Below are 72089 nucleotides of genomic sequence, written 5' to 3' on the forward strand. Positions count from 1 at the left end.
GGTCACTTTCCTTAAAACAAGTTCCCAATGCTGAAGTGTCAAGGTTTGACCTTGGTGTTACAGTGTTTAGCCATGAGGTGTAACGGGCCATTCATTGTTCAGCAATTGCCCTGACCTCATCTAGTATATTCAAGTGTAGATGGATCTCTTCTTCGTTCTTCCCTTCGTAGTGTTTAGCCATGAGATCTTACTGAAGTGTTGGTACTCATTGCATGCTTTTACGTAGGATTGGGCATCCTTCTGCATGGTAGGACAATAGTACCGTGCTTGTATGAGCCTGTGGTGGACCAACAATTACACCTTCAAGTGGTTTCCATACACCCCTTCATGGACTTTCCTCATGACATAGTTTGCTTCGTCAAGGATCAAACACTTTAGGTATGGTCAGGAAAAACCTCTCCTATCAGCACAAAGCGTGATGCTCGAACTTTCGACCTTTGGGACATGTTGTGGTCGTCCAGAATCATCCCATTTTTAAGGAAGGAGGTGATTAGAATTTTCCAATCAGTACTTGTTGATATCACTTGTACTTTCAATTCCTCAATGGTAGAGGAGTGTTGGGTGAAGGATAGTACCTGATGATCGATAGTCATGTGTTCAGCAAATGCGGCCTTGGCCAATCGATCAACATGTTCCTTTCCTTCCTATGAGACTTGTGCAAATTCTGCTGCAAAATTTTGATATGTCCGTCTCTTGACAAGGATAAGGTACTTCTTCATCCGCTTTCCCTTGGCTTCGTAGTCTCCATTGATATGCTTGATGACAACTTGGGAGTTGCTATGGATGACAACTGATGAAACCCTAGCTGCTTTGGCTAAATCGAGTCCCGTTAGTACAACTTCGTACTTAGTCCATTATGGTCATCGGGAACTAGAGTCGGACGGTACACTCTATGACATCCCCTTCAAGAGATAGTAGGACTACTCTAGTCCTTCCAACATGTATGTTGGATGATCATTCTGTTCAGACCTTCTATGGGGCTGCCCCCCAGCCTTCCGCCTTGTTCGTCGTAAATTCTACGACGAAGTCAACTAATGCTTGGGCCGAGGGGTTTGTTCGTCTAGACAACTATGGTGTGCATTTCTAAGAATGGCCTAAGCTTGCAAGCTACTGTGATTAGAGTGAAGGCCAACTTCTCCATGGGGGGATATCTTTCTTTTACTCCTTTAAGCACTTGGCTATTCTAGTGTACGGGTAATTGCATACGATCCTCAGTTTGGATAAGAGCTGAATTAATAGCCATGGGGGATATGACCAAGTACAGGGAAGCTTTTCATCGGGTGTGGATGGACTAAGGAATGGTGGATATGCGAGGTACGCCTTAGTTCCTAAAATGCTTTTTGACATTCGTCGGTTCGCTCAAATGCTTTCATCTTGGTCGTCCCTTTCCCGGTCATCGTTCATCAGGGGACGCTTGTTGTTGCATTTGCCACCGCCCTATTCGTCATTTTGGTAATTTAAATGTTGTTCGTTGTGCAGGCCCAACTTTCACTCCAGCTCATGATTTTGTTGGGTGAGTTGATCAACTACTGTAGTGAAGGTTTGCACTTGTTTCTCTAAGGTGTTGGGTGGGTTTTCAAGCTCTTAGTTGATGGTAACCATTGATCGTGTTAAGACTATACAACTCTTTGTCTTTGAAACGACAATATAGCTTATCAATTGTCCCCACAGACGGCACCAACTAATGATGCACAAAAATCATCAGTGATTTGATCGTCCACACACGTGCTATTGGATGTACTTGAAGAATAAAAGAGAAGAACCAATCAAAGGGCACCAATGAGTACCAGCCAAAAACCCTCCGAAGGTTAAGTCAGTAATAGAAAACTCTCCAAAAACTCAAGAGTGTAAAAGATAGGGAGGATTCACATACCTCAAGAAAGGTAATGTTTGTGATTTATATAGTGGTAGAGAACTGACACGAATCCCTTGATACGGGGGAATTTCCTTGTAGAGAGAAAGGTCCTAAGATACTCAGGATCACCTTTCCATATATAAGATATTTGATTGCATAGTAGGGCCTTTGGTCATGATATGCAAGTAATTTCCATACAAGGATGCATGAGTGGGCCCCACGTAAGCCCCATGGAAACCCTAGGGGGACGAGTCGTAAAGATCAGGGATTGCCTAATTCATCAACCCACGTGTTGGTCATCACTTTTTGGGGTCGGTCATCCATTTGGGATCGATCATCCCTTTTAGGATCAGTCATCCGTTTCAGGGTTGGTCATCCTTTTGGGGATCAATCATCCCTTTTGGGGTTAGTCATCCCCTTTTAGGGTTGATCATCCCTTTCGAGGGTCGGTCATCCTTTTTGGGATCAATCATCCCTTTCAAGGGTCGATCATCCCTTTGGGGTTGGTCATCCCTTTTTAGGGTCAGTCGTCCATTTTGGGATCGATAATCCCTTTTGGGGTTGGTCTTCCCTTTCGGGATTGGTTATCCCTTTCGGGGGTCGGTCATCCCTTTTGAGGTTGGTCATCCCTTTCGATTGATCGTCCCTTTTGGGGTTAGTCATCCCTTTTAGGGATCAATCATCCCTTTTGGGATTGATTATCCTTTTCGGGGTCAGTCATACCTTTTAGGGTTAGTCATCCCTTTCGAGGGTCAGTCATCCCTTTCGGGGTCAATCATCCCTTTTGGGATTGGCTGTCCCTTTTAGGATTGATCATCCCTTTTAGGGGTTGATCATCCCTTTTGGGATTGATTATCCCTTTTAAGGTTGATCATCCCTTTTGGGCACCTCCATAGCAAGCAATCAAAATTATCCTTGTCATGGCCAATGCCAACCAAGTTCAAGACTTTTCAAAATTGATCAACTTTACTATTTTTTTTTTTTACTTTTTCTCTCATAGTAGCATTTCTACAAACAGATGGAAGACATGACTCCAAAGAAAGAAAATCACATCTCAATCTAATTTCCAACATTTTCTTCTCTTTTGAACCATCTATATGGATTGGTTGCTCTAAAAACAATTAAAAAAAAATTATGAATCTCATATTTTTCATCACTTAGGAGCCAAAAGTAAAAACCACTACCCAATTAAACCTAATATGGTTTCTCCAACCAAAAAAAAAAAAAAATGTAAACCAAAAATGCAATAAAAATACGTTACAAAGTGCACCAAACATTAATGAAATTCAAAGCACCATGAAACAAAAAAGATTAAAAAACTATGTTTTTTCTTTGTCTGTTTTCTCAGGAACCAAACAGGATTGGGTTTGAAGATGGTGGATAAGAGATCTTGTAAATTGGGGGATAACTGTGAACTTGGGTGTAAGGGTCAAGATACCAAAATGTGACACCCTTCACAATTCACAACAAACCAAAGTGTGTCAAGTTGTGTATCTTGACCCTAACACCCAGTCTTACAGTCATTCTACTTTGTCAGTCTATGCGGTCGAGGAGGAGAATCGGGTTTGTGAAGGTTTTTATAGAGGCAAGGCTACTACCACAGAGCTCTGTTTTTGCAAGATTGTCCTTTTTCTAACACTATAAGTCCTTCATCGAGGACCCTCTTGTTCACTAGCGGCTCTATTTGTCTGTAAGGGTGGACCCAGATCCGGATCCTCTCCATTTCTATTTGAAATGGAGAGTTTCTAGTTAAGGGTTAGGATCTGCCTAAAAACAATCAAAGGCTTATAACATTCCACCTCATTTAATAGCTTTAACCTAATCAAATAGCAAATTCAAATTTTGTAACCAGAGTTAACTCTTGTCCAAAACCCAAAAAAGCCACCCTAGGTTCCCAACAAGGCAGCAATCGTATCCTCAGGTTTAGATCCTTTCAATCTCAACCCCGAGTGCCCATCAGCCACCAGCAACCAAAGTGATCAAACACTGATTTGTCTAGTTTCTTCTAGTATTGTATCAAACACTGATTTGGCTTGCTCTCAATTTTCGGCTACATCATTCTTTTTCATTGATGTAATAATCACTACTTTTAATTCCATTTTTTGATGTCTCAAAACGTTAATAATCCAAAATTAGGCAAAAAAGAAAACAAAAAAAATGGTTTTGCAAAAGTTGACTATATGTAAAGGATAAAGGATTTCTAATTTCTTTGTTAGTTATGCAGGGTGTTTATTGAATTAGGTTAGTCAAATTAGAGGTGACTAACCTCCCAGAACATGAGAAAGAAAAGACCATTTGTGATTTAATTTGCTTGCTTTATTATTCAAGTCTCATTGCTTAATTACAGTGTAGTTTACAAGTTGATACAATCGAATAGAATAAAAGATAACTCAAATAAATGAAACAATCTAAATAACTTAACTCTCCAAAAAACTAGAAATCTTATTTGTTGAACTCCAATACTACTCTTATCAATGGTCCTTGAATTAAGGCACAAACTCAATCCATTAATCCATAGCTCATCCAAACAAAATAATAATAATAACGATGATGCTAGGTTGATGTCTATCCTTATCCTCACTTTCACTGTTCCCTTGCTTCAAAGCTCTGGATCATTTGATTGATTGCTTCACCCATTTCTTAAATTACTAGACCACCATAAGTTCATCATATTCAGAAACACCAAAAGACTAACGAAGCATCAAAAGTTGAATATATAAAACAAGCCATAAATCACAGCCATAGAACATAAAATAAACGTGAAATTCACATCTCGCAGGGCCTGTAGCAAAAGCCAAACGAAGAACAAGAGAGAGAGAAATGACGCCCCAATTTTGGAAAATCAACTCATGGGTCCACAGTAGCGTGATAATAGCGAAGATGGTGGCCGGTGGCTGATGGGCAGTTGGGATTGAAGGACTGAGTCTTGAAGGGGATCCAAATTCCGGACACAAGGATCTAGTGCTTTTTTTTTTTTTTTTTTTTTTTTGGACCATAGTTAACTTTGTTTACCATAGTTATTTGTTATTTGGTTAAGTTAAAAACTTTTAATTGAGGTGGCACTTTGTAGACCTTAGATTCTTTTTAAGCAAATCCTAACCCTTAATTGGACACTCTCCATTTCAAATAGAAATGGAGAGGATCCAGATCCAGTCCTAGGACCACCCTCACTTGTCAAAAAAAAAAAAAAAAAAAAAAATTATACATGCAAAAAAAAAAAATATATATATATATATATATATAATTATTTTAAATTAATATGTTCCGTAACCACCTTGACTTGAAAAAATTGTATATATATATACTTTTAAAAAATATATTATTTACTAAATTAACCTATTTTGACCACCTTAATAAAAATTTTGAACACTTTTACTTGAGACTCATAAGAATTTGAGTTCAATAAATATAAGAGCCACAACAATTTCACAATAAATCTTATGTGGTAAGTTGTTGCTCTAATTCAAGCTCAATATTGACATGTTTTTCCCACCATTAATATGCTAACAACTTGTTACATAAGATTTGTTATGAAATTGTTGTGATCACTTTATTTTTCTCATATCAGCATTTTCAATTTACACTTTATCTTTTATTAGTCTTTTTTTTTTTTTTTTCCTTATTCTCTTTGTTAGTATAAAAAATTGTAATATTTTGTGTATTTGCATTTTTTTTTTTTTGTGACGTTGATATATTCAAATTGTATCTTTATTAAATTTTGTATAATTTAAATTTCTTAGTGATCACCCTAAAAAATATTCCTAGAGTCGCCATTACTCTTGTTTTTAACTATTTAGTATTTAGTGGGACCATCTTTGAGTCCAAAACCAAAATTGTGGGAATGGTGGTATCTGAATCATGTCTGCGAGGATGAGTGCTGTGCAACAGTAGATGGAAAATGAAATTAGTAAAGTGAGCTACCAAAATGAAAAATTTTGTTTGAATGGGTTCTTCATTCTTGTCCTCTTTAGTTTTGAAATTTATTTATTTATTATTATTATTATTATTTGTGTGTGGGTGGGAGATATGGGTTTGTATGTTTACAACGTGGGTGGTGGGAAGCACAGGTGTGGCTCTAGGGCCACGACACCCACACTCAACACACATCAACGCCCCAATTCGCTTATCCTTTTTTTTTTTTTTTTTTTTTTTTTTTTTTTTTTTTTCATTTTTCGATTCATGCTGATTTGGGTCGATTTAGGCCGAAACTAGGCGAGAAACTGGCCGAAATACTTGTTTAAAAAATTAATAAAATAAACTTGATTTGATTTTTTATTTATTTATTAACTTATTATATATTTGTCAAATTATTTGTAGGTTAAACAAATTAAATTAAAATTACTAAATTATTTGTATTTATTATTTCTCTTAAATTGGTATATATTACCATTATATGAATATATATATATATATATAATATTTTTTTTAAAGAAATAAATGTAGGGTTAAGGGCCCAAATTGTACATTGGGCCTTGGCTCTTGGCCGAGAGCATAGTAATCCGAGAACAAATGAATGGTGTTGGATGGGTCAAGCTTAGAATCTAATGAGTGAGATACAAATGGGAGGGCGGTCTGAGGAGGAATAACTCCTCAGATATGCTAGGTACAGCTCAAATGTATGTCCCGATAGTCAAGGGAACCTTTGAGGAAGCTCTAATGATAGGGACGTGCATCATGAACACACAAGAAGGATGGGAACTCAAAAATATCTAAGAGAAAGCTACTACCACCACATTGAGTGCCATGCAGCTAAACTTCTGGTCGTATTTATGTGGAGAAGACCCCTGAACAGTGCTACTTTGGCTACTACAATTCACAAAAAGTCAGAAAGGGTGTCTGATGGGATAAGCACTCAAGTAGTGGCTCAAATAATTGACAAGTGTAGGATCAAGATCGTCTAAAGGAAACTATATAATGTAAGTGGTCCTTCATAGATGGGGACCCGAAAATGAAGAGAGAAAAACATTGTAGCAATCAAAGTTATATTTGTAACCTGTTTAGTTGATTTATATGAAAACTTACGTCCTCGGACAGTGAATTCATTCAGTTTTATGTTCCTTGTTCTTGCTTGATCATCATCTAAATTCATACTGGCCGTTATCAAATTTATTACGGCCTAATTCTTTGACCCATTCTCTACAAATTTATTGTACTAGGCTCACTGGGCCAATATCCTATACATCTTGGGCCAATATCCCATACATCTTGGGTTTGGGTTGCAAAATGTGTTCCTACAATAAATATTTAATAATTTATTAGTAAACGTATCCTACCACACTCACACTCTATTTTTTCAAAAAATTTTGAGTCACTTCACAGTACTCACACCTAAACACGAATTTGCACCCTTGCTTCCTAGGGTGGTACCGGACAAAATATGGGAATTTTTTTATGATTGGTTTGTTGGATCGTATATGGGGGCTTCGAATTTGAGGTCATGGGTATGTTGGTCAAGTGTTTGTGGTTGGTGTTGAATGTAAGCTTGGTATTTAGAGTGGTGTGGTTTGGGAATTTTCAGGCTTGGTTATCAAATGAATAAATTTCGATGTTTGATTTGTTAAGCGCTTAATGTGGTTTTTATGATTGTTTATGACCGTTGAGAATAATGAATGTAGTTGGAAAAATAAAACTTTGAGAGTCCAATTACGCTTAAGAATTTGAGAATGAGTTTTATAGATTATGTGTTTGGGAATGACTTTTTTAATAGTTTGAGTTTGGAAATGGCTTTTGGAGGGTATGTGAATTTCTTAGCTTATTGCTTGATTTTGTAGCAGCGTTGATGTGTATATATATATATATATATATATATGATAGTGTTTGAACCTTTATGTCTCCATTCTATGATGATTGTTTTTTATCATCATGTCAAGATAACAATTATTTTTTGGTGATCTCATATTTGACGATAAGAGATTTTATAATTGGAATCCACGCACTGTTAATGTATTTGTTTATGTGTTTGAGCTGGGCGGACCTCAAATAAGTGTTAGAAACAATTTGGTTTGGAGTTATTGCATGAAACCACAAAGGACTGCAACTGTTAGTGCAGTCAACGCTCTAGTTCTTAAGGGAAGTGCTGATCCGCACTTAATGCTTTATATGGATACTTATATGGATTTTATAATGTATTAAGAAATAATGATTTTGTGTATTTATAATTTGTTAATACTATATAGATGCTTATTTGGAGTTTTTTTTCTTTCTTAAACTTTGGCTCCCTCTAGTTTAAAATTCTGGGTTCGTCCTTACTTGCCAATAATAACTTGGCCCTTGTTTGCTGATCAGTTTTATAATGAAAAGTTTATTGTACAGGTGTTGAAGGTTGGTGTGAGTTTAGGGGCTGAATTTGTTGTAAACTGGGTAGAGGAAGAGAAGTTTGGGGTGGTGCTAAATAGGGATGAATTTACAAGGGCTATAGATCAGTTGATGGAAGAAGGAGATGCAGGAGAAGAAAGAAGAAAGAGAGTTAGAGAGCTTGGGGAGATGGCCAAGGGTGCAATGGAGGGTTCTTCCTATCTCAACATGAAACTCTTGATCCAAGATGTCATGCAACAAGTTATGGGAAAATTAGAATATGATCATTTTGGTTGTTGCATGTGAAGTGGTATTTTCAATAAAAAAACATACAAGATTTAAATTCCTTCTCTCCCCACAAACTGTTGAATTATCTGAAAAAGAAAGTCATTGAAAAAAAAAAATCATTTCACTAACTAAGTGTGTTTGGGGAATAAAAATAATTTATAAATATATTTTTTTGCTTATTTTATATACTAGTAATCATGGTTTTTAGATCCGAATCGGACCAGGCAATCCAATTGGGTTAACCAGGAATCGGACTAAAATCCAGTTTTTTAAGCATAGAGAACCAAATCTATTGTTAATTCCATGAACCCCTTAAACCAGGGTTGGATCGCACAGTTCATGCAGAACTGGTGGCATGAACCATACGATCCAATCCTGGTTCAAACATGCACGGTTCTACATGAACCGTACAGTCCAACCCCAGTTCAAGCATGCTTATTAAATAAGAAAAAATCAAAAAAGTGCGCTTTCCAAGTTTAGAACCTAGGCACGAGCCTAACCACTCAGCTAAGCTTGCAAGTTGATGCTCAACAATAACTAAAAAAATACTTGAAGTAAACTCAACGAAATTTTTTTTTTTTTAAATAAAAACAACTTAACACAATTCTATTCTACATAATTAAATTATCCATCTCTTACAAGGAATATAATATATATATATATATATATATAATTAAAATCCTTCAAAGATATTCAACTCTACTTCAAAAATTAATCAAAAATTATAATTTTTTCATGGTTATTATTTTATTTATTAACTTACTTATTTAATTATTAAATATATGCTTAAAAATCATTAAATTTCCCTCACATATATAGATATATTAGTCAATTTTGCTAGTTTTATAAATTTAATATCTATATTTAGGTTTTAATTAATTATTAAAGTAATTATTATGTCATAGCGGTTCTACCTCGATCGAACCTTGTTTCGACCTTAAAAACTTTGAACCTCTCCCTTTACCAGTTTTTTGAACGGTTTAGATCTGAAAACTATGCTAGTAATTGGTACATATGTTGCACAATTTTTTTTTTTCAATAAAATTTTTGTAACAACCAAAACAAAATTTAGTGTACATTAAAATAACAAAATTATAATGAAGGGAAGTAAAATGGTTGTTTTTGCTTTCAAAATTTCTTTAATAATAATGAGATTCGAAATATATTAACCACTCATCAATATCCTCATGTGATATTTCATTCTTTTTTGATGTCTTTATCATTTTTTTTAAAGAAAATCTGATTTAATTAATCATAGATTTGCCATCAAGTTGGCAAAGGAACTTTTATTATAATAATTAAAAAAAAAAAAAAAAAAAGAGGTTAGTTAAACTTCTTTTCCTTGAGTTTTGAGGGAATGACACTTTATCACAAACCTGAAGGGAAAAAATAGTTCCCCCTTGACATTCATTTGACTAAATTCTATTAAATTGGAGAAAAAAAATATTGTATACTAACTTGTCCTTTGGTTAAGGGTAGAATTCTAAAATTACCTTCCATTTCAAAGTTCAAATGTCTACACTTAACCTACCCTATGATGAGCCTATGATGAGGTACACCTAAATAATCAAGACTCGTCACCCTTTTTTTTTTTTTTTTTTAGATTATAATTCATGTGTTTTGGGTGGGGAGGGGTTGTTAAGATATATATATATATATATATATATATATTTCAAACAAACAATGTTTTACTAAGTAAGGTTAATAAGCAACCAGAACTTAGCATATTGAGATAGTAAATACCTATATTTCGCAATTCAAACTTCAAAAATATCAGTTGAATATGCAGCTCAGTCTTCGTTTAAGTCAAAAAAAAAAAAAAATTTCTTCACAAAAATAAAAAATTAAGTCAATTTGTTTACAATTTACGTACTAGATAGAATTGAGTTTATATTATTCTCTTTTTACTAACCATGGTTAAACTTAGTTAAAGAGAATTTTTTTTTTTTAATTAGAATATATCATTACTAATATTAATGGAGTGGGGAATATTATTTTCTTCAAATCTCTCATGTTTTTTCCCTTTTAAGTTTGGAGTGAAGTGTTATTCCCCCAAATCTCAATAGAGGAGAGTATAATTACCCAAAAATGAAAAGTCAAGTCCAGTCTAGAATAAAAAATGGAAATAGAGCTACATCCTTAATAATAATAATAAATATACAGTCTAATGATGCTTACTTTTAAAATACAATATATTGATACAACACCACTGGTTACATGCTTTTTGATAATAAGCAAAACCAAAAAAGTATATATCATAACCATCATTTGCAACAACCCGGTTGCAACTTTTGGATGAATTTTCCTTCACGGTTAGAGGATTGATGATGTCAATCTTGTTTTAAGTTATCATAACATGTTCAACAGTCTGAGCTATGGTATCCATCTAAAAGCAAAAACTAAACATGTGGTGAGATGATCACCGTGTAGTCTTAATGTTTAAACTAAATATATTGACATTAAAAGTAAAATCTAAAAATTTCATTGCAAACTAAATTTAAGTGAAGTAAAATATTAAAAGTAAAGTAACAGTTTTTGCGTATTCATACTAATTCACCATGCACGCATGGCTAGAAATCGATGTCAGGTTAAAGCCGATTATAATTTTTAAAATAGCAAAATGGGATTTTCCAATTAATATGATCACACAGCTCAACTAGTGTGGAATATCAATTTCCTTGGAAGAGTTAGTGGAAACTTAAAATCCCTTCATTGCCAGTTTACTAGAGACTAGAGTGGTGTGGCTTGGCTCATTGAGGATACACACCATATTGGTACCCAACTTTTGAAGAGACCTTTGGGCTTGAAATAAAAAACTAGTCAAGCAAAAACAAAGACCCGCAAATGGGTGTGAAGGCCTGAAAAGGCCCATACAAGAGGCCACAATAGAGCCGAAATGAACGGATAATTTCCAAAAGCATTAACCACAGGGTGGAAACATTTACAATTTTACCGAAAGGGGATACAAAATACCTATCCTATTCCTAACTGAACTTATTTGGGACCTTAAGCTTAATGAAAAATTATCTACCTCTAAATTCTTCAAAAATAGTTTCTTTAAATTGGACTTTGTTTGGGTAGGACTCAATTGCTACTCTAGACTTAGCTGAATACTGATTTCCTACTTTAGTTCTATAATTGCAAAAGATGATACTGTTGGCAAATACCGAAAAAATTGCTGAAGTCATTATTTACATTGCTACTATCGACACATACCGACAAAGCTGTTGAAGATCTGCTATGATAGTAAAAAAGTTAAATTATTGCTCACTATTCACCATTCAATTAGTGTCTAATTTTGCCTATGAAAAGGCTACTTCGCTTCAATTGTAATCAGAACTCAATTGTCTAAGCTTCTATATTCTTCCAAGATTCCCCTTACTTTCCTAGTTTTTAATCTTGTATTTTTCGTCCATTCCTACTTAGACTAGGTCTTTTGATAGGAGTAGCCAACACTTAGACTCCACTACTTTGATTCAATACAACTGACTCAAAGGGTGTATAAATTTGGTACACTTTTTTCATGATTTTCTGTCTTTGTCCATGATAACGTTTTCTCTATTACAGTTATCTTTTTATTACGGTAGTCTAAAAAGTCAAAGAAACTAAAGTATGTCTTGGAGGGAGCAACTAATGGCTCAAAGCCATATTGTTCACAAAAAGTTCCTAGCTCCTTTTTAGCATAGGAAAAACTTGTTTTTACCTCTATTTCCATTCCTACTTGGAAAATTTTGTTTCTACCTCTATTTCCTATATGTGTTTATTTAAATAACTTGCAATGTCCTACCATGTCTAATTATAGATGGTATCAAGACGTTTTCATCTCTAGAGTTATGCTTCGTAATGATAGCCTGAAAACCTTATTGGAAAGAAAAGTTCATTGATAGTCTGCCTCATCTTTTTGCTTGTAAGGTAAAAGAAGAGTTAACTAGTACAACTAGTATAATCAATTATGATATATTGATGATGTCCTTCTCTACTCAAAGTCTATTGATAAACCTAGGAAACATTTGTATTCGTTTCTTGATATCATTAAACATAATGTCTCATTGTTTTTGTTAAGAAAATCAAACTATTCCAAACAAAAGTTTGTTTCTTGGGTTACAATATTTCTAAAGTACAAATCCATCCTATTTATAGAACCATCAAATTTGCTGATAAATTCCTGATATTATCACAAATAAAACACAATTTTATACATGTCCACAATCAATTGCTGTTGGTAGTATACCACTACAATTTGTTGGACGCAAATGTATCATCTTCAATGTTTTTCCCTAATGAAAATAAAACGATATTCATACATCTAATTCTACTCTAAAGTCTTAAAACAAATAAAATATAAACTTAAAATATAAAATTGAAAACAATCGATGATGAAAATGATAAGAGTATCAACATACATAGCTATGCGATCTCCTGAACAAGAAGTAAAATTAACTGACCCACAAACTCAAATCACATGATCAAAGAGGAAGTAAAGTTTTGAACAAGGTAGCATCAACCTCAAAAAAGAAAAAAAAAAAAAAAAAAAAAAACAAAACAAAAAAAATTCTAAGCATTACTCCAACAGTTTGAAAATTAATCTAGTCTGTCTGAGCGTTGCTTTGCTGCCACGAGTTGACAAGTGACGCATCATTAAGTGACGTAGTATAATCAAAATAGGTTCAAGAGGAAGGTTTACTCAGTACGACAAAAATAACGAAGGAAGATGCAATGTGAGAGATAAAATTGCAACAACTTTTTGCACTTCAATTTTTTGTTTTAAGCATTAAGCATTCTCAAAAAAAAAAAAAAAAAAAAAAGTTTTAAGCTTTCTTTGTTTACTCAATCCTCCAAACTATGATATCAGCAAAAATTATGGCCGCAATTTTACCATTCCACCAAATGGGTATTTTTTGTAGAGAGAGAGAGAGAGACTAGCAATTTTCATTTTCTAAACATCACCTACTAAAGTTAGTATACGCATATTTGTACATCATCGAAAAAAAATAATAATAAAATAAGAAAACAAATAATATGGACACATCAAGCAGAACCAAAAACAAATAATGCTACAACATTGTCAAAGCTGCGAGAGAATGGCAGGGATGTAATGGGATAATTCTGCAGTGAGGGACTGAAATCTCCAGTGGAAAGTGAAAAGATCCTTTCCCTTCTACTTCCCAAATCTTCATCCTCCATTACTGCATCAACAGCAGTTATCTGCAGGTAGCAGACTCCAGGCTGTAATTCGTCTGCCTTCACTTGTCTCGAATCTGGAATAATGTGTAAACTGTGATTGCCATCCATCCTAGACTCATATATATGACTAAGTGTCTCCATTATGTCACCTAGCCGAACGTCACGGGGCTCCCGGTATACATACTCCTTTCTATCAAGCTTCCCAAATCTATCACCATAGAATCCCACCCGATAGTATGTGGCATCAGTGAATGGAATTGGGCTTGATTCCTGCTCAAGAATTGATTCATAGATAGTAGTGAGTAATGTGTGACATTTAGCCAACTGCCCATATGCCCTCCTGCTTTTATAAACTGGAATTACAAGCTCAAGAATGCTGGCACAGAAGTGATAGAGCTCAGCTTGAGAGAAAAGCTTATTAGCAAGCTTAAGGTACTTCACTGCAGAGTCAACTGTGAGCTTTGAAGCACCATATCCCTCTACCTCATCAGCAGAAGCCTCTGATGTGATCTCATTGCTCACCATTGGGCAAATTTTACGAAGAGCAGTTACATGATCCTTGCTCCAAACACCATCATTTCTAGCCACAAGGGCTTGCAGTAAATTTAATTAGACATATGAGCAAAAGGCAGTTAATATTTAAGCAACAGTAAGCAAATCATGAAGTCAACTTTACAGCTCTGCACTGTACAAGGTGAGAAAATAGGGAAATAGTTAGGCAGATTTTCTAAGGTCAACTTTCCATATAAGGACTGAGGGTGGTTGAACCACAAGCCCCAATAACAGTTTACTACCTGCATCACAACAGCAGCAACAGCCACAGCACACTGGGCAGCTTCAGCCCAAGACTGCATTTCCTGATATGCATCACATAAATGTAGCAACCACATTATGTGAAGATCTGGGACGGGCGCGAATGCCATTGCAAGTTTGTAGAAACTTTCAGCAGCTGCATATCTATCCATAGTCATCACAGATCCCTGTGAGAGAAGGGGGAAATTGATAGTATTATTTTTGCTAGTTCAATAACATTTACTCATCAGGACAAGAAAGTAGGAAAGTAATGACCACATTCAAAATTGGAAAAATTTCTTCAATCCCATTTGCGCAAATATGCGCAAACTTCCTTATTAATGGTAACAAAGATATGTCTCTGTGTGTATGAAGCTCCTCTCTTTCTTATCAACCCAATATCCCACAGCATCCACTCCATGGCAGTTGTCAATTATAATTGAATTTGTAATAATAACTTACCTCGTGTTTCAAAAGCACTCTATCAAACATCCACATAAATTTGACTAAACGCTATTGGGTTGGCACTGCAAAGACCCTATCTTGACCTTAACCCTATTCCTAAAATCTATATCTGCCACTTGCCCAAATAAAATCCCATCCCTGTTAGGGATGGCAATGGGGCGGGGCGGGGCCGAAGGATGGGGTCTTCGTCCCCGCCCCGCATGGTTTTGTCTTACCCCATCCCCGCCCCGCCTCGCATGATGGGGAATACTTTCTCACCCCATCCCCGCCCCTTGGGGCCCCGCGAAGCCCCGCCTCGCCCCATAAAACTCTACTTTTTGTTAATTTTCCCTACAACTAGTACAATTTTTTTAATAAAACTTATTTCATTAATAAAAATATACTTGAAATTACAAATTTATCCCATCAAATCAAATCAATTTTTAGAAAAAAATTGAATAATATAACACATAACAAAATAAAGACAGAGAATCACATTGGGTAGAATAAAATATGCTAATATTAATATGTTTGTTTAAATAGTAGAGTTTTAGGGTATGAAAAATTTACAATTATAACCCTTAGTAATGCGGGGCGGGACGGGGACGGGGAGGGGCGGGGCGGGGTGGGTCTAAAAGGTCTAAACCCATCCCCGCCCCGCCCCGTGGTGCGGGGCTAAAATCTTGCCCCATCCCCGCCCCACTGCCTTTGCGGGGCGGGGAAAACCCGCGCGAGGCGAAGCGGGAAGGGGCAGGTTAAGCGGGGCGGGGAAAAATTGCCATCCCTAATCCCTGTGCCAATAGGGAGTAGAGAATCAGGTCACCTCTTTAAATTGATCCCTCGCCATTCCAGCATACCTGGCACAGGCCTACTTTAAGGTGGGAAGTTCGGGGTAAGGAGTGGCGAGGGAAGGGGCTCCCTATCAATTTATAGAAAGGATTTTTAAGAATATTTAAGTTTGTTTCAAGTACATGTAAATTGTCAAAGTTACTAGTACTTCTAGGAAATGTGTCCTTTTAAGTGTCCAACTTTACATGTGTCTGTAGGTTACTTTGACTTTGATGAAAGAAGACATACTCTGCCAAAGCAAAAATACTTATACAACCTACTGATAAAATTACAAACCCAGATAAGTAATATATGGAAATAAGCAGCTCTATAAGACTTATCTCCCACCATGAATTAGAAGCAATGTTAAATGTCCACACAAGATGTGCCAGTTACAATGAAAGCAAGAATGTAAAACAGAAGTTTAAAAAAGATGTCAGTCTTGTCTTGGGATGTGAGGCATCAACCCTTAACCCTGATTAGTGCAACATTCCCATCCTAATAGGGTCAGGGCGTAGTGTTTATTAATTGAGTAATTATTCCGACTGTTTCTCAAACTCAAAGCTGATGCAAATCAATATATATATAAAAGCAGAAACCTCATGCGAAAGTGCATAAGGTTCTGCCAACTAGCGTTTTCTATAGCTCTTATTTAAGCTATCCATCTTCCTTTTCTTTTTAATTTTTTTTTTTTTGGTTTCAAGTAATTACACCTCATCTGTATTACTCCTCCTCACTCCTCTAACGTTTAAACTTTCAAGTATACCATTAATTCAACCCTGCGTCTAACCCTTCGTTTGCCTGCCCCTTGCAATTATCCAAGTTACATTTTAGGCTTTACCTTACTTCCAGCCCTGAGTCTTAACAAAAGTCTTAACAATTTCTTTAATTTTTTCATCTTTCTTGCCTCTCCTTTCACTCTACGACATCACCACCATATCTTCATCACCATCACCAAACAAATCTATAACTTCACCATCATCTCTTGAGCCAAACTTAAAAAATTTCACAGCAAAAACTGAAAACCCAAAACCCACCATTTTAGCCAAACTGAAAGCCTAAACCACCTACCACCGCCACCAGACAGCCCAAATGTCCACCATTTCACCCACGCTACTGCCGATTTGCAACTCAAACCCAGACCCGCAACACCACCACCCAAAGCCAATGCTTTTAACCTGAGGAGGTGGATGGTGATCTGAAAAAGGGTGGGGATCTCTTTGTTTTGTGGTTCAAAAGGTGAAGTTTATGGCCAAGAAAGAAGTCTTAAATCTTTGTTTTGGAAAATTTTCTTTCATTACCTTCTCGCATGTTTATGCTCTGTAATTTTTTGGTATTTCAGTTTGGCTAATATGGTGGGTTTGTGAAATCTTTTCAGTTATTCTTGTCAATATGATGATAAGGTATGGACTGAAATCTATGTTAGTAATGTGCAGTTCTTCATTGTTGATTTTTTTTTTTTTTTTTTTTTTTTGTTAAAAAGCTGGTGCTTCTGCCTCTATGGTGTCAATGGTGATACTGGGGAGAGAGAAGATGAAGAAGGTCACGTTAGATCTTAGAAACTGGAAAGAGAATGAAATAAAACAATAATGAGAAAAACTGTGGTTGACGTTCCTTTTTTAAAAGGCTTTTAGATGAAAAAGTTGCACGTGTTACTCATCTCCCATTACGGATTTGTAGTGAGTCTCTTATCACATTTGAATATGGAAAATGTGAGTTCCTCCTAAGTCCAAGATTAAGATCTTAAGATGACATGTATGTACAAACATTCTGCAGACTGCAGTATTCTGTACATCATGTACTAAATAGACAAGAAACAAGAAAAAGGAATTGTACTATTTTAGGGATCTAACCAATCCTTATATGTAGATTCAGAAGTCAAAACACTTTGTATTCAATTTTTTATGAATGTTGTGCTCTACTTAATCCTAGCAGTGTCTTGCTTTAATGGCCCAATTCATTTGGATGTGGTGGTGATTTGTTTGTTGTGAAAGTTTTGGAGTTATGTGGTTGAGAAAGAGAGGAATTGAGAGATTCAAGGTAAAACTTTTACAATCACTTCTCTTCTTTTCTTTTTTACATTTCTCCTTTTTAAATTTTTTTTCTAAAATCTTTAGCTACACGCTTTTATAACTCAAAATGTTGATGGATTGTGCTTCAAACGGGTACTCCTAAGGCAAATCTCTAGACTCTGTGAAGTTCAAATATGATGAGTAAGGGTTTGAAATTTTATTCTTTTTCCCCTTTTGAAAATTTATTCTAGAAAAGTGATTGCATTCTTGGGTAAATAAGAGGGAACACGAATACAATGCTTTAACAAAAATTAACTAAATTGATTTATTATATATATATATATATATATATTTTTTTTTTTTTTTTTGTGTAAATCAATAGAGGGTTAGGTTTTAATTATGTTGTTATCAATCTAACATTAGAGTTTTCAATTTCGACGTGTTGGGTTTTTTGTTGGAATTACAGACAGATAAAAAAGTAGTTTACGAAATCCCATGACAAAGGCAATGGCAAAGGATCCCATCATATCCAATTGCTCTCTCTCCACAGTTTACACCTTTGCCAAAATCACAAATGTGTCATCAAAATTGGAATGTCTCTTTAAGGCCAGTTTTATTTTTCCCTGTTGTTTCTTTTGGGATGTTATTTTTAATGTTCAAGCTAGAAGGAACTTTTCTTTTTTAATTAATAATAATTTATAATTTTAAGGCATGCAAAATTAATGAAGTTTTCTATGTATGATGAAGGATTGAAGATTTGAAAGCTTTAAGGGAAATTTATATGTTGGAATTACTTTTTAACCATTGTGGTTTGTGACTTTCAAATGACTGCATATTGCAAATGGTCATGTTGATATTAGTTTGGGATACTTGCAAAAAATTACGGAGTGTTTTCAAATCAAACTTGGCAAATTTGGCACTAACTGCACTCACTAGAATTTTTAGTTTTAATTTTGAGCTTTAATAGGATTTGATTAAACATTGATGTTAAAATAGGAGTGTTTTTTATGTTTTAAATTTATTTTTTGTTTCTCATTATTTCAGTTCAATAATTATGATGGATATATGTATGCAATTTATAATTGTTGCTTTTATAATGAACTCATTACTAATAAAGTTCTATAACAATTATGCTATTATACATGTACAACATTCTCCAAAATCATTTTATGTAAAACATTATAACATTATCGGTGCATCGCACGGGTAACTTACTAGTAATGCTAAAAACTTACCAATAGTGCATGCTCCAAGCTTCCATCAAGGGCAAGAAGAAGACTATCAGAGAGATATTTCACCTCTGACCAGGACCACCTGTTCTCTTCCGATCTTTCTGGAATTGTTACCAGAGCACTATCAGAAAGTCCACACTCCCTCAATAGGTTGGGCCTTTTAGCTTCATCTGACATTTCCTCCAAAGACTTTCTAAGCCGTCGTGCTTCACCACTTTCCTCTAGCGTTCCGTCAGGCTTCATCTGAGTCACTTGCACATCAGACATAGCTCTGATAATGTGATAATCAGCATGACCCTTAACCTCGCTGTCTGCATGAAGCAATAGAAGGAACTCTGCAAAACATATAAATAAAATAATGTAAGTTAAGAACAAAAGCAGCAATCTATGAACTTCTGTCATACCTTCACAAGTATCTGGAGCCCAATAACAGCCCTTTTCCTGACGCTTTCATTTCGGAAAACTGCAAGTCGAAGTAGATGGAAAGTCACTTGCTTTAAGAAACGATCATTTTCCCTTGCCATTAGAGTTCCTCCATGAAGATCAAAGACATTGTTGAAGACAGAAAACAAAGCTTTCCAGAAAGACACAGGTTGATTTCGGGAAAAGAAGCTCATTAATATGGCTGTGATACAATCAAGTTTTCCATAGTCAGTAGAGATGCTATGGGAGGCAGCCATCATGGAAAATTTCTCTGTTATTTCCAAAACCTGGAGATTGACAGAAGCACTCAAGTTTTCTTCCCAAAGCTGCTGGAGTGAATGTGAAATTATCAGTGGCCTAAAATAGCTACAATAAATGTAAAACAAAAATAATAGTCATTTCTTGGAGTAAATGGTGCTGTTGCAGCAATCAAACAAGCAATCGATTTTTCTATCCAAAACTGTACCAATTTTTGTCTCAATATCGGGTGCAAAGATTCTCGAAGTGCTTGTGCAGAAGCTCCAATCCTAGAAGACTATGCCTGAGCCAGAGCTTCTCTCAAGGAATATGGCCGGCTAGGGGAGCTTAATTGGGAATTCACTCTCTGCCATAAATAACCATTTTCAGGTGTTCCCTGAGGCTGCATTAGAGCTTCAAGGCGTATTGAGGATACAATGAATATGTTCTATGCCGTGAATATTTTCAACTTCAAAAATATTTTGTTCATGAAAGAGACAATAAAGTACATAATTTCCAAAAGCATTTACCACAGGGTAGAAACAGTTACGATTTTACCAAAAAGGGATTCAAAATACCTGTACTATGTGGACTTCTTTGAGACCCAAAGTTTAAGCTTAATGAAAAACATCTACCCTAAGTTTTTAAAATTGGAAAAAGTAGCAACACACAAGCCAGGAGGATATATATATAAATGTCCACACAGTCAATTGCTGTTAGTAGTCGACCACTACAATTTGTTGGAAGTAAATCTATTATCTTCAATGTTTTGCCTTAATGAAATCAGACAATATTCATACTTCTAATTTAACTTTAAAGTCTTAAAACAAATAAAATATAGACTTAAATAAAAAATTAAAAATCAACGATGATGGAAATGATAAGAGTATCAATGTTGCTATGCGATCACCAAAACAAGAAGTAAAATTAACTGACAAAAAAACTCAAATCACATCATCAAAGAGGAAGTAAAGTTTTGAACAAAGTAGCAATCTCAAAAAGAACTAAGCATTCCTCCAAGAGTTTGAAAAATAATCTACTCCGAGCGATGCTTTGTTGCCACGCTTTTACAAGTGATGCATCTTCAAGATTGCGCACAATTTGCAAAATAACAATTAAAACTTCACACTTTTCAACGGCATTTAGGTTGTAAAAGACAGGCATTTCATCTACAATATGCATATGGGATCATTAAAGTGTGTTTGGATATCGCTTATTTTGTTGAAACTAAAAACTTATTGCTTAAAGTACTGTAAATAAATGTAATAGTTAGTTGGAATAGCACAATGGGACTCATGAAAAGTACCAAAAAGTGCAATAGAACTCATGAATAGTAGAAAAAATAAGTTGAATAGTAAAATTGTTAGGTTCTAAATATTTAGAACAATTGGCAAATCGTGAACACAAACTTGTCTAGATATTTGCTCTATATTGGAACACCCTCAATCACAAAATTAGAAACACCCACAAATTAAATATATACATATATATCTGTATATATTAAGAGGATTCAGAAAGTTAATTATTTCTTTTTTCTCTGTCAAAAATACCCTTAAATTAATTAACCAACAACTTAAAAATTGGGTTAAAATAGTAAATTAGAAAAAGAAAGTTAGTTATTGCTTTATTTATTGTCAAAAATACCCCTACCTAAAACTTAAAAATTGGTTTAAATAGTAAATTGACAAAAATAATAAATTCTTATTTCTACGCTCAAATGTCTTCGTGCTTCTAATAAACTCCTATTTTTACGTTGATTTAAATTTCTATTTATACTCACTAACTCCCTACAAAATAGGATTACTCTTTTGTTAGTTTTAAAACTCCTCCAATCTACAAAACTCACCCCACGTATTCATTTTTTTTTTTTTTTTTTTACTTCATCACAATGTATATGTTTCTTTTGTCTTCCTTTAAAAAAAATCATTACACCCTTAGAGTTTTTTTTTTTTTTTTTTTTTTTTTTTTTTTTTTTGGTGATTGGAAAAAGTAGAAATCCCAAATTATAATAAATGCAAATTATTATAATTTGAGATTTCTACTTTTTCTAATCTAAAAAAAAAAAAAAAAAAAAAACCTTAAGGGTGTAATGAAATTTTTTTTAAAAAAATTGAAAAAAAAAAAAAGATAGAAGAAACAAATACATTGTGATGAAGTAAAAAATAATAATAATAGTATGTGGGGTGCATTTTGTAGATTGGAGGAGTTTTAAAACTAACAAAATAGTAATCATATTTTGTAGGAAGTTAGTGAGTAGAAGTAGGAATTTAAATCGACGTAAAAGTAGGAGTTTATTAGAAGCAGAAAGACATTTCAATGTAGAATTAGGAATTTACTATTTTTTTCAATTTACTATTTTAACCTCATTTTTAAGTTTTAGATAGGGGTATTTTTTATAGTAAAAAAAGCAATAACTAACTTTCTTTTTCCAATTTACTATTTTAACCCTATTTTTAAGTTGTTGGTTAATTAATTTAGGGGTATTCTACTTTCAAGAAAAAAATAATAATAAAAAAAAATAAATTTTGAACCAAAATCTGAAAGAAAAAAAATTGTAACAGAGCCAAGCCCATGGCAAGCCCAACAGATTATAAAGGTAGCAAACCCTTGGATTCTCAAAAAAAAAAAAAAAAAAAAAAACCAAACCCCAATATAGAGCAAATCAAATCAGAAATCACTGAAGGCCTAAAACAAGCAAACCTAAAGAGTAAAGACAGAGCAAGCAATGCCTCAGTCCCTCAAAGTAACGCCTCACTGCCTCAAACTCAAGCCAACTGCCAACAGACGAAGTCACAGAGATCGAATCAATCACGTCACTCACAGTAGCCAATTTTCTTGATTTAAACTTGAGTTACTCCTCTTCTTTTTAACTGAAATTATTCTTTGCTTATCAGAGAAAGGGTATATAATTAGATTCCTTTCCCTGTTTGATTTGCAGGGCATAATGTACTAGCATATTCATGCTTGGAATGAATTTTAGCCTATTTTTTGGTTTGTAGCAATTGCCTTAAATAGTTTGAACCAAAATCATGGTCATTTCTCCTGTTCTCCTGTACTTTGTGGAATTTATTGTATTTTTCTTTCCTCTAATTTATCCACTTATTTGTTCTTTTGTTGGGAGCTTACAAACTCGGACTTTCAGTTACAATGATGAGGGTTTGCTTCTTCTCACAATAAAAGTTTGAATGTTTGAAGCACAAAGTTTGTAAGCAATGACTACAAACTTTTACTAAAAAGTTAATATGGTTACATATTTTGAAAATCTTATCGTTGGATTGCATGTTCTTTATACTTTTAATATGCATATCAAATTTCGTTCAAATCAGATGTTATTTACTATTCAATTTATAAACTTTCTTTCAGTTACAATGATGAGGGTTTGCTTCTTCTCACAATAAAAGTTTGAATGTTTGAAGCACAAAGTTTGTAGGCAATGACTACAAACTTTTACTTAAAAGTTAATATGGTTACATATTTTGAAAATATGATTATTGGATTGCATGTTCTTTATACTTTTAATATGTATATCAAATTTCGTTCAAATCAGATGTTATTTACTATTCAATTTATAAACTTATTTTTTATACATAGTTTAAGACTACAAAAACATGAAATTTAAATATTTGATCACTGATAGGACAAAATTTAGTTATAAAATTGATTGTAGCCTAAGGCTATAACCTTACTCAATAAAATAAACATTATTATTTATTTTGAAAATCTAACTGTTAAATTATATATTTTTTACACTCTTGATACACATATAAAATTTTGAGTCAACTGGATATTATTTACTATACGATCTATAAGTTTATGTATTATGCATAATTTTAAATTACAAAAACTTGCAATTTAAATAGTTTATTGATGACATAATTATTGATCTTCAATTTTCTAGAAATTTTGTAAACATGGAGTATATAAGAAGAAAATGTAATCTAATGATGGATTTGTCAAAATTCACCTCTAAGAAAAAGATATTGAGTAGGGTTGTAGCCTAAGGTTACAAATAATTTTATAACTAAACTTTGTTCTTAATGATATAGCTATCGCTCTTTAACATTTTAAAATTTTTGCTAACATGAATAATGTTATAAGAAAATACAGTTTAATAGTGGATTTATAAAAAATTCACATCCTATAAAAATGAGATATAAAGGGAGTTTGTAGGCAAACTTTGTTCATGTTTGAAAATCTAATAAATGATTAGTATCTGTTTATGTAAAAGACATGTAAACCCCTGGCTCAATCATAACTTTCTTCTGTCAGGATGGCATAGTGTTCAAAAATTGTAATTTTACACTGTACCTGCTCTAAAACTCTTCAGAATTTTTGTTGCTGAATTGATTAGCGTTACTGGTGGCAGGTGGTTCCTAAGGTCAACTAGTTGGAAGCTGACTTGTAAGCCAGAATGGGAACTACTTCGAAGTTTCTTGTATCTTTTTATCATCTTCTTTATTCTCTTTTTCAATTTTGCCTCATCAAACCTGAAGGATGCTCATCCTCCTCTTTTATGCTTATGCCTCATCCTCCTCTTTTATGCTTACTTCTCGTTCCTAAATTTTATGTTTCTTTCTTTCAATTTTGTTGTCTTTTAAATTTCACTTCTTTGCTATTCTGTGTCCCAAATTGTTAGACTCTATTATATTTTAAAATGTCCCAAAAGGAATCTTTTAAAAAATTTTCAATAAATAAATGTCCAAACATACACTTCACCTTATTAAAAGAAAGGCTATCGCTCTCTCACTAAAGTGTTTGTTTGGTATTAACTTATAAGCTTAAGTTTTAACTTTTAGCTTTTATATACAATTTTTTAAAACATCATTTTTTCCACTTTTTTAAGGTAAAATTATACTTTAGCACACTTTCAGTAAAAAGTTAAATAAGTTGTTCCCAAAGAGACACTTGAGCTTTTAAAAACGTGTCTATCCTAAATTCCTAACTATTTCAATTATGTATTTATAGACTACCTATAATCCAATGACTCATTTCTCTACATTTTCTGGAACACTCCCATGGCATCACATGACATGGCAGATCACATTCACAACACTTAACTATGTCATCCCATATATAGTTTCTCATTTGTCAGAAGTCAGTAAAAGTTCAAATACATAAAAAAGTTAACATTAACTTTTTTTTGAAAAAAAGAAAAAGAAAAAAAGAAGCTAGTTTATTGCTTTTTTATTAAAATAAAAAGTTGGACAAGCTAGTTTATTGCTCTTTTTCTGGGGCTAGAAAGCTTCTATCCATACTGACAAATGTCTAACCCAGATAAATTCACAAAACACTAGCATATGGTTAACAAATACTTTTACCCCCCCACCCCCAAAAAAAAAAAACATAATTAGAAACACAATAGGAAGAAACTTCAGAAATAATAATATCTGCCTCTACATTTTTCGCCCTTAACCGTCAATCCCAAAATCCTTGGTGAATTTCTCACACGCAACAATTTCAGCTTTACTCACAGTTGGCTTTTGTTTCTCAAGCACACTATCAAAATCTGCTTTTGTGTTGGGTGGTAGCTGGATCTGCAAGTCATCAATTCCCAGACACACGAATATGAAAATTCAAAGTGAACATAGGGGTCTAGAAAAATACTACCACAAATACTGAACTTGAAAAAAAAAAAAAAAAAAAAAGAATCCGCCTATATTAATGAGAAGAGAAAATCAACACCAAACATGAATCAATGCAATTGAATGAGACATGCTCTTTTTTATTTTTCTTTCCAGTACACTAATCCCCTCCCCTCTTTTGCGTTTTTCTTCAATCCTATTTTCCATAAATTAACTAACTACTAAAGTCAGGACAATCTACATATGTTCAAGAAATTTATTTATTAGTTACTAATAGTCAACCATAAACATGATTTATTGGAATGATTTCATGTGTTGAACATCAGTTTCCTAGCTAATCCATACCTTTGGAGCTTCGACTTTTGCTTTAAGTTCCTCGAAGGTACGCTTCTCAGCTTTTGGGTGATCACCTTCGCAATGGACCCACATGCCTGGAGAATATTCTCTGAAGAATTCAGCATCAAGAGTTGCACGAACAGGCTGATATAGTGCATTTTAACCTACAAGTAACTACCAGTTTTCAGCCATATAATCACTTTGAGGAAATGCTGACACCTAATGTAAAAGTGTAAAATTGATACTTAACGCAAACGGATATATCTGAACCAGAGAAACCATCTGTTTTGCTTGCTAAATACTGAAAATCCTCTGTACCAAGGTTATGAGGAGTTTCCCCAATATGCCACTGCTCAAATTAAAAAACTAGAGGATATTAAACAAGACATAGATAAACAACAAAAGCATTAATCACAATGGGTTTATAACTACATTCCTTTGATTTTCCAAATGCATTGCATTACGAAACTGAAGTACCTTAAATATTTGTTCCCTTGCCTTCAAATTGGGAGAGGGATATAGATTCGCTTATCAAAACGCCTCCGGATGGCCTACGTTAATTAACTTAGCGTTAGCCTCAAACCTAAAGCGTTGTAGACCATAAAATATTTTCAATACATGGCTGGAGGTTAGAAGGGTGGTTTTTTTTTTTTTCTCACCACATCCAAATGATAAGGAGTATTTGTGGCTGCAAGAACAAGAACATTTTTCGCATCGTTGGATACAGCCTGAAATGTATTAAAGAAAATTTCTATTTCAATATTACATGTAGATAAGTGGAAGGAAACAATGCAAGATAATGCTATGGATTAACTATCTAATAAAACATAAAGTTATTATGAACTGCATTGCAAACTAGCCAGCCATTTTAAGGCCAACAAGGCTACAAGGAAATGGTTTGTCATTTTCTCCTCTATTAATTGTATGTTAATGATTCCTCTTCTTTTAATTAATTAATAGATTTAATTAAAATCACAAATAATAGAACATAGTGCATGGGATGTATACAAGAGTAAAAACAAAAAACAAAAAAAACAAATTTTTTTTTTTTTTAGGGTTGATTATGGATCTTCAACAAATAAACTAGAGTCGGATACATATATTCCTTTCTTCCATTATATTCTATTCAAAGTAATATTTTCTATCACTTCCTTAATTGATGTCATTTTTAACTACTTCTACTAATTTTATTTTTGGTCTTCCTTTACTATTTTTCTTACTAGTGAATTAGTCACTCTCCTCTGAATATGATCAAATCATCTCAAGTGACTCTCCCACATGTTTTCATCGTTAGAAGCAAACTCAATCTTTAAGTGGATTTTTTTCATCTAAAATCCTATACTTCTATCTATTTTCACTTATCAATCTTAACTATTGCATTTCAATTAAACTCATTTTATAAATATGTTTCTTCCCAACAACCCAACATTTAGTACCATAAAGGATAGTTGGTCTTATAGCAGTTTTATAAAATTTTTCCTTTTAATGTAATAAGCACTCTACGATCACAAAATACTTTTTATGCGCTTCTCCACTTCATCCATCCTGCTTTACATTGTCTTCAATCTCTCCACCTTTTATGAATTATTGATCCAAGATATTGGGAGCTCTTGTTCTTTACCATCTTTTGACTATCAAATCTTACAACCCCTTCATCTAGCTCTATTTACACTTTTACTAAACTTGCATTCCATGTACTCTGTTTTAGATTTACTTAATAAATAAATTTCAGATTTTAGAGCATCTCCCCAAATTTCTATCTTGACATTAACTCCACTTCTAGTTTCATCTACTAAGACTATATTATTTGCAAAAAGCATACACCAAGGGACTTTCCCTTGATGCAAGATCTCTTAGAATTCAGCACTATACTAGATTTCTTGATGAGTTCTTGAAGGTTCTTTGTTTAAGGGTTTCAAGTTAGAAAAGAATGGATCTTTGATGGTTGTTTAGGGCTAAAAGCCTAAAACAGAGTTTTAAACAAAAAATAAAATAGATAAAACACTAGGCAATCACATCTACGTCTTCCTAAATAATCAAACTTATGTAAGAGAAGGCAATCACACCCTCAAGGCTTAAAATAAGCCGCACAAATTTTGTTAATCAATCACTTTATGAATATTATTGAATACAATATAGCCTTATAAATAAACTATTCCTAGGATGACAAGGAATACTAATAACAAACCAAAAAGGATTTAATAACTTCTAAACCAAATAGGAAAGGACTCAAAATATAAAAGAAGACTCACGGGCCTCCAGGACAGCCAATACCAGAAAATTTGGAAATTACTAAACTACTCTTATTTTATTAAAACTAAACCAGTAAGGTTTTAACCATAAAAACATAATACTAAGACTCAATAATAACTAAAACAACCTATGAAATTTGTGAAGAAAGTATGAAATCATAACTAGACCACAAATCTTGATTCTTTTGATATTTAATCTTGTATTCCATTAAACTCTTTCTTGTCCGCATCAGCCTTGCTTTTCCAAAACCTACCACATAACTTTTCTAGGGACCATATCATGTGCTTTCTCAAGAACAATAAAGACCATATGAAGATATTTACAAGCCGCTATATTTTTTCATAAGATGTCTAAGTAAGAAAATAACTTCCATGGCAGATTGTCCGGACATAATACCAAATTGATTCTCTAAGTTGTTTCTTGTCGTAACTTACATTCAATTATTCTCTTCCAAATGTTATAGTGTGACTCATAAGTTTAATTACATAGTAATTTATACAATTTTAAATATCTCCCTTGTTCTTGTAGATAGGTATCAAAGTACTTCTCCTCCACTTATTAGGCATGCACAAGAGTAAAAATCAAAAAGAAAAACTAAAACCTAAAGTTCAAAAGAAACCACATCCTTCTTTGGACCACATACATGATTTCAAGTTGCTTAAGCTTAAATACCTTACAGTTAGGTTACCAATAGTTTAAATTTTCCATCAAATCCCTCAATTCCATTTTAAGTATAAAAATGTTCAACAAGATGCCTTGCAACTCATATCATGAAATGTAAAAAATTCATACCCAACAGAATAGTAATAAACTCAATAAGTTATTGACAAACTACTTGCTCCAATTAATCTAAGCATATCAATTATATTATATAAAAATTCTTGGAAAAATCACTCTAATCTATTTCCAGGGAAAACATATTACCTGCATTTGTACAAGAAATTCTGTTTTGATTCGTCGAGAGGCTTCATTCTCATTGTCATTACCTCGTGGGCCACATAAGGAATCAATTTCATCAATAAAAATAATGGATGGAGCTTCATCACGAGCATATTGAAAAAATTTGAGACTTTCTTAAGTTTCTTTTCACCTTCTCCCATCCATTTGGACACAATGTTCGATGCCAAAACACTGTGTATAGACAGTACACATATAATTGTGTTGGCAACATTCCATCTATATTGAATGATTACAGAGCAAACGCATCTACATCTATGGGAATTTTGTACATGAGTTGTAATAATGCACCCCAAAATAACTAATTGGAAGAAGTAGACATCAAAACAATCGTAGATGTGAATCAATTGAAGCATAATGGCGTAGATGATGAATTAAGAAATTCAACACATTCCAATAATGTGATAACTGCATTGAAAAAGCATATGAAAGGACTCAAAGATCCAACCATATGAAGTAAGAAATTAAGCTGCGTCAACAATATAAAATATTAAGAACTCAAGGCTCCATTAAAAAAACAAAAAACAGAAAACCCTCAAGTCCACATTTGCTGAAACTCAAATATCTTACATTTCAACAAGAATACTTTTTGTCCATCATTTCAATTATTGGACATTGTATTTCTACTCTAGGCCTTTAATAGCAAGTAAAATCTATAGAAAATGGGTGAGAATAAGAATAGTATGTGATTGTGAATTGCTGCCTAAGTCACGAGTTAATTTGCATAGAAATTATGCAGGAAAACTGAAACATGGAGAAGAAAAGCCACATAGACTTCAAAAATATAAGAATCACAATTAAGTGCAATTAGCAATATGTATTACCATTTAGAAGATGAAGATTAGTTCTTTCTTCTCTTGCCATGCATAATTATCAGTTATTGTAATCCAGTTGCTTGCAATGTATTGGTATTGGTCAAAATATAAATATTTACCTAAAGAAAGCTGAGCCTGCTTCTGTTGCAATCGCGTTTGCCACGTCGGTCTTCCCTGTCCCGGGTGGACCATATAGCAATGTAGCCTTCCATGGTTTTCAATTCCCTAAACAGGAGCTCAAATGGTAATTTTTCCCAAGAAGAAAAATCACCAAGGTGTTAAAAAGATTTTTTTAGCACCAAAATACTAGGGCTCCGTTTGGTAGGACATAGAACTCATTTCCAATTTTTAAACAATTTTACACCCATTTTTACACACTTTTTTATTATAAGTATTTCAAAAAACTACAAATTACATTACTATCTCACCCTCTGCTCCATCTCTCTGTCTGATCTCTCTCTATTCCACCTCTCACCAATGCCTTGCCACCAAGGGCATCTTTTTTTTTTTTTGTTGCTCCCGATCAGCAATGGTATTGAGATTGGTGACAGCTTGGGCGTGCAGTGGCGGTAGAGATCGGTGTGCAGCGTTGGCGTGGTGATTGTTAAGATCGTTGTTGGTGTTCTGGGTTCGTGGGTTGCGATTTGTTGAGATTGGTGGGTTTTGTGGCTTGTGGGAGTGGGGGGTAGTGGTGGTGGGTTGTGATTGTTACTTCCCTCTCTTTTTCTCTCTGACTCTCTCTGAGTCTCTCTCTCTCCATCTGAATCACTGAATATTCTGAATTGAAAATTATGAAATGAATAAGTCTCACACTCTCTCTATTCTTTAAGACTAACTCACTCTCTTTTGAACCATATGTCAATAGTGGCCGAACTTTAACTTGATTAATATTTTGTCTGTTTTTGATTTTTTGAATTTGGCATTTTGTTTTGGTGTTGGTGTGTGTTGGTGCTAGCGTTGGTTCTGGGTTCGTGGTGATTGTCAGGGTAATGTTTATTGTGATTTGTGGTTGTAAAATTTTTTGGCTCGCAGCTGGTTCTTGTGATTGGAGGCATTAGACATGAGGCTTTTGCTTGTCTGATGAGTGAGGTGAGAGGTGAATGGACACATGAAGCCGGATAAATAATAACTAAAGTTACATTGCTTTAATTATTGTACTGCACATGTCTGGACAGTGAGCTGGCCCTACAATATAATAATTATTGTACTGTATATGTCTATACAATATAGTTTATTGTTAGCCTAAACAACAATAATTAAAATAGTATAATTAACCAATATATTATAAAAAAACAAATAAATTAAATTATGTTAGGTTAAACAACAATTAATAATTTTATAATTAATGAAATAAAAATATAACAAATTATAGTTTATAAAAGACAAACAAATTAATGAAATAGCTAAATAATAATAATTAATAATTTTATTAATATTTTAAATGAACTTATAGTTTATTGTTTATTATTTTATTTATGTATTTATGTATTTTTTTATTGTTGTTATTATCAATATATAAAATTTTCTTTTTACTAGATTGTATAATTTATATTTGTTGAAGAACGTCCTCAACAAAATTTTTAAAACCGCCATTGTCTCTTCTCCCAATCATACGTCACATTGGGTAATAAAAATTGTGATTTGATCTATTCAATTATTGAGGAAAGACATTGAACAAAAAAAATTGAAAAAACAAAACTAGTACTTTTAAGATAATTGTCCAAGATATGTTAACGGTGAGGTGCCACTTAAGTAATTTTAGAGAATATAGAGTCAATAAAGTTAATTTTTTAAGTTCATTTATCATTTCAGTATTATTTTTAACCACCTCATAAATTTATACAAGTTCTTTATTAGATGGACATCACAATAAATCATTCTATGACTTACTTTGGACTGAACCGAATAAGGGGATTATGAGCAGCAATCTTCAAAGTAACATAACTTTTCTTTTTATCCTCAAAAAATTACAATATCACGCATCTGCAATCAACTCTACCCATTTGTGACTCTATTCTCAGTTTCTTCCTCTCTTTGTGTTCCAACTTCAAACTCACTAATCATTGTATTAAAGTTAAGTTTGATTTACTATTCTTTTTCCCCTTTTCTTTACTCATTAGCCATTTATGAAGCAGACAACTGGTCTGCATTGCCCCAATTTCGAAGAGAACGTGCACCACGTGTGTGATTAAAATTTGATGTTTTCATCAATTGAAGTGGTGGCCGAGTATGACTCCTCTTTCTTCTTTAATTCTTATTAAAATAATATATATTATACCACATAACATTATAATATATATATATATATATATATATATAACTATTATTAAACTATTATACATCATATAATATATAAAAAAAATAGAAATATAACATGATTTTTTGGGCTAAGCAAAACAATTGATCATTATTTTTTTATAGTAATTGATTATTTGATTAGATTTTTCATATATTGAAATTTGTCTACTTTCTAGCAAATCTTTCATTTATTATTTTTTTTTTATGAATGAATAATTTTTTATCCCCTTCTTTGTCACCTTTATATTTTCTTCTCCTTTATTTTGATGAATATATATATATATATATTATGGTTTTTTTATGTATTTTTTAAATAGTAATTTTTGTACATGAACCACCAAATCCTATGTCTGTGATTGTATATGATTCGTTTGAAGTTTAGATTCATTAAAATTTAAAACTTATTACTTTATGGGTTCGTGTACTTTTTTCTTTTTCTTATATTTCTCTTTTGAATAATCATATATTTTTTGAATTGTTTCAATAACTTATTCTTTAATTATATATCTTATTGGCATTTTGGAAATTTTAATATCTAAATTTGTGTTAGTATTTGCAATATTTGAACATGTTTAGCAAATTTCAATGACTATACCATGTATTATTCTTTTGAAGGTAATCAATTTTTCTTTTATATTTCTCTATTGTATAATCATATAAATTTTGTTTTGTTTCAAAATTTTATAGGAATTATTCTTTAATATTTTCGGGCCTTTCAAAAGTTTTAACATCTAAATTATTCTTTTGATAGTAACATATCTTTCTCTTATATTTCTCTGTTGTGTAGTCACACACACGCACACATATTATCTATAATTTGTAGGCTCTAAATCTTTTGATTCATTTCAATAGTTATAGCTATGAATTATTCTTTTGAATGTAATTCATTTTTCTCTTATATTTTATTTTTATTTTTTAGTCATATATATTTTGTTTTGTTTCAATAATTTCTAAGCCATGACTTATTTGGTTTTTAATATTTTTTGGTTTTTCAGAATTTTTAATATCTAAAATTTCATCATTGAAAATAACAAAATCCACGCAAACATTAAAATAAAAGTTAATGTTATATAAATATTAAAAATTTATAAATAGAATAGTATTCCTAAATACGGATTTACTTTATGTGAGTAAAATATAGTATAAGATTTTTTTTTCTCTTAATGTTTAAATGTGCATTTTTATACGGTATTCCTGAGTAGTTAATGTAAATTCGTGCAATATATTAAAATCTCTATGTTATTTTACAAATTTTTTTGTATGCCATTACACGTTCAAGCAATGACATTTTTCATCAAATTGTAACACAAATTAAAGTCATACAAGAACAAATCATGCAATAGTATAGTTTTTTAATCAATTTAGGATTTTATAAAATTATTTTAGCCTATCTCACAAATAGATAGGTTCTCGTACATAATACGGATTAGCGACTAGAATTATAATATTTTTGTACTAACAAATTCCACCCATTATAATAGTATTTCTTATTGAAATTTTTGTCTTGTCTTTTGGTTGTTTTTTCTTTCTTTTTTGATGGATAAACTAAAGCCTATTGGGTTTTGGTTTAAGTATAAATTCACCTATAAAGATTCATAACATATTATATTGGCTTTTCTCAAACAATTAAATTTATATAATATAAACATGTAAATAATATGCTTCTAAAAAAATATAAATAATATATATTATTGAATTTGTTATATTAACGAATAATCTTAAAATGGTATACCGGTACAAATCAGTATCAAAATATTTTATTTTCTAACCCAAATTGGAACAATCTCCATTAAGGTATTGGATCGTATATTGGTGAAGTTTTGGAATGGGCAAAACTTTCTCTTACCGTAGCTGGGACCACCTACCACACAACGGGTTTGTTTGGATTGAATTTATTGTTGTTAAAACTGAAAACTGAAAACACTGTAGCAAAATAATTTTTAAACGTGTGAATAGTACTGTAGGACCCATTTTTAATATTTTTTAGTACATGAAAAGTGCTGTGAACAGTAATGAACAGTGCGTGAACAGTAATTTTTGTCCCCTGCACAGTGAACCCATGTGAGGTTACTGTTCACGTGCAGGAAAAAAAAAAGGTGCAAAACGTGAAACGCAGAAACGCAGACTCAGGGTCTGTTTGGATAGAACTTATTTTGCTAAAATTGAAAACTGAAAACTGAAAAAACTATAGCAAAATTTTTTTAAATATGTGAATAGTGCCGTGAAACCTATTTTTAATGAAAAAGTTGATAAAAAAAATGAAATCTGTGGGTCTATAAACAGTGCATGGATGCACTGTTCACAAAAACTGATCAAAAGTTGCGGCTACTGTTTATGTACAGTACATCAACAGTAGCCGCTTGTTTTGAGGGGGGGGGGGAATGCGTGCAAATAAAAAAAAAAGAGGAAAAAACGCAGAAACTAAACGCAGCAAACGCAATACTGTATCCAAACTTAACCTGTCTGTTTGGATAGAACTTATTTTGTTGAAACTGAAAACTGAAAACACTGTAGCAAAATAATTTTTAAATGTGTGAATAGTACCGTGAGACCTATTTTTAATGAAAAAATTGATAAAAAATGAAATTTGTGGGTTCATGAACAGTGCACGGATGCACTATTCACATAAATCTGATCAAATGTTGCGACTACTGTTTATGTACAGTACAGGAACAGTAGCCGCCTGTTAGAAAAAAAAAAAAAAAAAAAAAAAAAAAAAACGAAAGAAAAGAAGGAGAAAATGTAGAAACTGAAACCCAACAAAGCAAACACCAACCCAAACACACACTAAATATTTGTGGCTATTTCAGAGCAGATGACCTTCACCTTCACCTCCATCTCCAAAATCCAAATATTTTACCATGTTTGCCACCCCCACCACCAGCATCGCATCACCACCACCACCCTCCCCACCATTTCCACCCCCCACTCTGCCTCCACCCTTCCCCCCATTTTCCCCCCTTACTCCACCGCCGCCAGCGCCAGCATTTGAGTTTCCGCCATTGCCCGATTTGCCCGATTCGCCGCCTTTCAGTGCATCACCACCACCACCACCCATACCTCTGTCACCACCAGACAACACATGGCCACCACCAAGTCTACCACAACTACTACCCACGCTGCTCATTCTGGTGGGTATCTTGGTTCTAACAATAATAACCACCATCGCTATGAGAATTTACAATTCTCTACGAAACCCGTCTCAGGGAGAGGTTGTAATAGTCCCAGAGCAGACACAGGACTCACGTATAAGAATACACGCCTAAATCACACATTGACCACCATATATAGTGACTAGTGAAGGTAATTTTTTTCCTATCTGGATTTTTTTTTTCACAGTTTTTACCGTTTGGTCCGATCTGAGTATCAGAGTATTTGAGTGACGAGGTTCTTTTTTTTTTCCCCCCGCGCCGGGGTGGGGGTGTTGAATTTAGTTTTGGAGTGCTTTTATTTGACTATTTGGGTGAAATGTTTCTTTATATTGGTGTTTGACAAGGTGTGGATCAGTTAGATGGTCTTTTATGTCGTAAAGAGGGTTGTATCTTTCCCAGAAATTACTATTGTATATGCAGTTAGGTTCTTTTAAGCTTGCCTCAATTTAAAATCCTTTCATTAAACGAATGGAGATTGGAGAAGCCCTTGGCAAGCTGGAAGAAACAGTCTTTGTGTTTGTGGTAGGCTTACTTTTATTAAAAGCACATACTTAAAAGTATTCCGTTGGTAACAGAATGCTAATAACTTAATAAAACTGATGGGTTGTAATCATATAGTGGCCTAGTCAAAAATTCAATTCATCAAAACTTTTAGGGTTGTGTTAACGGGCACCGCACGGTGCCCGTTAAGCACAGTTTTATCTGACGTAACTTTTGTCCTCTTTTTTTTTTTTTTTTTTTTTTTTTTTTTTTTTTTTAATTTATGTCACTTTTTCAGTCTTGTAGTATTATTTCAAATTTTTATTTGATTTTTTCTGACAAATATTTTGTCGCTTCTGCACTTAACATGCTGGTTAACATTCTCCAAACTTTTATAATATATATATATATATTAAAAAATTAGCTTTAAAAATGTTAATTGACACTCATAACAAAATAAATAAATAATTGTAAAAAAAAATCCTACAAAATCTAATATATACATAAGTTGTAATATATTTTTTTAATACCTAATTCAATTTACTCAGCAATCTTTGGTCCACATAATTTATTCATTAATTCCCAATTGTTTGAACTCATTTCTATCAATCTCAATTAACTATAAGAATATGTTTTATATTATTAAATAAAGAAACAAAAACAACCAATTCATAATTATTAGCAATCAAAATAAGATATTAATCCAAATATTGAATGGATGTGTTTTAATTTTCTTAATATTAAATTTAATGCTACATTGTAGTTCCATATTAAGACTAACATCTATTAACAGAATGACCAATTAGCAAACTTTAGAGACTGATAATGTTTTGTTAGCAAATTTTAGAGACCAATAATATAGTTTTACCTTTTGTTTTTTTCTATCTCGGCATCTGTTTCTTTAAAGTTGGAACTTGGAATCAGGGAAGTGCCTTTTAACTTTTTTTCTATGTCAATGAGGGAAAAGTAGGTTTATATAATCACAATACAAGTATCCATAAAAATCTCTGCAATTTTTGCGCTCAAACATGTGACCTACTGCTTTTGGTGGAAGGTGCTTGCCAACGTATCAAGGTCAAACTTCTAATGATGATAAAACTTATAATAGACTATACTTACTCGTCTGTTTCCTATTGTACTTGACAAATCAAATTAACTTTTGGTGGAAGATGCTAGAGACTGCCAATAAAGGTTTTTAGGGCATTAATTGTACCATAAACCTTTTGGAGTAGTAAATTCCTGTACGTAAACCAAAAATGCTAGTGAAGCTGCAACTTCATGATGCTGATATTGCCAAAAAGATCATCTCTATGCCAATTTCGATTTATGCTGGTTTTACTGATGAAACCATTTGGCCTTACACAACTAAATAGGTAGTAAGACACGGAAATATGAAAATAAATATGAACTTCTCAACTAAAGAACAAAAAAGTATATAAATTTATCTCAAGTGGTCATCCCCACTTTTCAATTGATACGAGGATATATGTTTGATATATAAAACTTGAGTACGAGTGATATATATATATATATATATATAATCGAGTACAATTGATATAAACTGCTTAATACAATATATTACCCCAAATATAAAGATGCTTGACAAGAGCGGTGCTTTCATTGTTAGGCCGATCAATGGCGGCTCTAGGAATTTTTTTTAAAGCAGTCACTAAGAAATTTAAATTACCACAAGATCAATGGTGGCTCTACCATTTTTTAAGGAAAAATGAAATTAGAAATTATTTTTATTGAATAGGTTAAACGAGCTACAAATTTTATCTTTTTGTTTTATAGTAGGCTTTTTGTTGAATAATTTTTTTACTTGTTGTTTGGTCTTGCTTTGTTTTTGTTTGGTTTTTGTTTGCTGTTATTTGATCTAATATTTATTGTCGTCATTTAAGCTTTAAGAAAAAAAAAAAGGATTAAGAACTATGTTTTGAGGCAGAATTAATTTTGGAATAATACTACGTCCACAACATTTTTACAATAAATCTTATACAAAAAGTTGTTATTGGTGGGTAAAAAAATAATATTAGTATTTAGCTCAAATTAGAATCAGTAATAACTTACTACATTAGATTTGTTATAAAATTATCGTGAAAATGTTGCGAATATAGTAGCACTATTTTTATTTTTGTTGAACCCCAATTTTTGTAATTCTCAAGTCAAGGTGTTCATAATTTTTATTTAGGTGGTTACAAGATTAGTTTAGCGTATAATATTTTTTTGACAAGTATATATATTTGCAAGTTAGGGTGATATTATGACCACCCTAATTTGCATGTATAGCCGCCACCGAAGCCGATAGAAGATTGGCTAGATGAGAGGCATTTTTTTTTTTTTTTTTAATGACAAAAGATGGCGCCCATTATATTATAATAAGGTTTTTTTTTTTTTTTTTTTTTGCATGAATATATTATTTAAAAAGGTTACCAATTATTGACCTACAATGATTGCGTCTCTTACTTCTCCCGTGACCATGCGTCACATTACCGCGCGTCACATTGAGTAATAAAAACTGTGATTTGATCTATGCCATTATTGAGGAAAGACATTAAACAAAGAAAATGGAAAAACAAAGGTAATAGGGAATGCTTTTAAAATAATTGTTAATAAATTATAAATCATGTTAATGATTAATAAATTATTTTAGCATTTTTCACTTAGTAATTAGTTTTGAGCTACAAGACAGTAATACTTGTTATGATCCTTACGGACAATGTTGATATCCTTTGATTGTTTGTGCAACTATTAAATCTTTCTGTCTGAATGATTTTTGGAGTCCATTTTAAAACATTAGCAATAGGACTCCACATAGAGCTTCTGACAATCAGCTTGTGGTTTTAATTGAGAGCTCAAACAAGGAGTTCTCTATCTGTGTCTTTTTTCACCTTGCAATCATAGCTAACACCATTTATATATATATAAAGGTTAATCTAACACCATTTCTATAAGCCTAAGAGTGATTATTATACTAAAAGACTTTATATCACATTGGACCATCTATCTCAAACTAGTAAACTCCATCAATAGAAATTCATATATATATATTTGTGTGTGTGTGAATAAAAGCTGGAAATTCTTTTGTTATTTAACAATAAGGATTAGTATTGTTAACTTGCCATTGGCATTGGATATCTATTTGACTTATTCTCTGTTTGGAGCTCCTTTGTTAATTAATATTTTTTTGTACTAAATGTTACATGATAAAATGCTCGAACTACATGATAATCGATTAATCGAACATCAGCAATTTGATTCTTTTTGGTTAGTAAAATGCAATCACATTTCCATTGTAGTTTATTAGGCTTCGTATTTGTTTCAGGCACTGGAGAATGTGGTATTGCTTCTAATACTCCATTATTTTGGTTTTGTTATGTAGATGGACGACAACAAAAAATCAGAGCAGCAGCGCAGATTTATCCATCCTTACTATCGGGGCTATACTATTGGATGGTAGTGGTTTTATACTATTACGGGTATGTATTATGGAATATTGTTTTAAGTGTTTTGGATGATTATGTATTAAAACTTGGATGGTGTAGTATGTGGTAGCAAAATGGGAACTATAATGTTGGAATTTTAGTCGTATAGTCTATTTTCAGCTAATTCTACTTTACTCCTCTCCCCTCCACTCTCCCTCCCTCTTCCCTCAATTCAAACGGGCCTTAAGGTTTTTTTTTTTTCGTCCCCCTTTGTTTATTTAATAGTTGTGTATTGTGTGAGTGTTTTGAGTCTTAGCTGGGAATCATAAATGGGTTTGATAATGATAGTTGTGGAATTTGAACTGTGTTGCTTTCTCCCAACTAGCTAAAGCTGGATGAAACCCTGTTTCTCGACTTGATTTTGCATTCACAAGTTTCTTTCTTTAGCTTATGTTTTAGCATGCTACTATAGATAAAGATGTGTAACGCTTTATGATTTGTTCTTGAAAACTCGGATTTGTGTGAAAACACAAGAGCTTATTTAGACCCCCAATAAAATTGCTTTTTTTTTTTTTTATAAGTAAAAGTTTATTGATCTCAAAAAAATGGAACACCCTAGTACACAGGGAGTGTACAAGGGGTCAAACAATCAAGAACAAAAATTACAAGAATCTAAGAAATCAAGAAAGGATGGAACACCCTAGACCCCCAATAAAAATTACGGCTCGATTGTTTTTACTCTAATTCAAACTAAGTGCGGAATAAGAGTAAATAAGCGCAAACAACCGATAAAACTACCCTAAGCTATATTCATCCATTATCAACAATAAAAGATAAGCTTAAAGAGTGGGGAAGAAGGATGCAAACATAAGATAACATCGAGATGTGTTATCGAAGAGGAAACCGAAGAACTCGGCAAAAAACCTCTCCGGTGCCCTCCAAACGGTAAATCGATCCACTAAAAAATAAGTTGGAGTACACGAATAACAAAAGACTCTCCAAGCCTAGTCTACTCAATGTATTTGAACCCTCCAAGCTCCTGCTACCAACTGCCTTCTCGGAACCTTGTCTTCTCTAGCTTTCCCGAATCCCACAATTCAGCCCGATTGCATCCGCCAACGATTGGCTTCTTCCAATGCTTCCTAGCAGCACCAAAACCTCACTTTACACTCAGATTGGGTGTGGTAAGTGTTTGAGCTATCAACCTCTCAAGGATTTGGATATGGAGAGGTAGGAGTAGAGGAAAATCACAAGGAAATGTGTAGATGATTATGGGTATATCAATCTCTAACTCTTAAGTGTATTTTCTAGGGTTTTCTCTCTAAAAAGCACTCCTTACAATATGTAGATAATGAGGGTATATATAGTGTGGGTAAAGATTTAGTAAAACAAACATGACAAAAATAGCCAAACAGAATGTTTCGCGAATATTTCGCGGGAAAGCCTTACCTACGAGACACTCGCGAAAACTCCAGGCTGTCATGACCTTTTGCATTCCAGCCATGTGCTCTACACGTGGCTACTTCGCGGAATAGCTTTTCGCGAGCTTCTCGTGAAATCCACTTGTTCTTCAATTTAAGCTTGAGTCTTCACACTCTCTCACACTCATCCCTTACAATAAACCCCATATAAATACAGGGAAAAATGATTGAATAAAATTACAATCAAATTTGGCACGGAATTAAAGCCAACACAAAATAGTTGTAAATAACAACTTTACAATCTCCCCCTTTGGCTATTCCGTGACAAAACCCCTAAACAGAGTTTAGACTTAAACATGAGTTTGGGAACAATGGTAAAACTCACTCACACCTAATTCTAGAAGCTATGAAGCACTTGCACTATATACACCTGTATCCTGAAACACTCGCACATAAACAAAACTTTCATTAAGCTCATGACAAGTTGAACACAAGGTACGTATATGAACAAATAAAATGCGATCAAGGTATTCAGCAAGATATAATCTATGAAGTGTAACTTGATCAAACATGAACAGTCATTAAAGAATGACTACAATGAACATTTATCTAGTAAATGATCATCCGGACACGCAATGCAATTAAAAGCAATGCTAAAATTAATTGCATGTCCAACAAGCATGATGCATTAAAGAAACTAAAGCTAAAAGTGATAGAAATCAATAAACATTAAAAAGAATATAAAAACCAAGATACACAAATAGTACTAAAGATAAACTGAATTTAAACTAAAGTACTTTAAAGCTTTAAAAGAAAGCAATGTAAATATCCATAAGTTATAAAACTTTAAAAAGTAAACTACTAAACCACCAAAATGAACCAATGCTCTATGATATGCTACTCTATGCTCCCCCTCAAGCTATGCTACTCCCCCTCAAACTACTCCCCCTTTTTGACCGGAATGGCCAAAGAGGTTAGAACTGTGCGAATTCCAAATTCGAGTCCTCCTCCTGTTGCCGCTATTGGTCCATCATCATATCGTCAATCTGAGACGAGAGTGCAGTGATCTGGCCTTCTAGGTAGGTGAATTGAGTCGTGGAGTGTTGCACATGGGATTCTAGCATACCATATATCTATTCAACCCTTGCAATGAGATGATTAAGATGATCGGGTGCCCGTGAACGTGCTTTAGAAGAGGGTTGTGCAATGTCCTCTGGAGCTGATGTGAACCTCTCTATCTATTCTTCCATGTCCCCACCTTCTTCCTCAACATTGTCCCTTGGGATTTGAGAAATACCAACAGATGGTCCGATGACATGGGCTTTGCTTCGGGTCATGGTCTGAGCATTAATTGGATAATCCCTTTGCATCACGGGAAGACCACTAGGAATCTTCACCCTTGCCCTTGCTATAAGAGCCATGACGAGACTTGAAAATGGCAAGACCAGCCTCGAATTCCTCTTTGTGATGCATTTGGTGAAGAGGTAGTAGATGTAACTGCAAATGTTGATCTCCTTGTGTGTGAAGAGATCAAGAAGAAAAATGGCCTTTGGTGCTGACAATGTAGTCAAATTCTTCACCAGGTAGAGGTTGAAGATCATGATGTAGACCAATGTCCTCATCCCTAGGGTGAATGGAATGGTGTTCACTGCGTTCTTTCTGATTTCACCACCAAGGATGTCCAGAAGTGGTACAAGTGAGCCCCTTCTCTCATCATAGTGGAGAGATGTGTGTGAGGTCATTGGACGAACCTCCAAGATCTCTTGGATGGACTCTCGTGTGACATAGAACTCTCTCCCCCTCAGCTAGCAGTTGATACTCTCCCCTTCCACAACAGCATTAGCATAGAACTCCCTAATAACATCGGCATAGACATTCCCAATTAGGTGCATCAACCTTGTCCACGTCCGTTCTTTGAACACTTCAGGAATGAAAGTGTTTTCAAGGGATTCTAACTCCACAGTCTGTTCTAGGATGATCAGAGCCCTTTTGTAGTAGTCGTTGTAGGCCATGTCTGCATCATCGGTTCAGAATTTATCCATGGAAGTGCGTTGGGGCTTTAAGGACTTCTTTGTGGCCGATTGCTTGAGAGGAGACATCTGCAAAACAGTCACAAACACAAAGAAACAAGGACAAAAACACAAACAAGGAAACAAACTTGATTAGATACAAGTTAGTCCATAAACCAAACACAAAGTCCTAAAAAGAACATAAAAACATAAACCTAATATCACAAGAACATGTAAAGTGCTAAACATATAACAAAACCTATCTAGCATTAGTGAAATGCAAAACATGTTAAGTGATCAAGTGTGTGCATCAAGTGTGCATGTTGTGTGCATATGTGATGCATGATCAAGGCATGACCAAGCATACTTGGGTCAAATTGTGTAAAACACACAATCAATGATCAAAACATGATAAACATGTATAATCATGGTAATCCCCAAAGTTTGGTACTCATCGGAGTCCAAAACAACAACAAAATATCATTTGGGCATTTCATCAAACACATAGTATGCATACAAACCACTAACATGTAAAACAATGCATAAACATGTGAAAAACTTGCCTAAATACATGTTAAAATGCCACTTGGGGCCAACACAAACACAACCAAACAAAATGGGACACAACCCAATCAAGAAAATCAAAAAAAAAAAAAAAATTTGCAAAAATTTAAATTTTTCCCAACCCTTTCAAAAATATACCCAACCCTAGAAATCCTAAAATCTAAGGCTCAATCTAAGGAATCAAAGAGAAGTCTTAGAAGAGATTGATCTTGAGATTTTGTCGGGTTTTTGAGTGAAAATGTGTTTAAGGTTGAAAGAGGCTCGGAGGAAGCAAAACACAAGTTTTTGAAAAACTGTCATTGTTTGCTTTTAAAAATTGAAAACACGCGCTTTTCGTGGGTAAACTTCTCGCGAAGTTACTCGCGAAAATGTCACTGAAGCATATAAACTGTTTTGCAGGTAGCTGTTTTTTTCGAGACAGTTGCGAAAGTCTCTGTCTAAAATTCAATGATTTCTTATTTTGCCATCCTCATTTTCGCGGGAAAAGCTAACTCATGAGTTACTCGTGAAAATGCCTCTGAAAGAGTTTTTTGATAAAAACAAGAAATGGACAATATGGAAAAAAACTCTAAACACACAAAAGCATAAAAACACTTTCAAAAACATATAAAATACTCAAAAATATTTTTGGGTTTAATTGACAAGCAATTAAGTATATACATAAGATTTGAACACATACAATCATACAAATGGAATAAGCATTCATTGAACATTAGACTTGTGTGTTGTATGTGTGGATCAAGTATGAACTAGTCTATAGTCTAGTATGAAACTTCAATGATCAATTCAATGAAGTCATACACAACTAGTACGAAGTCAAGTGACCTATCTCACTTGTAGAAATGAACATATATGATCCCTCACCAATGTGATTACAAATGATCGAAAGCTTCTTATTTTGCTTTCATTTTACTTACTTTTGATTAAAAACAACTCAAATTTGAGAAGCGATGCCATAAATATTTTGAGATAACTTTGACAATTGAGGCTTTAGCTTTGGCATCATACATTTTAATACAAATCGCTTTCCCTTTTTCCTAGTCAAATACTAGTATGTGCGATGGTTTTTTCAGTTCAAAATCTCTTTTCGAGATTGACATTTATAGAGCTCTTGAAAAAGAAAAAAAAAAAAAGTGAGGAGATATATAGGCACAAGTCTACGCATGTATCAAGAACAAACAAGACTATTGACCAATCATTCATGACAAGCTTGAAGATCTATTTACAACAATCAAAACGTAGATTTCTAGATGTCACTCACACTTAGAAAATGTGCATACATAATAAGCTAAGCTCGTAAATGCACTACGCCATTAGTACGGAAGTACTAAGCCAAACTCACATGTGATATACACAACACAAGCGATCAAACTTTTTGAGATTTTTCATTTTTTATGGGTTTTTGAATTTTTCAACTCACTCAAAAACAGAACAAGCAAAGTAAGATCAACAAAAACAACAAGCACAAAAAAAACTTGAAAAAGAAACATGCTAAAAACCGAAAGCAATGACACAAAAAGATTGCATATGTCATGATACATGAAACTATAACCCTAATACGTTGGAAGTATTAATGCATGGGCATAGTAAATACTTCTGAATGAGTACCCTTCTTCACCCACACTGTACGAGTCTTTTAGGTGAGATCCTTAGATGGAGGGGTACGACCGACATAACTTTCAAACCTCGGAGTGAAGCTAGCAAGGCATAATGAAATGTTCTTCAACATTTCCATAACATCTCCAATGAGTTGTCCCTCATTTTCTCCTTTAGCTTGCATTCCCTTTGCATTCTTCTTGCATTGTCTTGGCCACGCATAGAGTCATCCCTCTTGAGTGCATGAAGCTTGAAGCAATTTGGCCTTGTGTGTCCTCGCACCCCACAATGATGACAAAAGTGCTTCACTTAAGGTCCCCTTTAACTTTTGGGTAATGACTTCCCTTTATCCTTTGGTTTTGCACCAACGGTTCTATTTGCAACAATAGGGATCTCAATCTCAGGCTTCACCTCTTTGAGTTTCTCTACATTTTTGGCCGATACGAACCTCACTTCCTTCTTGAGTTCGCTGCTTGAGCTTCCTTCACTGGTATAGCCTGGAGCGGTCTTGTCATGTGAAGATTTTTGAGTAGATAGCACGTTGTCAAGTTTCTTGGTGGAAATGTGCTCCACTTTGACATTTGCTTGAATAATTTTAAGTTCAAGAAACTTGATTTTTGAATAGGCTTCCACCAATTCTCCCTTAAGCCCTTCAACTTCATATTTTGCCTCCTTAAGTTGCACAAGTGTGCACCTATGTTCTTCTTCAATTTTCCTCATCTTCTTCACGACATTGTTTGCAACCTTGGTATATTTGCCACAATCTTCTAGCAATGCATCATACACTTCTTGAGGGTTCTTCTCACCTTCATTGAGGCACACATCCTTATCTTTTGAATCTTCAATTTCCTCACCTTCGAAATGCACACCAAGCTCATCAACCAAGTTGCTCAATTCATCCTTAGAGTCAACCAAGGTAATCGCCATGAAGCCATATAGTTTCCCTCACTATCACACTATCCTTCCGCATCAAAATTTGAGTTTTTAGAATCATTAAGGGTAGTGGCAAACACTTTACCGTTTCCTATCAAATAGTTTGGACATTCTTTCTTGAGATGTCCATGACTATTGCATTCATAGCACATGATTCCTTGAGAGGACTAAGAATCCTTTCCATCTTTCTTCTTGAACTCCTTCTTATTACCTTTGGAGGATGAAAACTTTCCTTTTCCAAAAGGCTTCCCACTGTTTTTCATCTTGAGAAATTTTCAGAAGTTCTATGCAAGGAATGCCATCTCCTTCTCCACATCATCTTCTTTGGAGGAATCATCCATTCTCTTATTTATAGTTTTGAGAGCAAGTGATTTGCTAGACTTGTGAGAAGGCAGTCTGAGCTCATAGGTTTGGAGAGATCCAATGAGTTCTTGAATTTTTATCTCATCCAAATCTATACTCTCCTTTATGGTTGTAACCTTAGCACGGAAGCATTCCGGTAAGGATCTCAAAATCTTCCTCACCACATTAGCATCTTCAATCTTCTCCCCAAGATTGAGCTTGGCAATCACTATCTCATTGAGTTTCCCATAGAAGGAATCAAACCACTCATCGTCGCTTATCTTTAGTTCTTCAAACTGAATAGTGAGCATTTGAAGCTTAGTGTTCTTAACCTTTTAGGTACCTTCATAGGTAGTCTCAAGAATAGTCCACGCCTCCTTGGCGGTCTTCACATGCAAAATCCTATGAAATTCATCAGTAGAAACACCACAAAAAATAGTGTTAATCGCTTTGCTATTGGCGTTTGCCAAAGTAAGAGCAGCCTTATTCCATTCAGATTTTGCGGTAGTGGGTCTATCATACCCATTCTCAACGGAATCCTTTACCATCTCATCAATAGCATAAAGAAATGCCCGCATACGTACTTTCCAAAAAGCATAATTACTCCCATCAAAGAATGGAGGAGCATTAAGAGATTAAGATCGATCCATCTCACTTGGGGTCTAGGATCACACTAGGATAATGAAATCCGATAAGTGTACCCGCTCTGATACCAATTGAAAGTTCGAATTTGTGTGAAAACACAAGAACTTGTTTAGACCCTCAATAAAAATTACGGCTCAATTGTTTTTACTCCAACTTAAACTAAGTGCGAAATAAGAGTAAATGAGCGCAAACAACCAATAAAACTACCCTAAGCCATATTCATCCATTATCAACAATAAAAGATAAGCTTAAAGAGTAGGGAAGAAGGATGCAAATACAAGATAACACTGAGAAGTGTTATTGAAGAGGAAACTGAAGAACTTGGCGAAAAACCTCTCCGCCGCCCTCCAAGCGGTAAATCGATCCACTAGAGAATAAGTTGGAGTATACGAAGAACAAAAGACCCTCTAAGCCTAGTCTACCCAATGTACTTGAGCCCTCCAAGCTCCTGCTACCAACTGCCTTCTCGGAACTTTGTCTTCTCTAGATTTCCCGGATCCCGCAATTCAGCCCGATTGCATTTGCCTACGATTGGCTTCTTCCAATGCTTTCTAGCAACACCAAAACCTCACTTTACACTTAGATTGGGTGTGGTAAGTGTTTGAGCTATCAACCTCTCAGTGATTTAGATATGGAGAGGTAGGAGTAGATGAAAACCACAAGGAAATGTGTAGATGATTGTGGGTATATCAATCTCTCACTCTTAAGTGTATTTTCTAAGGTTTTCTCTCTGAAAAGCGCTCGTTACAATATGTGGGTAATGATGGTATATATAGTGTGGGTAAAGACTTGGTAAAACAAACATGACAAAAATAGTTAAACAAAATGTTTCGCAAGTATTTCGCGGGAAGGCCTTACTTGCGAGACATTCATGAAAACTGTAGGCTGTCATGACTCTTCACATTTCAGTCATGTGCTCTACACATGGCTACTTCGCAGGATAGCTTCTCATGAACTTCTCGCGAAATCCACTTGTTCTTCAATTTAAGCTTGAGTCTTCACACTCTCTCACACTCATCCCTTACAATTAAAACCTCACATAAATATAGGGAAATATGATTGAATAAAATTACAATCAAATTTGGCACGGAATTAAAGCCATCACAGAATAGTTGTAAATAACCACTTTATAGTTCCAACAAAAAACTGTTTATTGCTTTCTAGTAAACAGTAATAGGCTTGAGTGCAATGTGTGAGATACCTTATTCAATATCTCACGTACTTGAGCATTCCTTGCATACTAAACATCTCCGTGTACATTTGCATCTTATAAGCAGTTACTAGTAAATTCCTATGTGATTAACCATTAAAACCAACAATGGGCTGTTGTGGAGCTCAAATAAATGTTGAGTCTTTTTTGTTGCTAAGCTAATATGTCATGCCCCGAACCCAAGTAAGAGATAGGCACGTGACAACAGTCACATACTTACAAAGTCTACACCCTACAAGTGTGAAAGACCTTCTTAACAACTAAAGAATTATCTTCAAAGAAAATTTCATCAATAAATTTAAAAATATCTTCAATAATACAATTCTCCAAAGATCTCCAAATAATAATCTTCCAACATCAAAATAAAAATAAACTATATCCTTTAAGTTTAAAAGTCTACACAAATGGTAATTTTAAACATAAAAGTTCAAATCTTATTCCATTGATTTCCTAAACTTCACTCATGTGCACATCCCAACAGAAGCCTAAACATATGCTACTCATCCTACTCAGAATCTGAAAGGGGAAAGAAGGGGGGTGAGGGGCTGAGTTGACAACTTAATAAGTAACCAAAGTCCTAATAAGTTCTATCAAGCAAATAGATCTAAAAAATAATAAGTTGTATATATATCAAATATTTTAAATCTTACAAATATATCATAGATGTATCGGAAATTAATCTGTTTTTCATATATATCAAAGCTATAATTTACAATAGGTTCCAAAAACACATAAGCAGTTTCAAGGGCTTAAAACAATTCAAATATTCAACATAATTCATATTCTTAACAATCTTTATGACTATAGTCATGTTATATCCCCGTGACTAGGCATCAGATTTAGATAAAACTAAGTTTTGTGCTAATGTATACCCCCATTAGCTGGGTCTAGAAACACGATAAGCTCATGATGCCCCAGATAGAACTAGTTTCAGTATCAATGAATAACGCCCATTGGCTGGGTATTAAAGTACCAATGAATAACCCCCATTGGTTGGGTATTAAAGTCAAAACATAATCAGATTGTCTAAAATCATATATATCAAATCATAGTTCAAACAAAAATATATTTCATTCAAATACATACATAAAATCATATATTTAGTAAATCAAATATATTTGAGATAATTCTTTTTTCTTTACTTTAAATCAATGCAACTAAAACAATTAAATAAAATTATAACAATTATAAACAATTTTCAGTAGTTAAAATGCGCAAAATAAAACCAATTAGGATGAGATTACTTACCTCAGTTAGCTCACTACAAAAGAACTACTCCCTAACACTTTCTCTAAAATTCTTAGATATCACCTAAACAATTTTAAAGCACAATTTACTCAATAACCAAATAATTCAAAAAAAACTTATAACGGTACCTGACTATAAGAGAGACTACTAAAAATATCCAATAACTATCTACAGTTATCTCACACCAAAATTCCACCTAATCATAATATTTTTCTTTATATATATATATATATATATATTTTTTGTTTTTTTTCTACCACAACTAAAGCCCTAGAGATAAGACCATAACTCCTATTACTATGTAGGCACGTGGGCCATCTTCAAGTATGTGTGTTCCTTTTTTTTTTTTTCTTTTTTTTTTTTCCTGCCACCTGCCACCATTATCATATTTTGAGATGATGACAACTCCAAGTACAAGCTAAGCACATGGCCTTACGGAAAAACAGCCATTATTCCTTCTTTCTTTTTTTACATTATAATTCATGACTTGTTAGAGCATTTGCAACAGTGTAGCTATATTGCTATATTGCTATATTTTAGCTACACTGTGCTCTAGCAGTGGAGTTAAATCTAAAAATTTTAGCTCCATTGCTACAGTACACATCTAAAAATAGATGTGCACTGTTCATGAGACAAAAAAAAAAAAAAAAAAAAAATTATTTTAATCAATCGGTTGATTAAAATAATGCCTCTCTCTCTCTCTCTCTCTCTCTCATCTCTAAACATCTCTCTCAAGCTCACTCTCTCACTCCGGCCTCTCACTCTCTCACTTTAGTCTCCCAAGTCGCCGATCCACCCCTTCTATCGACCCAGCTCGTCGACATGATCAGAGTGCTTGCTCGTGGTGTGTTTCTCTCAACTCTGGTCTCCCAAGCCGCTGATCCACCCCTTCTGCCGACCCATCTTGCCGACGTGATTGGAGTGCTTGCTCGTGGTGGGGTGTTTTTTTTTTTTTTTTTTTTTTTTTTTTTTTTTTTTTTTTTTTTTTCCTGCCGTGGACTGCTGGTGGCAGTGGTGGTTATGGCTGTGGCTGAGGAAAAAGATTGGAGATTTGGGTTTTTTTTTTTTTTTTTTTCCTACTGTGGACTGGTGGTGGTGGTGGTGGTGGTGGTTGTGGCTGTGGTTATGGCTGTGGCTGAGGAAAAAGATTGGAGGTTTTTTTTTTTTTTTTTTTTTTTTTTTTTTTTTTTTTCTGTTGTGGACTGGTGGTTGTGGCTGTGGTTGTGGCTGTGGCTATGGCTGATGGTAGAAGTGGTTGTGGTTAGTTTTTTTGGGTAGTGGGATATGTTATTTTATTGTAGTGGTTATAATATTTTATTGTGATGTTTATATTATTTTATTGTGTTGAAAGCAAAATAGATCCACTGTTGCAACATGTGTGTAGGTAAAATAGATAAAGTAACTTTTATTTATTAATGCTAAATAGCTAAAATTATAGATCCACTACTGTGGATGCTCTTAGACTTCATTGACTTCCTATTCACCCATACCAAAACTAATAAACAAAATATAATAATAAAAAGAAGATGAAGGCTTCTTTGTTTCTTGTTTTTTTTGCCCTCATCTATACTAATACACTCACATCATCAATACAATGCTGCTTCTTGCATCGACTTTCGTATTCACCAAAAGTACAACTTTTTAAGGCAAAAACTGTGTAGACCTAATGACCTTGCCTAACCTTCTACAAATTCATCTATACTTACAAACCGGACCCACCATGACCATGCCTAATATTTTGCAAATCAATCTACACTTAACGCAATAGTGGCATAGGAAAAGAATAAATATTATCGAAACAGTACAGATACTAAAAATATAATTTAATCCCTTCTTTGGTCACATCATAAAATTTATTGAGTATTTAAATAGTTTTACTTCTAGCCAAAATACCTAAATAAATTATACTCTAATTCCAAATAAAGCTTATATTTGACAAGAAAGAGATTCTCAGGCTCCTACCTCAATTGTGTAGTCAAACCTTCTCTACTTGAGTTTTTTGGTAGTCTCATCTCTCAAAATATCTATCATTATACACTGACTTAAATTAGACTATATATTGCTAAGGTTTCAACCTTAATTTCTAAAAACCCCCCCTTAGTAATATTAAGTATAAAATTGACCCCATAAACAAATTTACTTAAATACCCCTCCTTTTAAATCTTTTTTTTTTTTGTTGGCTATTACATTCTCCTCTTCCCCCCCCCCCCCCCCCCCACCTTAAAAGAATTTTAGTCTTCTAAACTTGACATACCTTGTTAGGACATATGTGATTCAATGTTAGGTACATATGTCAATATTTATGTAATTGGCTAATCCTTTGACAAAACGCACTTTACTTGTAATTAGATAGATCTAGGATGTATTTAATATTTCAAGAAACAAGATTTCAAGTTCAACTGTTAAAACCATGCAAGTTTGTCCAAGAAACAAGTGAAAAAGTGCTGGATTTTAAAGCTCGACAGCTAGTATCTATTGAGAATTAAAAAGCTGCTGAAACTCGAAGCTCGACAGCTAGCTCAATAGATACCCTATCTGTCGAGATTTATGAAAAATAGATTTTCAGTTCTGTTTTGAATCCAATCCATGAGTATGTGTGTAGGCGTTCTTTTCTCATAACCTTAAACATATATAAGAACTATTTTAAGGGCCGTAAAAGGTAACACAAGTTGCGCGAGTGTAGAGCAAAGTTTTATTCGTGCAAATTATGACCGGAGATAGAATTTGCCTTAGTTCATCTTTCTCTTGAAGAAGTTGTTGTGTTTGTACACCATAGGGTTTTGTGACCAAGGAGCTTCTTGATCTTCAACGTGTGATGAATTGATGAACTTTGCAGCCAACATATTTCTCAAGTTGGTGACTAAGTCGTGTATTGAGATCTGTGCAATTAGTTAGTCACGTACTGGGAGTCGTGCATTAAAAGGAGAGATTGTCACTGCAGAACAAGTCCAATTGGGTATTGCGGTAAGGGTTCAACTGTAGGTTGGTATAAAGTACTTGGATTTCTTTACTTGTAACCACTTGTTGTGATAATAGTGAATTCTCGGGAGTGGTGACCTTAAAATCACTCAGTGGTGTTTTTTGCAGTGTTGGTTTTCCCCATTCGTAAACAAATCACCGTGTCAATTTAATTTCCACTGCATACTTAGTTATTTGGTGATTTGTTTATGCTGCTATGTATATTGCATGTTAATTTGATCAATTAATAAATTTGGCCAATTAATCAATTAATATATCACAAGGGGTCAACATGTTTTTGGCCTATCAAATGGTATCAAAGCAGGCACACTTTGATTAGGTTTTAATCTTTATTGTGTGATCCATTGACTCCTGTTTGTCATGGATAGAGGGGAATCTCTTATTATATCTCATTTATTTGATGGCACTAACTATGCATATAGGAAAGTACGCATGAGAGCTTTCTTGCAGTCATTAGATGAAAAAGTGTGGCAAGCTGTGGAGATAGGCTGGACCAAGTCTACGGAAGCGCTGGCCGACTAGAGTGATGCTAAGATCAAGGCGGAAAACTTCGACAATAGGGCATTGAATGCTTTATTCAGTGCAGTCATAAATAAGGAGTTTAAAAAAAATATCCTCCACTGAAACTGTGAAGGAAGCATGGACCATCCTCTAGACAACCTATGAGGGAACCAAGGCTGTCAAGAATTCAAAGCTTTAGAGGCTCACTACAAGCTTTGAAGAGATCAAGATGGAGGAGGATGAGTCGTTCGATGAGTTCTATGCCAAACTCAAGGACATAGTGAACTCAGCTTTTAATCTTGGGAAAACCATTCTCGAACCCAAGATTGTTTGAAAGGTGCTAAAATCTCTACCCGAGAGATTCCATGCCAAGATCACTGCCATTGAGGAATCAAAGGACATCGATAAAATTCCTTTGACTGAGCTAGTTAGAAATCTGCAGACCTATGAGTTGGGTTTGACGAGGATAGGGAAATCAAGTAAGAGCAAGAGCATGGCTTTGAAAGCCAAGAGTAGTGACACGAATGAGTATTTAGACGATGAAGATTCTAAAATGAAGTCCTACATCACAAGGCAATTCAAGAAGGTCATGAAAAATGCCAATGGGAAGGGTTTCGACAAGGACCGTAGGCAATCTAGTTCTTCTTAGTTTAAAAGCCAAGACAAAGGGAAGATGGATGTTAGGGATGATGGTCAGTACACTGTTCCCTCTGGACCCAAGTTTTTTAGGTGTCAAGGTTTTGGACACATGAAACAGGAGTGCCCCATATATCTCAAGACCATTGGGAAAAGCAAGGCACTTACTGCTACATTGAGCGACACTGAGCCTAAGGATGATTCTAATAATGAGGATGATGGAATCCTAAATGCTTCACTGCCACTGTAAATACTACTAAGGGGATTGTTGAAGATGTGGATGATGAAGAAGACTTGGTGGACTCTAAGTTCCAGAAAATGAAAGATCAAGATGATATCCATACAGCCTATGAAAAGTTGAATAGAGTTTCTAAGAAGCATGAGAAATTTTATAAGTTGGCCACCAAAAAGCTAAGTGATTTGGAACTTGATCAAGAACAGCTTTCCACAAAGTTTGATGAAGTGAATCAGACCATTAGAGCACTGCGATTTGAGAACAACTTTTTGGCTGAAAAGACTAAGAAGCTTGAGGCAGAGCTGTTCCAAGTCAGAGCTCAGCTGGAGAGGACTTCAAGTGCAAAGCTTGATGAGATGCTCAGCTTACAGAAATCTGCTTCTGATAGAACCGATCTGGGGTATGATTTCTTTTCTCCTAGTATTGCTACTTCTAATTCTACTGTTTTGTTCCTCTTACTAATAATGTTGAAACTGAGAACAATAATGTTAAAAATGAATTAGTTAGTGAGAACATACATAAGGGTAAATCTATCTTAGGAGTACCCCCTAAGCTTGAAAAGAAAGATATTAAGAACCCTAGGGCTAAGAAGGGAAATACTCAAAAGGCTAAACAGAAAAAGCAGCATTTCTGTCATCACTGTGGAGCAACTGGACATACTCGACCTAATTGCTACAAGTGGTTAGCCACTCAATAGAAAAATAGCATGATCGCATTAGGAAACCAGAATTAGTTTCCATCCTCCTTTGCTCCTTTTGGAGATCTTCTCAAAGCCCTCATGTTCCTTTCGAACTTGAACAGTCTAAATTCTTCCCCCTCACTGCTGGATCAAGGGTTTGCTAAATGGAAAGGTTCTTCCAAGGTGTGGAAGGAAAATGGCTCAAAGTAATTCTGTCACTTTTTTTCTCTCTCCCCTTCTTGTTTCTGTTTTTGCATTACTTGTGTGTTTTAGTTTCGTGTTTTGAGTCAATCTAGTTTTATGCATTGCTTTGTTTGACATGTTTTTGTTTGTTTATTTTCAATTTTGATTTATTTTGTTTTCATAAAATAAAAAAAATACAAAAACAGTCTGTGTATGTGTACATTGATACTTGTGTACCTTGGATGGCCATTGAAACAAAGTTTTCTAAACTTTGTATCTTTTATAACTTAGATGAGCATCTCTATGCACAACTAAACAAGTGAGCTTTGTGGCTCGTGTTTGTGATAAGTAAGATTAAGTAATCTCTTGTACTTAACACTCGTATCACTCTTTTTGATGAGAAGGATTAGAAAATCCTAAGAGAAAGACATAAATAATCATTTCACCACTGTTACCCGCCAATCATGAAATGACATTTGTATGCTTCGGCATAGCAAAAATGGAATGTCAAAAACTTAACATAATTGGGTATTTATTTTTTATCTTTTATATGTCCATGCATGGTTTGCTTAAAAGGAAAATATGTAAAGAAAAATAAAAAGCAAAAAGAATCAAAATGCTTTAAATATGATTGCAAGCGTGTTTTCTAGGAGATGTGAGAGTTATAGGATGTACCTCGAAGGTGATAGTCCACATTAAACAGTTATGATTGTGTGTGAGTTAAAGTGATTTTCTCATATCTCAAATCGTAATAACATGTAGATGCTTATGCAATCTTGCGATGTTTTCACACACAACATGCAATATTATTTGCTACTCTTGATACATGTGCAGGTATAATATGATTTGGCCATCACAAGGAATACATGTGTTAATGAATGCTCACTAAACTGTCTTAACTTGTTTTTGAAATATAAAATTGGTTAGACTTGTTGTGTGTGCGTGTGTGTGTGTGTGTTTTGGATCATGTGCTTGACATTTTTACTGTTGAGAGATGATTTTGAGAGGTTAAAATTTTGTTTGGATCCTTGGTTGAGTAGCATGTTTGATTGCATTCATGTTCGTGTTTTTCTCCTTATTGAAAAACTGTTTTTAAGCAATCTCGATAGCTTCTCAATACCTCTCGACAGATATGCTATCTATCGAGACCCTTCAGCTGCTTTTTATCGCATTCTCGATAGCTCTCGATAGCTACTTTGATCCATTGAGAAACCTTTTGGTTGCTCGATAGCTCCTCGATAGCTACCTCGATCCATCAAGCTCCCTTGCTGAGGAAACCTCTGGACAGCTCCTCGATAGCTTCTTTCGCACTTTTTAATTCTCGATCTATCGAGGATTATGATTTTCTATATATAGGATCCTCGCAATTTCAAATCTGTTCTCCTCGATCTTTCTCGATAGTTTCTGACCTCTTAACTTCCCAAACTTCTCTCTCTCACTCAAATTCACTTTCCCACTCAATTTTCGGTCTCAATATCTGCTTCTCTCTCTAGTATGATTCTTTTTCATCCTTTAATCATGCATTTCATATCTTCTGACCTAAAATTTGGGGTTTTTGAAAATTTTTGGGATTTTTCAAATTTGTTGAGGTGTTTGCAAAATTTTTGGGATAGGTTTTGCTTAAATGATTTTAAAACTTCATGCATTGCATCACATGTGCATTATAACAATGTTTCATGCATTTAAATGTGTGTTTACTTTGTTGCAATGATTGTGTGCCGGTAGGTTTGGATTAGGCTGAGCCCATGATGTATTTAAGTTTGCATGTCACATGTTCATGCATTCTCATGCATACGTACCTTCAAGTTTTTATATTTTTGTATATTATCTTGTTGGTGCTTTTCTGATTGACTCTATCTCTCCCTCTATCTCTCTTTCTTGCGTTAGTTGCTTCATGGCACCCAAATGCAAATCTACTCCGTCCCAGAACCCTCTTCGTTCTGGGGCATCTTCTTCCTCTGACCCTACTCCATCTCATGTTTGGTTCCATGATGATAAAGCCCAAAAGGACTTTTCGGAGAACTTTTCTAGACAAGGCATTCATTCGGAACGCTAAGTCATCCTATCAGAATTTTCCAATACTGACCTACCCACTATCATCTATAGGAGGGGTTAGGAGTCACTGTGTGGCGCCCTAGTCACCTATCCCTCCATGATCATCAGGAGTTTTACTCCAACATGCATGGATTTGATACTTATGTACCTCATTTCTTCTCTCGCGTTCGAGGTACGCGCATTGTAGTTACTCTGGAGATTGTCTCCGAGGTACTACACATTCCTAGGGTAGCGCATCTTGACTACCCTAGTTGCGATCGTCTAAGGACTGTGTCCAAAGACGAACTCTCGTCTCTATTCTGTGAGACACCTTCATCTTGGGGTGACTGTCAAAACACCCCTTGCTTAACCTTTGCTAAAGGTCTGAGATTCCTGAACATGATGATGACATTCGTTCTTCATCCATTGTCTCACTATAACACTATCACAGAGTCTCGTGCTCGGTTTTCGTTATCCCTCTTAGAGGATATCTCTATCGATTTCCCTTCTCACTTCATCTTATCCCTTATAGATGTCTATAGGGATACGACGACCCGTGATAAGCTCATTTTTCCTTAAACTATCACATGGATTCTTCGCCATTTTTCGGTCTCCTTTACCGGTTCTGATCACTTTCCTGTTATGGGTCCCATTGATGTCGCTACCGTTAAGCGAAGTGATGCACAGCTTCGCTCAAGGCGGACTCAAACTGAGACGGTAGCTCCTCCTACTCCTACCGCTCCATCCACCTCTGCTCCTTCATCTTCTGCGGGTGGAATAACACTTGAGGCCATCATGGCACAACTTGTGCGCATGGATGCTCGCCTTGACACACACGCTCAGTGATGAGTTATGTCAGGTGAACACCTGTGTTAGTCGTATCGCACGACGACAGGTTGTTATAGGTGGTTTCACTGTGGCTTCCTTTCCTTCTCCCGAGGCATCTAAGGATGACGACGATGACTCCAACGATGCTGATACTGATGAGGATGAGGATGCTAGCTTGCCCAGTGATGATGAGATGTCTACTTGATATACTTACCCTTTGTCACTCGTGACAAAAAGGGAGAGTAGTTTTGAGATGAGAGTAGTCATACTCATAGGGGGAGGGTTAGTATAGGAGATTTTGTGATAGGGGGAGTGTATATGAGGGATGTAGTGAGGATTTTTGTATCTTTTCTTTTCTTTCTATTTTAGATACATTATCTCTTGTACATTGGTCTTATGACCACTTAGTGATAGCACACCTTGTACTCATGTTGATATATATATTGAGGTTGTTATTACTTTCTTTCACCTGTCTTTCCATGTGTTGTTTCTTTTCTTTCTTTATACATATGGTTCTTATATAATGTATGGAATTTTGTATTTCTGCTTCACACTAAGATGCCATGATGAGTTTTGTTTAAAGTGTTTCAGAAATACAAGTTGTCAAAGTCTTTTTGCCATAAACTCTCTTCTTGCAAAGTTTTTTAGGAGTATGTGTTAGGATAGATTTTATTGTATTCAACAAGTGAGTATGAGTTGAGTGATTTATAACTTCTCTCATATGTTCATTTGTTTGTTGTGGTTTGTCACGGATTGCCAAAGGGGGAGAATGTTAGGACATATATGATTCAATGTTAGGAACATATGTCAATATTTATGTAATTGACTAATCCTCTGACAAAACACACTTTACTTGTAATTGGGTAGATCTAGGATGTGTTTAATTCTTCAAGGAACAAGGTTTCAAGTTCAAGTGTTAAAACCATGTAAGTCTGTCCAAGAAACAAGTGAAGAAGTGCTGGTTTTTAAAGCTCGACAGCTAGTATCTATTGAGGATTAAAAAGCTGCTAAAGCTCAAAGCTCAATAGCTAGCTCGATAGATACCCTATCTGTCGAGATTTATGAAAAACAGATTTTCAATTCTGTTTTGAATCCAATCTATGAGTATGTGTTTAGGCTTTCTTTTCTCATAACCCTAAACGTATATGAGGATTATTTTGAGGGCCGTAAAAGGTAACACAAGTTGCGTGAGTGTAGAGAAAAGTTTTGTTCATGCAAATTGTGACCGGAGACAGAATTTGCCCTAGTTCATCTTTCTCTTGAAGAAGCTGCTATGTTTGTAAACCGTAGGGTTTTGTGACCAAGGAGCTTCTTGATCTTCATCGTTTGATGAACTGAAGAACTTTGCAGCCAACATCTTTCTCAAGTTGCTGTTTGTTTCGATGTAAAATATTTTTAAGAAAATATTTTCCAATTTTACGGTGTTTGTTTTGTAGTAAAATATTTAGTCAAAAGTAAAATATTTTCGGTCAACTAAATCAACCCAGGCAAATTTGTGTAAAATATTTTACACTTAAATTTTTGGTAAAATATTTTACGTTTGCTCTCCTCCCTCTTACCCGATTCTTCAACATCCTCAGTCTTTAGTCCCTTTCAATTTTTGCTCTCCTTCTCCCACGACTACTATCCCTTCTTACTCTGAAGTTCTCCGTCCTCTCTCTTCTTTTCTTTTCAACAGTCCATTGGGACTCCTACTAGTGAGTGGTGAGGCAGTCAACGTTGATCTCTTTGGCAGTCCATTTCTTTCAGGCCGCATCTCTCAGATTTGGATAGGTGGGTTGTCAGTAGTGGGTTTGGTTTTGGGTTTTGGTGGCTGGGTATGGCATTGCTGGGTTTAGTTTTGAGTTTGTTAGGTGTGTTCTGGTGTTGGGTTTTGGCGGCTGGGTATGGCGTTGCTGGGTTTAGTTTTGAGTTTGGTGGCTGGGTACGGTGTTGGGTGATCGATGGTTCATCGGTTCAATGGTGGTGCGTTGGGGGTGGGTTCTAGTGTTGATGGTGGCCGATTAGGGTGGGTTTATCATTGATCTTGGATTTTTTTTCTTCTTCTCATTGTTGTGGTGGTGTGGGTGGCTATTGCGGTGATTTGAAGCATTGGGTTTTGGTGGCAGTAGCAATGATGGCTTTTTTTCATTATCCTTCTTCCTAATCTGGAATCTGGATTTGGTATTGTTGGTGGTGGTTTGTGCTTACATCCGGTGTTGATCAATGCTTGCATCAAGTGGTGGTTGGTGGTGGCTGATTTGTACTTGGATTTTCAAGAGTTTAGGACAATCCAAACACTTGAAAATGTTTTACTGAAAATATTTTACTGTAAAATTTTTTACTTGTAAAATATTTTACATTTGTAAATATTTTACTTCGAAACAAACGAAGCGTAAGTCACGTACTGGGATCCGTGCAATTAGTTAGTCATGTACTGGGAGTCGTGCATTAAGAGGAGAGATTGTCACTACAGAACAAGTCCAATTGGGTATTGGGGTAAGGGTTCAACTGTAGGTTGGTATAAGGTACTTGGATTCCTTTACTTGTAACCGATTGTTGTGATAATAGTGGATTCTCACCTTAAAATCACTCGGTGAGGTTTTTTGCCGTGTTGGTTTTCCTCATTCGTAAACAAATCACCGTGTCAATTTAATTTCCGCTGCATACTTAGTTATTTGGTGATTTATTTGTGCTGCTACGTATATTGCATGTTAATTTGATTAATTAATAAATTTGGCCAATTAATCAATTAATATATCACAAGGAGTCAATACATTTTTTGCCTATCATACCTAAGTCCTCAAAAAGATATGGGTATTTCTCCTTCATTTCATCATTTAACTCCCATGTAGCCTCTCTCACAAATCGGTTCCTCCACTGAAGCTTGACATAATGTATGGTACGATACTTCCAACTCTTGCTCCTTCTCTTCCACAATTTTAATTGGTTGTTCTTCATAAGTTAAATCATCTCTTAATTTTAAAGGCTCATAATCCACTACATGACTAGGATCTTGAATGTATTTCCTCAACATTGAGACATGGAAAACAATATGTACCCCTGATAAAGAAGGTGGTAAGGTGAGCTTATAAGCAACTTTACCCATCCTTTCCAAGATTTCAAAAGGTCCTACAAAACGAGGGCTCAACTTACCTCAAAAACCAAACCTCATAACTCCTTTAGTAGGTGAAATATTCAAGAACACATGATCACCCACTTGGAACTCTAATTTCCTTTTTCTAAGGTCTGCATAACTCTTCTGCCTACTCTGAGCCATTTGGAGCCGCTCTTTAATCACTTGAATTTTATCCACTATTTGTTGTATAATCTCAGGACCCAACAATCTTCTTTCTCCAACATCATCCCAACATATAGGAGACCTATACTTCCTATCATACAAAACCTTATATGGTGCTACTTTAATACTTGCTTGGTAACTATTATTACTAGCTTGTAACCCGTGCAAATGCAAGAAATTTGTATTTATAATTTTTTTGTTGTATTTTTATAGCATTTCACAAGTATATTTCTTTTTTATATAACATCATCAAAAGTAAATCAAATCACACTCCATCATAGTAACATATATTAACACACTTTGAATAAGGGTGAAAAAATTAAACTTACAATAGTGGAAAAATAAATAATTTTCTTCATAACATCATAAAAATTTAGATTCATAGCTCAACATAACATAATCTTAAAATAAACCAAAAGTCAAATAGTTTAACCCCTTAAAATTTTATGGGTCTAATGTTGTGAGCAACCAAGCCATTGATGATCTTTTTGCATACTTGGACATATCAAAACCTTTAAAAAAAAATATGTTAAATTGATTCCAAATGAAGAACACATACAAATGCTAAATTAGTTCTACCATCTCAAATCTAAATCACATGAATCAGTGTTAGATAGCTTATCATTTCTTTTTCCTTTAAACATGTCTAATAAAAATCTCTAAATTGAAGAAAATTTTTTTTTTTTATGGTAAGCATTAAATGTAGCTTGTACTCATTTTCTTGCCCACTTATCCAATCTGACAATAGGTAAATTATGACGTTTTATATTTCCCAAATTTCATCATAATTTTAATTGCGTCTTTTGCAACAAACAAATGTCCTAAAACCCAAACACAAATCCACAACTACCCAAAGTATACCAACCACAAATTAACATAAATTCATTGGAAAGACGTTTAAAATAATAATAACATTAAGTAACACCTTTTTCCCAATTCAAAAAAAAATAAATTCAGTTAAATTTTCAATTAGAATTACTTAATATATCAGTTGCATTCGCTAGTAAATTACATTACCACTACAATTTTCCATTAACGTAATATTTAACTTCAGCTTTACAAATTGCAAATGGCTTCAATAAAATAAAAAGGAAGCACTAGCTCACTTAAAGTTAAATAGGGAAAGCACTATGTGTCATTGAGCAAGAACAAAAGAAAGAATGTGTAGGACTTTAGAAGCACTAATTGCATATGTTATTTGTGATTCTCTTTCAATGTTTTAGATACCTGCCCCATTATAGATACCTACCCTAATTTGGCAAAATTGAATTGTAGACAACATGTTCATGAAGAAATTGTTTGCAAAGTCCTTGACGGGATTTTTTTTTTCTTTTTTTGGCTGAATGAAAATTTTCATTAATAAGAAATAAAGGATACATTTTTGAATCAAACCTCCCAAATGAAAGAGGAAGAGAGGAATCACTACAACATAAAGACAAACTATTTGTGGGTGCAAATTTTTCTGTCGTTAAAGGATCACTGGATTTAAACTTTTCTTTGTCCAAGCTTTAAAGATAGATTGCATTTCATCTTGAACTACTACTCTCAAAATTGAAGCATTCACTGACATAGCAGCATCAACATTTGCTTTTACTGTACCTGGTGGGGTAATTTTCATCTTTTGATTACTTGAAGTCCTTGCTCATGATCTTCTCATCAGCCATTTAAGAACAAAGAATAGTTTTGGGAAACGTTTATAGATTTTATTTATCAGAACCTATATTTGTTCTACGTATTCACTGAAAAATTTAAACAAACACGTTGAGAAAAAACACAAAGATAACCAAGACAAAAATTATTTAAAAACAGTGCAGAAAGTTATTCAAAACAGGGCAGATTTAATGAAATAGTGCAGTGCAGTGCAGATTTTTATGAATCAGTGCAATGTAGATTTTGTGAAACAGTGTAGTGAAGATTTTAGTTGCAAAAAAAAATAATAATAAAGAAGCAGATTTTAGATGTGTAACAGTGCAGATTTTATGTAGAAAAATAGTGCAGAAAAATAATATTTTGAAGAAGAAATTTTTTTAACAAATTGGATCCATAGACCAAATTTTATTCACAGAGAAATTTAAACAAACAAATAGAGAACAAACACAAAGATAACCAAAACAGAACCTTCAAACTCACATTGCTCATTTTATAGAACTTGGCATATAAAACAAAAATCCCAAAGCCAAAGCTTATTAGTAAAATCACATACCAAATAAAATGGAGGTTATGATGTGGTTTTGGAGAAGGAGATGGGAAGAGAAAAGAGAGGATAGACTAACAGAACACAATGTATTCAAGGCCTAGTGATACCCATTGAGAAGCTTCAAATAGGGCAAAAAAAATCCTTTAAAAAACCTTTCTTTTAAAGGTATAGATAATAGGTTATACAATATCAATTGATTTTTTTATATTCTATATAAAATTTGATTTGTGGTAAATTATGATAAAACAAGCTTCAAGACCCCAATATTTATAAACCACTTCAGTCAGAACGTAAATTCCCAAATTCATAATCTATTCATTCTAAAGAGAACCACACACAAAGACATTTAACGTTCTTTCAAACATTACCCTAACATAAACATGAGAGAGAGAGAGAGAGAGAGAGAGAGAGAGAGAGAGAGAGAGAGAGAGAGAGAGAGGGTAATTATAGAGAGACAAAGTGAGAAAACTGGTGAATCTATTGGACAAAATTCTGTTTTGATTAGTATATTAAAGCCAATGAATGTTTTAGAAACCAAAGAATGTTGAAGGCTGATAGCAAAGGGGTTTTGAAGAGACCATTATTGATTTATTTAAGTTTTAATTTTCTTTAAGAATACCTTACAAATTGGCTCCTTGACTAACTCTTCTCCCTTGCTTGGTTGAGTAACTGCTTTTGCGCTGAAAGAAATTGATACAAAGGAAAAAATATAGAGGTGTTTACAATTTTAAGAAAATAGGTTAAACAGCCAAAATTGATGATATAAACTTTGTAACATTTTCTAATAGTGCAAAGCAATAAAAATAAGGAACCAAGCCAACTAAAACTTAGGAAAAAGAAATTTTATTTTCAAAAAAATAAACCAAAGAAAACTTAATTTTGCAGAGAACTATCCCAAATGCCTCAATTGGCAAAATGTAATCCAATGGATGAATCCAATGATACTGATATTAAGATAGAAAAGAGAAGAAGACAATTGGAGAAACAACAGAATCAACCTAGTGGAAGTCATAGGATAGAGAATGAGAAAAATGATAGCTAGAACATCCTAACCTTCCAGTTTTATCCAGCAATGTTTCTTGAAAACACCTGGTGAACGTTATAAATCTGTCTAAACATAGGTAATTCAAATAACAAATACATAATGGACAGAATCTATTACAAAGCATAAGATAAACGAAAGAGAAATTAGTCTTTCATAAACAATGTTAACCCAATCTCCAAGTATGTTTGATCATATCTAAAACAAATTAATAAAGTACCAATATACCTCATTGTCATAGTCAATCTTTCTTTAAAAGACTGATATTCAATTGGTAATCTTATCACTTCTATGATACCATTTCTATTAAATGCTCTTCAATTGGCATATCTCATCCATATATGTTAAGAAATCACACTGGGTTAATTTGCAAATTTTAGCAAGTAACAAATATTGATTTCAGAATTTAATCAAACAAATTGGAATCAAAGAGAGACTATATAACAATTAGGAATAGCTACCACATTAAATTCAAACCCACAATCCCATTGATTAAATAGTACAAAAAAAATTAATACTTTTTGGTCAAAGTAATTTCTCTTTCATGAATAGCTTTTGTAATATTTTTTTTGGAACATAGCTTTTTATTTATAACAAAAACATATAAACATTATAAATACCAAGACAAAGAAGAATGTACAATAGAGGGAAAATGTGAAGTTACAGGCTATAGATTAAATCAGACAGATATTACAATTTTACAGGTCAATTCAATCCAAATACTTGAGGGGGAAAAAAAAACTAAAATATGGAAAATAATTATACAACAAAAAAAGGCATGAGTAACAATAAAGAAAACCCAATTGGATAGCAAAGCAAAAAACCAATCTTGATAACCAAACAACACTGGTTACAAAACATTTTTTTTTTTTTTTTTTTGAGAGAGTTTCAACATATGGCATCTGCTCCTGATGATAGCTCTTTATCATCAGACCAAGACACCAATCAATTTTTTGGTGTAGGCGGGGATTGAACCCCAGATCTCTTATACAACCATCAGAGACTTTACCAGTTGAGCTAACTGGAACCCACAGTTACAAAACATATAACATGGGAAAATAAATAAATAAATGCAACTTATGCATAGGTTAGTGTTTTTAATTAACTTTCGTATTTATTTGTTTCTAATTTCAGTACAAATTAAAGTCAATTATAAAGTCATCAAAGGATAAATGTAATTAACAAATTAGTAAATAACAAAGTACTGGAATTGTTCTTCCATGAAATCTAAAGACCAAAACCCACAAACACCAAAAAAGAATAAATGCTATAGAGACCACAAACCAAATATAAAACCTGATTTAAAACTGAAATTAATGATTACATAATCATCACTAATAGAAACTCAAATCCTTCAAAACCAACACAATGTAATCATTGAGCTACATTGAATAGTAAAATTGCACAAAAACAAATAAGCAAAATTGATTGCAAAGCAGAGCAAGCATAAAAATAAAGATCCATGGACTAATCAAAAACATCATTGTGTTCATAAGACTTTAGTTTCAAGTTTAACACTTTTATTACTGCTTTGGTATCAGTTTAGTAAAACTGCCTTTCCGATTGCTCAAAAAATAAATCATAGCAGTTTTAAATTGCAGCAGAGAAAAATGAAAGAAATATTGCAAAAGAAGCCTAAGCAAACATTGAACATATGGGTTGAATTGTCAACAACACACCATTTAATCAAATCTATGTCATTTATTTCTATGTTTCTATTTCAAAGAAGGCAGTAAATTATCGAAGAAAACAATAATTTCAATTTGGAGAAGATTATAATGTTACTAAAACAGGAAAAACAAAGATTATAATCTGAGACCAAATCATTCAAAGAGAGAGAATAAACAGCTGAATTTTAATTCAAATTCAAATAAGAAAAAGTACCGTTGAGGAGTTCCAAAGAAATTAGTGCATACCTTCTTAATACACCGGGTTTTAATATGCAATAACACCAATCAAGCAGCGACAACCAAGAAAGAAAGAATACCACCTTTTAAGCTCGTGAAAAGAAAAAGAAAACACAGACACACACTCTTGTTTAGAGAATGACCAACTTGGCATCAACACATGATCTAGAAAAAATGATAATTGAAATCTCATAAGCTATAACTAATGCAGATTTGAAATAAGTAGAAGGGAAAATTGGCTAAAAAAATCAATTTGTAAAGAAAAAAAGCTGGCTAAAACATGCAAATCAGAGCCAATTGAAACACATACAGTAAATGGACAAAATCTAATACAAAGTATGAGATAAGTAGAAGGGAAATTAGACTATCCTAACCTATTAGTCTGTTCCAACAACGTTTCTTACAAAAATGCCTAGTGAACATTATAAATCTAACTAAACAGGACATTCATCATGTCACTTTTGATATAGAACTTAAGTATTAAGCATATGTCAAAGCATAAAAAGGAATCTTCCACAGTAAAGGAAAAAAATAATCCAATCTCTCTCTCTTAGTTAATGAACCAGCAACCTCTCCTTCAATTTCACATACATTGTTTGTGGAAGACACAAACAACAACTTTGTAGACACAAAGGAACTGTAAAAAAAAACAGTAAAAGAGAGACCAGAAGAAAGAGTTTGAAGTAATCGTTGTAAAAAACAGCATCTAAAAATCTGTTGCAAAGTGTATAGCATACATTAGTTGTCAATCTGTTTGTTTGTAAAATGCAGTAATTAAGCCAAAGAATCCCATAATCCCACTTACAAAAAAATTATAATTACTATACACACTGAAGCATCCATGTTGAAATCTGTTTATAACCCTAATGTATAATACAATAGACCAAAGAAAAATAACAGTTCATATCTTGTACAAAAGAGAAAGTGTATAGCTTATCAAAAAAAGAGAAAGTGTATAATACAGTAGTCAAATTTTGGCCAAATCGCTTTCACAAATGGTTTAATTATTCATAGCCCGTTGACCTCATGTAAACATTCTTGGCAAAATTCCATTCAAGCAAACTATAATGAACTGTAGAATGGTTTTATTTTTCAATAACCTCATCAATGGTCCCCTTAAATTAAGAGGTAAGTCTGATTTTTCAAGAATGACCATATCTAGAGGTCTACCTTTCATTCAAATAAAGAGAATAAACATCCGAATTTCATTCAAATTCGAACACATAGAAGTGATGCGTACCTTTTGTCGGTCTGTGTTTAGTTCCAATTATGTTGGTCACAAAGTAGTGCCTATCCTCAATCTCAATTCATATGCGCTTACGGATTGTATCTGTCTCTCTCAATTTCTATTTCTATTTTTGTCTCTTTATTTCTCTGTATTTGCCTCTCTCTATTACCAGTGCCAGTTAAGAGAAAAACCCGAAAAATTTGCAGCAACCATTGTTTCAATATTTTAGGATAGTTAACAAACATGAACAACAAAAATTATTCAATAATCCTAAACAGGTAAATATCATAAAATTAGTATTTCAAAAAATTATCTCATTGGACCCATTATAATAGCTTAACATATCAATGGCCAAAAATATCATTCAGATGCAATTACTAACATATCAAACAAACATAAACACACAATAATAATAATAATAAATAATAATAATAATAAACAAACAAACAAACAAAAACAAAATTTCTTCTTCTTTTTTTAATTATAAAAAAAAAAAAAAAAAAAACTCTTAAAAACTGCTAATCTAAGAACCATACACAGAGGCAATAGTTTGACAGAGCCATCCGTAAATGGGTTAGGGGAAACGATGGAGAAACTAAGTGAAATTGATTAGAAAGCATAGTGAACCCATATATTTCACAATCAGCAAAGCGAAAAAGAATCTGTGAATAGTGAATGGAAAAGAAAGAAGGTAAAAAAAATAAAGAAGACATGCCTACCTTCTAAATTGTTTGTTGTTGAAGAGAAGGAACGGGATAGCTTCTGAATCACTTGATGTTGCAGAGGACGAACAAATTTTTTCAGTTTTCGCTGTTGCAGATCACGAATAGAGGATTTCAGGTTTCTCTTCTTCTTCTTTTTTCGCTTCCTTTGGGATTTTCTTTCTTCGTATATTTGTTGGTTCGAAACACGCTATTCTGATCTGTGTGTATATGGATTTGCACCGAAGAGATGGAAGTGAGGGTTAGTCTGAACTTTCGATTGGGGACTTTCTCCTTCCCTCTCTGTATCGCTAGGTTTTTTAAGTTGCAAGCCTTTTTTTTTCTTTTTCTTTTTTTTGCTTTAGCCGTTTATATATATATATATATATATATATTAATGAGAATGAGATGCTTTAAAGGCTGGACGTTCAACTAATTATCTATTTCCCATTGTGGCAACGTACTCCAACACCTGATGGAAGCAAAAGGACTGTTAAATTCTTTAATAGCATTCTGAATAATTTGTGGGAGTTGGCTGGCTTAATAATGGCTTGTTAATTTTATAGATCTGATAAAGCCATATTCAAACATTTGTGAAAGCCAGTTAGGGTCCCTGTCATCATCATCATCTGAATCATTAGCAACAATTGCACCATCATCATAATTTATCAAGAGGCCAGGAAATGGGTGTTTCTTTTCATATACTCTGAGAGTACTCCCAAAGTGTTCTTCCCAATCAAGCTGAATAAAGACATTATCATCTTCATCCAATTCATCAGGATCAGGAATAGTGGCTGTGACAAGCTTTTTAAAACATTTGAACCATAGGTTGAAAGACCTAAACATAGCCTTGTTTCTCAGAATACGAGATTGTATATCTGATGGCAAGTTGGCAAAAGCACTTCTTACCATAGATTGAGTCTTAAGACTCAATCTAGCATAGTCAGTGCCCATTATAGTCATTCTATCCTTTGAATGGATATCCTCTTTGTCAAAGAGTTGACTAATGTAAGAATCAATTGGAATATTTGAATGGTCAGCAAGATGGCTTCTAAAAGCGTCATTTTTTGAAATAAGAGTATTTCCTGGAACAAGGTTTGAAATAAGATCATTTTCCGAAGTAAGGATTTTTTCTGAAATAAGGTTAGCATAGCTTATATAAGCTTCATTCTAAGCAGTAAGATAAACAAGGTGGATTTTGAGAGCTTGGAGGGTTGTTTCAAACAAGGAACGATTGTTTCTAGTGAAAGCAGCATAGAGATTATCAAGAATATATTTTATGGAATCTGGTAATTCACTATAGACTCCATTATGAAATAGTAAGGATCTAGATGAGACTTCCTGTAAAGCAATTATCATATCACCAATGGAATATGTCATTTCAGCTGGGACATATCCCTGAAGGGATGTTGATCCGCTGGGTTTTATCCCAGAAGATGTGCCTTCATGCATTGCAATTTGAGAATGGTCCTGTGTAGGAGCTTTTCCCTTGTTTTTCTTTTCCATAATAATCCACTTATTAGTGGTATAAATATGAATATTATTATTATTATCCCACTTATTAGTGGTATTTATCCACGCATCATTGTCTGATTCCTGCAAAGAATCATTGATAATGTTAGGATAATGGATAGTATTTAACATTTTGGTACTATGAAAATTACCTTCAAAATCATCAGTGAAATTTTGGCAAGAACTCATCACTAGTTCTTGAATAAGTTCATTCATGGGAGAATATTTCTTATAAGACAGATTATCAATATCAATTTCAAACTTTGAAGCAAATTTGAATTTTACTTTCTGTCCAAATGGATCAATAGTAATTCCATCATGTTCAACAAGAAAGGGATACAAAGCATTAATAAAAGGCAGACCAAGAATCACTTTATCAGTCATATTTTTGACAAGAATAGAAGGAATCTTGAAACAAACATTATCATGGCACACATGAGCATTATTCAATTCATACTTAATTTTCATTTGAGAACCATTAGCAGACACCAATCTTTCAGTAGATTTTTCAAAATATTTTGAAGGAATTAATCCTTCCTGGATACAGTTCATGTCTGCACCAGAATCAATCATGGCAATAACAATGAAATGATAATCAGGAGAAACAACAATTTTAACTTTTGTAAACCATTTTGGAGGAAGTATTTTATTAACAAAAGCAAGTTGAGGATTAGTGAAAGTATCAGGAATACCTTTATCAGAAAGAAGAGCCTGTTGACTGGATTCATCTCCATCGTTGTGCTCATTTTGTTTATCTTATTCATTATCAGATTTATTAAGATCTTTATCAATTTTTAACATTATCAATTCTTGTTTGAGATTATTGTTATCACTTTTCATGCTTTTAAATTCATGTTTTAATTCATTTATCTCTTGTTTAACAATATTAATTTCGTGTTGGAGATCATTAACAGTTAGTTTTTTAGATTTTTTTTTATTAAATCTTTCCAAAGTTTCTTCATATATATATATATATATATATATATATATACCCAAGGACTATCAAACCGTGTAAAGGTAGGGAAACAATATAAAATTTTTCTTTTTAAATTGTAAACATGGCAACATTGGATAAGTGGGTAGGTGTCTGAAAGTGAGTCTTCCAGATGCACCGAGCGAAATTTTAAAGAATTAACTCTACACGTGTCAATTTTTAAAGGGGCCTTTTTCCCTAACGTGGTAGCACCTCCTTAAAGCTTCTGCTATTATATATAGTATTAGATATGCAAACTCTACCAAAGGTAGATGTTCATCCCATGAACCTTTGAAATCAATTACATAAGCTCTCAGTATATCTTCCAATGGTTGTATAGTTCTTTATGAAAGTCCATCTATTTGAGGGTAAAAAGTTGTCCTAAACTTCAAGTTAGTACCCATTGCCTTATGCACGCTCTCCCAAAATTGAGACACAAATCTTTGGTCTCTATCAGACATAATGGACATATAAGTACCATGTAATCTCACTATTTCATTGATATACAATCTAGCTAACCTTTTGAGTAAGAAATCTACCCTAATGGCCAAAAAGTGTGCAAATCTTGTCAACCGATCCACAATCACCCAAATTGCATCTTTACCAGTAGGGATTCTAGTAGCTTTTTATCTGCGGCATGCGAAACTTCTGCGGCAGGGAGAAGGAATTGACGGACGTGGTGAATGGCGAATCAGTTCGATGGACCAGATCATTAAGGTCGTTGGACACCCGTCCTTTAAGGGCGTTCATCATTAAATCCATCCGTTCTTTCATTACCTGCATCTCCGTGACGATGAAGGGTGGAGTCGTATCAGTAACGGATGGGTGGCTCATGTCTAGTCGTTTTGGCCTGCTTGGGGCATTACTACCCTCCGGCCCCTCTAGGTCTCTTCTTTCCGCGTTGGTACCTTCTTGGTCTTCCTTTTGGGTACCTATCGCGGCGTTCTTCTGCCATAACTGTTCTTCCAGGTCTTGATTCTGCTTGGTGAGGCGTTCCACTGCTGCTGTGAGGGTTTGGACTTGCCTCTCCAGGGCAGTAGGTCACGGCTCGTCTCACTGAACGTTGTTGATGGTTGCCATTGAGCGAGTAAGTACCATGCAATTCTTTGTCCGGGAAGTGACGATATGGCTAAAGCGTTTCACATAAACGACGCCAACTGATGATGTCGAAAAATCAACAGTAAGCCACATAGTTCTTGTACGCTCAAAACAACACCTGCACAACAAAAGTAGAAGACCTAACAGAGAGCACCGGTGTGGTGCGGCCAAGTACCCTCCGAAGGCCAAGTTAGAACTTCTCACAACTCTAGAGTGCCAGAGCGGGGTAAATTATGCGTACCTTGGTTAGTGAGGGTATTGGGGCATTTATAGTAGTAAGGGTTGACATCTTTTCCTTGGTTTAGAAGTCTTTTCCATATAGGAATCCTTATGAGCATACTTTACGGAACCCTTTCCTTGTAGGAGTCTTTCTAAGCATGGGGCGTAGGATATTTCCTTACATAGACATGCGTGGAGACCAAGCAATTGGTTGTGTCAGAACCGTCACTTTCGTATTACCCCTTCAGCTCTATGTTGTCAGTTTCCACTTTTGCCCCATGCTGACCCTATCAGTATGGAGCCGTAGACTTCATATGGTCACCACGTGTCAGTAGATAACAAGCCGACGAGTTCATCTGGAACGTTGCTCTATGCCCTTGTATCAGTGAGCATACTTACCATTTTACCCTTATCATATATATATATGCATGAGCAATAAATCTAATCAGCGTGTCTGATTTACCATTCATCTCTCCCATTTCCATCTACAATCGAAGAACTCCAAGTGCTGCGTGTTGTGGCCAGCAAGGGTGGTTTGGTTTTTTTGGTGATGATGGGACTAATTTTCTTTGATTATGATATAAGATGGGTTTTTTTTTTTTTTTTTTTCAACGAAATTTTGATCTGTGTGGTAATCATAGGCAAAGCCAAGGGGCCATGGCTTTGAAAATTTCCTAGAATTATAGTACTAAAAAAAAAAAAAAATTCACAAGCGCCCCCCCCCCCCCCCCTCCCCTCATATTTTTGACAAAAAATACATATAGCAATTCAGTCTTAAAACCTAGTCCATTCTTTTGGCCCATAAACAATTTTGCTAAAAAAACAGAAGCCAAATCGTTTGTTAGTCAGATTCGTATTCCTAATTAAATTAGGACACCAAATTCTAATTAAACCAGGACTATAAAATCTAAATAAATAGATACAAATCACAACATTAAACTTCACAAACACGGTTAAAAAAAAAAAAAATCTAAACTGGTAACCTAAAGATCTAAACTTCCC

At 34.1% G+C, this 72089-nt stretch overlaps 2 long non-coding RNA genes across 6 annotated transcripts; one reads left to right on the forward strand and one right to left on the reverse strand.

Moving 5' to 3' along the window:
- Positions 1–24745: 24745 nt before the first annotated feature.
- On the reverse strand, positions 24746–30316 carry LOC126720524 (uncharacterized). 5 transcript variants are annotated; one of them, XR_007653476.1, is made up of 8 exons: positions 29961–30316; positions 29652–29757; positions 28685–28891; positions 26167–26235; positions 25985–26058; positions 25758–25856; positions 25517–25671; positions 24746–25123 (listed from the first exon to the last, which is right to left on the reverse strand). It is a non-coding gene; the product is annotated as an uncharacterized LOC126720524 (long non-coding RNA). The 5 variants fall into 5 exon arrangements; XR_007653475.1 differs by lacking the exon at positions 29961–30316 and having other exon boundaries at positions 28685–29125; positions 29652–29940; XR_007653477.1 differs by lacking the exon at positions 29961–30316 and having other exon boundaries at positions 25517–25681; positions 29652–29938.
- Positions 30317–34585: 4269 nt separating this feature from the next.
- LOC126720526 (uncharacterized) lies at positions 34586–39055 on the forward strand. The gene is made up of 2 exons (XR_007653479.1): positions 34586–35133; positions 38845–39055. It is a non-coding gene; the product is annotated as an uncharacterized LOC126720526 (long non-coding RNA).
- The last annotated feature ends 33034 nt before the right edge of the window (positions 39056–72089 follow it).

The sequence above is a fragment of the Quercus robur genome, chromosome 4, assembly GCF_932294415.1.
Source record: "Quercus robur chromosome 4, dhQueRobu3.1, whole genome shotgun sequence".
Lineage (NCBI taxonomy): Eukaryota > Viridiplantae > Streptophyta > Magnoliopsida > Fagales > Fagaceae > Quercus > Quercus robur.